The sequence below is a fragment of the Gadus chalcogrammus genome, chromosome 1 (assembly GCF_026213295.1).
Source record: "Gadus chalcogrammus isolate NIFS_2021 chromosome 1, NIFS_Gcha_1.0, whole genome shotgun sequence".
Lineage (NCBI taxonomy): Eukaryota > Metazoa > Chordata > Actinopteri > Gadiformes > Gadidae > Gadus > Gadus chalcogrammus.
The window spans coordinates 1,760,665-1,830,759 of NC_079412.1; the positions used below are offsets into that span (position 1 = coordinate 1,760,665).

The 70,095-nt window shown below is 45.9% G+C and overlaps 6 protein-coding genes across 6 annotated transcripts; 1 reads left to right on the forward strand and 5 right to left on the reverse strand.

The window, feature by feature from the left end:
• The first annotated feature begins 13,028 nt into the window (after positions 1 to 13,028).
• LOC130390518 (ADP-ribosylation factor-related protein 1-like) lies at positions 13,029 to 17,415 on the forward strand. The gene is made up of 5 exons (XM_056600521.1): positions 13,029 to 13,387; positions 13,732 to 13,819; positions 13,900 to 13,982; positions 14,223 to 14,304; positions 14,851 to 17,415. Exons 1-5 carry the CDS (start codon positions 13,295 to 13,297, stop codon positions 14,991 to 14,993), a joined length of 489 nt encoding a protein of 162 aa, XP_056456496.1. The 5' UTR covers positions 13,029 to 13,294; the 3' UTR covers positions 14,994 to 17,415.
• Positions 17,416 to 27,081: 9,666 nt separating this feature from the next.
• Positions 27,082 to 31,440, reverse strand: LOC130390527 (ADP-ribosylation factor-related protein 1-like). Its single transcript, XM_056600530.1, has 5 exons — positions 31,082 to 31,440; positions 30,650 to 30,737; positions 30,487 to 30,569; positions 30,165 to 30,246; positions 27,082 to 29,618 (listed from the first exon to the last, which is right to left on the reverse strand). Exons 1-5 carry the CDS (start codon positions 31,172 to 31,174, stop codon positions 29,476 to 29,478), a joined length of 489 nt encoding a protein of 162 aa, XP_056456505.1. The 5' UTR covers positions 31,175 to 31,440; the 3' UTR covers positions 27,082 to 29,475.
• Positions 31,441 to 46,935: 15,495 nt separating this feature from the next.
• LOC130390793 (chitinase-3-like protein 1) lies at positions 46,936 to 53,317 on the reverse strand. The gene is made up of 11 exons (XM_056600941.1): positions 53,291 to 53,317; positions 52,769 to 52,908; positions 51,729 to 51,944; positions 51,158 to 51,211; positions 50,651 to 50,816; positions 49,883 to 50,001; positions 49,446 to 49,557; positions 48,733 to 48,915; positions 47,723 to 47,839; positions 47,317 to 47,449; positions 46,936 to 47,237 (listed from the first exon to the last, which is right to left on the reverse strand). Exons 1-11 carry the CDS (start codon positions 53,315 to 53,317, stop codon positions 46,936 to 46,938), a joined length of 1,569 nt encoding a protein of 522 aa, XP_056456916.1.
• A 446-nt stretch (positions 53,318 to 53,763) lies between these two features.
• On the reverse strand, positions 53,764 to 56,372 carry LOC130394094 (acidic mammalian chitinase-like). The gene is made up of 11 exons (XM_056604766.1): positions 56,348 to 56,372; positions 56,215 to 56,241; positions 55,876 to 56,080; positions 55,702 to 55,758; positions 55,391 to 55,556; positions 55,168 to 55,292; positions 54,941 to 55,064; positions 54,637 to 54,819; positions 54,419 to 54,535; positions 54,140 to 54,272; positions 53,764 to 54,014 (listed from the first exon to the last, which is right to left on the reverse strand). Exons 1-11 carry the CDS (start codon positions 56,370 to 56,372, stop codon positions 53,764 to 53,766), a joined length of 1,413 nt encoding a protein of 470 aa, XP_056460741.1.
• A 5,245-nt stretch (positions 56,373 to 61,617) lies between these two features.
• Positions 61,618 to 64,616, reverse strand: LOC130393868 (acidic mammalian chitinase-like). The gene is made up of 11 exons (XM_056604655.1): positions 64,525 to 64,616; positions 64,409 to 64,435; positions 64,111 to 64,315; positions 63,936 to 63,992; positions 63,664 to 63,829; positions 63,404 to 63,528; positions 63,189 to 63,312; positions 62,549 to 62,731; positions 62,343 to 62,459; positions 62,063 to 62,195; positions 61,618 to 61,935 (listed from the first exon to the last, which is right to left on the reverse strand). Exons 1-11 carry the CDS (start codon positions 64,547 to 64,549, stop codon positions 61,685 to 61,687), a joined length of 1,413 nt encoding a protein of 470 aa, XP_056460630.1. The 5' UTR covers positions 64,550 to 64,616; the 3' UTR covers positions 61,618 to 61,684.
• A 2,765-nt stretch (positions 64,617 to 67,381) lies between these two features.
• On the reverse strand, positions 67,382 to 69,683 carry LOC130394260 (uncharacterized). The gene is made up of 2 exons (XM_056604767.1): positions 67,988 to 69,683; positions 67,382 to 67,880 (listed from the first exon to the last, which is right to left on the reverse strand). Exon 1 carries the CDS (start codon positions 69,391 to 69,393, stop codon positions 68,470 to 68,472), a length of 924 nt encoding a protein of 307 aa, XP_056460742.1. The 5' UTR covers positions 69,394 to 69,683; the 3' UTR covers positions 67,382 to 67,880; positions 67,988 to 68,469.
• Between the last annotated feature and the right edge of the window lie 412 nt (positions 69,684 to 70,095).

Consider the following 70,095-nt stretch of genomic DNA (forward strand, 5'->3'; position numbering starts at 1 on the left):
ATGCGGGAGCTACTCGGCTCCGGAAAACGCGGCGGGGTAGCCCGACCGGGCAAACAAATATATATCCCCAAAATGGGGGAGGCTGACGACCCAGAGGCCTTTCTGGAGACCTTCCGTGGGGTGGCCGAGGTCTCAGAGTGGCCGCCGCAGGAGTGGGCACACCGTCTCCTGCCTCTGCTGACGGGAGAGGCCCAGCTCGCGGCCCACAGTCTACCAGCGGCGGCCCAGAACGACTTCAACATCGTCGCCAGGGCTATCCGGGACCGGTTGGGCCTAAACCCGGAGGAATATCGCCGGCGGTTCCGGGCCCTGGCGTTCACCGACGGCGACCGGGCCTTCACCTACGCCCAGCAGCTGCGGGACCAGGCGAGGAGTGGCTGGACCCGGAACAAAACACACCGGAAGACATAGTGGAGCAGGTGGCCCTGGAGAGGTTCGTCGAGGGGCTTCCAACCAGAACATCAACCTGGGTCCGGTACCACCAGCCCGGGAGCCTCTCGGCGGCCGTCAACTTCGCGGAGGGCCACCTGGCTCCCCCTCTGTCAGACCGACGACCGATCCCGAGCCCGCGGACCGGTGCAGCAGCCCTGCAGCGGGACAGGCCCACCCCGGGGACGAGGGCGAGATGGGGGGGGGGTTCCCAGTCACGAGCAGGCACATAGTGCACCTTCCCACCCCATCCCGCAGACGGGCACTAAGACGGCAGGGGAGGCGTGCTGGCGGCCGGGCCACCTTCGGCGGGATGGTCCGTTGATGGAGGTGGGCCAGGTCGTCCGCGTCACCGGTGCCCCGGTTCTTCCCCACGGTCCCGGCGAGGCGTACCGTATCCCGGTGAGGATACAGCGGGGTACGTACCAGGCGCTGTTGGATTCGGGGTGTATGCAGACCATGATCCATCAGCGCCTGGTGCGATCCGAGGCATTGATAGAGGCATCGAGCGTTTCGGTGAGATGTATACACGGGGATGTTCACACGTATCCCTTGGTCCCTATCGAAATTCGTTATGGGGAGAAAACGCATAGAGTCAAGGCGGCGGTTAGTCTGAGCCTCACACACCCCCTGATTCTAGGGTTAGATTGGGCTGGGTTTCCAGGGGCGGTTAGCGAGACTACGGGGTGCGGACACGACAGATAGGGACATGTAGATCATGCGCTGTGTTCTGCGCCGATGCAAGGGTGTCCGACGCTGATCAGGGATCGGGGGAGGAGGCGGGAGGTTCTCAACCCGAGGTCCGAGCGCCGAGCTTCCCACCGGTGGACGATTTCCCCCTCGAGCAGTCTCGTGACGCTACTTTACGCTCAGCCTTCGCCCAAGTGATTGCTATTGATGGTTCGAGGGTACAGCCAGACGCAGTGCTGACTTACCCACACTTTGTGGTCGTTAGGGATAGGCTTCATCGGGTGGGTCGTGACACCGAGAGTGAGGAGATTTTTACCCAGTTGCTGGTACCCAGGAGCCGCCGGGAAATGATTTTCCAGGCGGCGCATTACAACCCAATGGCGGGCCATTTGGGGTACGAGAAGACACTAAACCGGATAATGGCTCGATTCTATTGGCCGGGGATTCGGGCGGAAGTGCGTAGGTGGTGCGCCCCTCCTGCCCCGAGTGCCAGTTAGTGCATCCCCCCGCCATTCCCAGGGCTCCCTTGCGACCCCTTCCCCTGGTGGAGGCCCCATTCGATCGCGTGGGCATGGACATTATCGGGCCATTAGAACGTTCCGCACAAGGTTATCGATTTGTGTTAGTCCTGATCGACGTGCAACCCGATACCCGGAAGCAATTCCGTTGCGCAATATCTCTGCGAAGAGTGTTGCGCAGGCGTTGTTTCATGTCATATCGCGGGTGGGAATCCCAAAAGAGATTCTCACTGACCAGGGCACCAATTTCATGTCACGCACGATGAAGGAACTTTACGGGTTGTTGAAGGTCAAGGCCATCCGCACAAGCGTCTATCACCCAGCCACTGACGGCTTGTGTGAGAGGTTTAACCGGACGTTAAAGTCCATGATCCGGAAGTTTGTACTGGAGGATGCTCGAATTTGGCATCAATGGCTAGACCCTCTGTTGTTTGCGGTGCGGGAAGTTCCTCAGGCTTCCACAGGGTTTTCCCCATTCGAGTTGCTCTATGGGCACAGGCCCAGGGGCGTCCTGGACCTCATTAAAGAAACCTGGGAGGAGGGGTCCAGCGACAGTAAAAACGAAATCCAGTACGTCATGGACTTGCGTGCAAAGCTCCACTCACTCGGGGTAATGTCACGTGAGCATTTGCACCAAGCCCAGGAGAATCAGAAACGCCTGTACGACAGAGGGACTAGATTACGCGATCTTTCACCGGGGGAGAAGGTCCTCGTTCTGCTGCCCACCTCTAGCACCAAATTACTCGCAAAGTGGCAAGGTCCCTTTGTGGTCACACGGCGAGTCGGGGACGTGGATTACGAGGTAGTGCGGCCAGACCGGGGCGACTCCCGACAGATCTACCACATCAATCTGCTCAAAAGGTGGATTGATGTGGTCCCGGTCGCGTTCGCCACGACACTACCGGAGGGAGAGGAGTTCGGACCGGAAGTCCCTACTCCGGGGCCTGTCCCTCCGGTTGGCCGAGGAGAGGACCTGTCGGGGAGTCAGGCGGCGGACGTGGGCAGTCTGCAGCTCCAGTTCGCCGACGTCTTTTCGCCCCTGCCTGGTCACACCCCGTTAATAACTCACAACATCGAGACGCAACCCGGGTTAACGGTGCGGACACGTCCCTACAGGCTGCCCGTCCAAAAGCAAGACGGGGTACGGCGCGAATTGGCAGCAATGTTAGAGTTGGGCGTCGTCGAGGAGTCCCACAGTGACTGGTGCAGTCCCGTCGTGCTGGTGGGGAAGCCGGACGGGTCTGTCCGGTTCTGTGTCGACTACCGTAGGGTGAATGCGGTGTCAAAGTTCGATGCCTACCCAATGCCTCGGATCGATGAGCTAGTGGACCGGCTTGGCATGGCCACGTATTATACGACCCTGGACTGCACGAAGGGCTACTGGCAGATTCCGTTGTCTCCAGCAGCCCGAGAAAAAAACTGCGTTCTCCACTCCGCTCGGTCTTTACCAGTTCAAGGTGCTTCCGTTCGGGTTGTTCGGGGCCCCGGCCACGTTTCAGCGACTGATGGACCGTGTGTTACGGCCTCATGCTGCATATGCTGCCGCCTACATAGATGACATCGTCATCTATGGTGACGAGTGGGGGCAGCATGTGCAGGAGGTGGCGGCCGTCCTTCAGTCGCTGAGACGGGCGGGGCTCACGGCCAACCCGAAGAAGTGTGTGATCGGGCGGAGGGAGATTCAGTATCTGGGGTTCCACCTGGGGCGGGGGAAGGTCTGGCCGCAGGTCGGTAAGACCGCGGCGGTCTCCGCCTCGACCCGGGACCAAGAAGGAGGTGAGGCGGTTCCTGGGGCTGGCGGGTTACTATCGGCAGTTCGTGCCGAACTTCTCCGACCTGGCCAGCCCCTTGACCGACCTCACCCGGAAGAGGGCCCCAGATACAGTCCAGTGGTCGGAGCCATGCCAGGTGTCGTTTGAGGCTATTAAAACAGCCCTCTGTGGGGAAGCAGTCCTGTGTGCTCCTAATTTTGCTCTACCTATCTCCGTCCAGGCAGACGCGTCGGATAGGGGGTTGGGCGCGTTCCTGACCCAGCAGGTGGAGGGGACCGACCGTCCGGTGCTGTACCTTAGCCGCAAGCTGTCGGGCCGCGAGGGTCGGTACAGCACGGTAGAGAAGGAGTGTCTTGCCATCCGGTGGGCGGTCGGTGCTCTTCGCTACTACCTGCTGGGTCGCCAGTTCACCCTCAACTCCGACCACGCCCCCCTCCAGTGGCTCCACCGGATGAAGGATGCCAACGCGAGGATCACCCGGTGGTACCTCGCGTTGCAGCCGTTCAATTTCCGGGTGGCCCACAGGCCGGGGGCGCAGATGGTCGTGGCAGACTTCCTCTCCCGTCCCGGGGGGGGGGGAGTAGGTTTACGGCCGGATGGGTCCCCGGCCTGTGTCGGGCGGTGTGGGGAGCATGGAGCACCGGGTCTGCTGGGGTGATGGGGTCTGATTGCGGACAGGTGTCTGCAATCTGACCCAATCAGGAAGTGTGTATTTATGTGCCTGTTTGTCCTTCAGTCAGGGGTTGAGAGAGAGAAGGAAGACGCTCTCTGCGAGCTAGAGAGAGCGTCGTATGACCAAGTGACGGACGGAAAGAACATTGAACGTTGTCCTTTTGTCCTTTTGTGCGTTGTGTTTGTTTGCCTGAAGGGGAAATAAACAGGAGTTCGCTCCATTTCTCCTGTGTCCTGACTCGTTGGAACCCGTTACACACTGCCATTCAGAATGCATTGGTTTACATTTCGTTGTTTGGAGCACGTCATTTTTATTCATTAATTTATTTTCCGTTTTTGAGGAGGTGCTTCAAAGATGCAAATTTTCCTGCAATAATCCAAAAAAAACCCGTTGGCTTTTTGTCGAGGGAACCCAGGGTTGGCCAACATGCGTCATCCCTCCACCACTCTATACTGTAAAAACACATGTTCAAGTTGAATGATAATGCATGAATTTATTCTTTATTCTGCCATAGTAACACAGTAAATAAATGGCAAAAAATAGGCTGGGAACGAATTCATATTTACGATATGTTCAATAAAACAGAATCACAGACAAATTACGTTTTTTGGACAAACGTAATTGAGAATGCCGAATAGTTCTCTGGGAACGTAATTTTGATGAGAAAGGGTTGCTCTGACAGTTGTCAAAAAAAGCGGACGGACGTGGTCTCTATAGCAACGACCTCAGCTACCCAACACTGATCAAAAAAACGATTGTTTCTCTCAATCAAAGCACAAAACAGGACAACTGATGCCCATAGCGTTAACCCATACATGTTGTGTAATTAACAAGGACATGTTGGTGTAGTTGTGTTGAGGAATGTCACAGATTTCACTGTAAAATCGCCGTAAATGTGCAGCCATCGGGTCTTCCGTTAGCCAATGGGATGAGTTAGCCATAGCTTCATATATTGCTGTGGAGTGATTACATTGTAATGAGTGGAAAACCCCCTGCGTCGAAAAAAGAAGCACAAGGTCCTCCGTTAGCCAATGGGATGAATGCTCATAGCGTCTCTATGGGCAGCCATCGGCTCTTCCGTTAGCCAATGGGATGAATGCTCATAGCTTCATATATTGCCGTGGAGGGATTACATTGTAATGAGTGGAAAACCCCCTGCGTCGAAAAAAGAGGCGCAAGGTCCTCCGTTAGCCAATGGGATGAATGGTCATAGCGTCTCTATGTGCAGCCATCGGGTCCCCCGTGAAGGGGTTACATTGTAACGAGTTGAAAACCCCATGCGTCAAAAAAATAAGCACAAGGGTACCCTTTTGCGTCAGAAACTGAAGCCAAAGTCACTGACCTTTCGTCAAAAAATCGACGCGCTCGGAGTGAGAATGGGTTGCTCCCTCCTCTTGGAACAAAGCTAGTACTAACTCCTCCCTGTCCCTTTTCTCTCAGGCCTTCTTTCCGCTTCTGTTAGCTTTGTAATTCCTTATTATTACCTCTATGTCCCTACACATTATTGCATCAAAAGTCCCTCCCATGGGCCATATTGTGCCTGATTTAGCCGTCCTCTTCTCCCATTTCTCAGAGATCTTTTTTATCTCATCTTTGAGCAATGGATGGTCTCTACTCAAAATGTCTACTGCTGTTGGTGCCATATTAAACTTTTTGGTGTAAAAACACTATTATTCATCCAATTTATTTGAGTTTATTCTACTCGTTAGTTGAATTTTATTTCTGCCGCTTTGAATGTGCAGTCCTCCCCAGCGCTGCTCTCTCTCTACGATTGCAATGTGGGTCCCTGCTGGGCTATTTTTAATCCTGCTCTGCTCTTAGGCCCCCACCCTCTGCTCCTCTCTGGTCACAGTTTGAGTCAACGCTGCTGATTGTGTTTAAATCTAGGAAGGTTTACACATGTACTTCAAACAAATCAATTATCTGTCGGTCTAATTTATTTATGAAAGAATAATAGACTAAAAGAAAAATGGCCGTACAAGTCTCCGAGGTTACTTAATCCTATCGCGGCTTGAATACAGAAAGAAAACCATTTATATTTTATAGCGTATCTTAAAATGGCCAAATTTGTTGGACAAGATGCTGAGTGAAACTAGTCACTAACTCGTCTTTAATTACAAATAAAAGGTTGACCGAGCGTTGAAGCTGGCCTTTTGCTTAAAATTTGAATGGTCGAACATATAATTACTCAACCAGCACTTCAAACAAGAAACCTATTGTCTCACAGTGCCTAGATCAGAATTGCAAATTCACCATCTCATTTGATCCAAGATCTGCAGCTCAATTGGCCCACGATTGGTACATGAAATTAATTCAAACGGCACTTTAAACAAGAAGCTTATTTTCTCAAAATAATTGTTGAACACATAATTACCCGACCAGAACATTAAACAATCAACTTCTCAAAATGCCAAGATCAGGATTAAAAATCACCTCAAGCGGAACCTCAAACAAGAAATTTATTTCCTCAAAATAACAAGAAGCTTGTTTTCTCAAAATGCCAACATCGGAATAAGAAATTCACCATCAATTGGTCCAATCGCTCGCACCCCGTCCTGCAGCCCAGCAGCTGCCGTGTCTCTGATCTTCCATCCTGTTCCTGACGCCTATTATGTCGTAGAAAATAACCGAATTCTATCACTTCAATTAACTAAGAGAGCAAGAGGAATCGAAGAGTTCGGATCGAGTATTAACAAGAGACTTTATTGTTACCTGCAAACAAGCAACAACAAAGCCGAGTGAGGTTTGCAAAGACACTGCCGGGTCATCCGATCCCAGTCTTTTTTATTCTAATTAAACTGTTTACCATATGGTATGACCGCCCTCCGCATGCACACATAAGGTCTCCTTATATGGTAAGGACGGTCAGCCATACATTCCTTTAAGTATGTGGTCATCATCCGCAGTTAATCTAAACATTAGTCGGACGTCAGAACGCCTTGGCCCCAAACTCTGTTGCGCTGTGTGAGGCTCTCCTATGAATTCAGAGGTGATTTTGCGGCTTTCCACTATTAATGAATCTTTCTTAAAGACTGTGTAAAAGAGCTGACGCCTGTTCTACTCCACATCATCAACTCCTCGTTAAACACCAGGGGCCTCATGTACTAAGACTTGCGTGGATTTCATACTGAAACTTGGCGTACGCCAAAACCCAGAAACTGTCTTACGCACAAATAAATTCAGATGTATCAAAGTGTGCGAACGCATGGATCCAAGCACGTTTCTTTTGTACATCTCGATCAACGTGGAATTGAGCGCACATGCCGAGGTGCCAAACTCCTCCCTGTCCACGCCCTCATTTAAATATGCAATTTCATTTAAATAGGCCTCTGGACCTGAGATTCACCTCTTAATCCGATCACCTGGCACCATGAACAGAGGCAAAAAACGAAATTTCACGGAGTCTGAGCTCGAGATTTTGCTCCACGAGGTAGAAATGCGCAAGCATATGCTATTGGAACCCTGTCAACAGGGATAAATGCAAAACAAAAGAGAAGTTAGTGGGAGTGTGTTTGCGAGGCCGTCAATGCAGTGGGGTCTCAGCAGCGCACACACTCTGAAATTAAAAAAAAGTGGTCAGACCTCAAGGTGGAGGTGAAGCGGAGGGTTTCTGCCCACCGCCGAAGCGTGACCGCAACAGGTGGGGGGACGGGAGTGGGGGAACTCTCCCCCTTCGATTTGAGAGTGGCCGCTTTGATCGGTGACACAGCTCTCACCGGAGTGGTGGGAGCCCATGAAGGGGACGCCGATCATCCCCAAGGTAAATATGCTGAAGTCATAAATGCTGTAATTATACTGGTCATACAATTGGCTGCTTGCAATACACATAAGTCGTGCGTAAAGATGCCAGGATATTAAAGACTTTGACTGGTGTTTATTAACTTAAATTTTTTATTTTTGAATAGACAAGCAAGGAGAGGGCACGGATTGCTCCGTCGGCCCCGGCGTCTCCTCCGTCGGCCCCGGCGTCTCCAGCGCCCTTCGGATTTGACCATTTGCGATGTCCTCCAACAACGCTAACGCAGCCATTTTTAAAACAATTTTCTTCATCCATTGCGCATGCTTTTATAGCCACCCATATAATTGCAAGGTGTGTTAATTGTTCATTAGTGTGTCTCTGATGTGCAAATCACTCTGAGTCATTGTTTTCACCTTTTTTCCCAGTTTCCCAGCGTCACCTCTAAGTGTCGCCAAAGGAACAATAGCTGTAGAAACTTGCGTACGACAGCTCTGGAGCTGGCGTGGGGACCGCACATTTTTACGGTCATTTCACGTTTTGTACATCTGAACGTGAGCGTGGAAAAGGACGTACGCCACGTTTTTGTGCGTACGCAACCTTAGTACATGAGGCCCCGGAACTTTACCATCTGACATGAAGAAAGCAGTCATCAAACCAACTCTGAAGAAGGACAATGCTGATTTGTGTCTATCCCAACCAGAAGCCCTGGATGACCAGGGAGGTCCAGCAGCTGCTAAAGGAGAGTAACACCACCTTCAGATCAGGTGATGGGGCTCTGTACAGCGCAGCACGCTCCAGTCTCAAGAGGGGCATCTGGAGGGCGAAGTCGGACTACAGGAGGAGGATCGAGGACCACCTGGACAGCAACACCACCAGGCAGGTTGTGGCAGGGAATCCAGAACATTACCAACTACAAGACCAACCCAGGGGCTGCTGAAGGTGACGTCTCGCTGACGGAGGAGCTGAACCACTTCTTCGCCCGTTTCGAGGCAAAGCCACCAGATGCAGCAACGCTACAGCCAGCAGCCAACAGCGACATCATCCTCACGGTAGAGGAAAACGAGGTGAGGCGTACAGTGCGGGCTGTCAACCAGCGGAAGGCAGCTGGACCCGACGGCGTCTGTGGACATTTGCTGAAGGACTGTGCGGACCAGCTGGTGGGGGTCTTTACTAAGATCTTTAACCAGTCACTCTCCCAGTCCACTGTCCCATCCTGCTTGAGGTCCTCCACCATTGTCCCCCTGCTCAAAAAAACAAATATCACCACCCTCAACGACTACCGGTGTAGGATCAATAGGTCTAATGTAAAGCTTCAGCTTGACGCTCCTTTTTATGTTTAAAGGGTTTACTTGTCCAACGCAAAATACAAAAAATCATTTTCCACAATGAGGTTATGATTAGAGGTAAGAGAACGAGAGAGAGAAAGAGTGAGAGAGGTCAAAAAACTGTTTGGCTCCACGCTTGTTATCCTGACAGTCTGTCACCGGTAGTTAAAACAATTAAGTTCCTGTCACACTTCGAACAAAGTAACTACATGTGCGCATACAACAAAAATCTTGCAAGTGAATTGCAAAATAAAATTCTATGTAGGCCTATTCAAAATTAACGCAATTAACTATTATATTATTTCCTTTATGTACATCCAAACGTCATTATAAAATATGAACTTAAATAAAGCAAATAGGCATTTAGGCTCCTACAACCGGCCAGTAGCACTCACCCCTGTGATGATTAAGTGCTTTGAAAAACTGGTTCGTAGTCACATCATGTCATTCATCCCCCCCACCTTTGATCCACATCAGTTCGCTTACAGGGCTAATAGATCTACTGAGGACGCTGTGGCCACAGCCCTCCATGCTGCTCTTCATGGACTTTAGCTCTGCTTTTAATACGATTCTCCCCCACAGACTGGTGCTCAAACTGTCTGATATTGAAATACCACACTCAACCTACCTTTGGATTAAGGACTTTTTAACGGACCGCATTCAGAGGGTAAGAGTGGGCCCCCACACCTCCACCACCCTCAGCCTCAGCACTGGCTCCCCACAGGGCTGTGTGCTAAGTCCCCTGCTCTATACCCTCTACACCCACGACTGCACTCCCGCCCACCACAGCAACACCTTCGTCAAATTCGCAGATGACACCACAGTAGTGGGCCTCATCTCAAGGGGGGAGGAGACCGCCTACAGAGACGAGGTGGAACGTTTGGTGGGGTGGTGCAGTGCTAACAACTTGCTCCTCAATGCAACAAAGACCAAGGAGCTCGTTGTGGATTATAGGAGGAAGAAGACGGTCATCCAGTTGTGTTGTGTATCACATTTGTAAATGTGAATTTTTGGTGTGGGTATGTCTTATGTGTTTATTAGTGTACTTGGTTGATTATAGTTTTTATTTATTTATTTATACGTACTACCTCAATGTGATGTTTTTGCACTGATCAAGGACTGCACTTAATATGTTCCAGTATGGATAGAATATCGTATTCTATCCATACTTATCAGATGAATCAGTTATTAGAACTTCTTGCAATGGTTGAAAGTGAGCGAGAATATATCAGGTGGTATATTATTGTAATCTATAATGTATCGTAATGCAATTGTTAGATGGGTGTTGAGTTTCACTTTAGTCTATTAATTGATATTAGGCTATTAAAGCAGCCTTGGAATCCTGTTTGACAGTAATTTATGTTTTGAGCAACACATCACCAAGATCGTACAATCTTGTTTTTACCAACTCCGCAATATTTCTAAAATTCGATAAATTGTATGATGCAGAAACTTTGTTACTGCTTTCTTGATTATTGTAACAGCCTTTTTACCTGCTTGAACCAGAAAACACTCAAACGGCTACAGACTGTTCAAAACTCAGCTGCCAGGCTTTTAGTAAGATCTAGAAAATATGACCATATCAGAATCAGAATTCTTTTAATGGCCAAGTATATTCACACATACAGGAAATTGACTTGGTGTGGTTGGTACATAAGACATGAGACATAACATAACAACAAAAAAACATAAACAAGAACAAAGGACAAATGTTTTTTAAGATAATAATAAATAATAATAAATAATTGGGCATAGAAGGGCAAGTTAGTTGGAGTACGTAAACCCAGAGTCATTGTGATGCAGGGGGCTTGTTTGTGAGCCCAACTGCCGTGGGGAAAAAACTGTTCAAGTGGCGAGAGGTTTTGGTCTTAATAGCCCGGAACCTTCTGCCGGATGGGAGACACAGAAATAGGTGGTGACCGGGATGAGAAGGATCAGCGATGATCTTCCCGGCTCTCTTGCTGGTCCTTAAGTGAAACAGGTCTAGAAGAGACGGCAGGTCGCAGCCGATTACCTTCTCGGCTGACCGAATGATCCGCTGCAGTCGGCTTTTATCCTTTGCAGTAGAGGCAGCGAACCAGATGATTATTGAAGAGGTGAGGATGGATTCAATGATGGCTGTGTAGAATTCCACCATCACTTTCTTCGGCATGTTGAATCTCTTTAGCTGTCGAAGGAAGAACATCCTCTGCTGGGCCTTCTTGATTTTGGAGGTGATGTTCTCCGCCCACCTTAGGTCTTGTGCCATGACTGTTCCCAGGAATCTGAAAGACTCCACCATGTTAACTGGGGAGTCACACATGATGAGGGGGATGGTTGGGGCTGGGCTCCTCCTGAAATCTGCTACCATCTCTACAGTTTTTAAAGCATTCAGCTCCAGGTGGTTCTGGCTGCACCAGAAAGCCAGACTGTCGACTTCATTTCTGTAGGCGGCCTCATCCCCATTTGAGATTAATCCAATGAGGGTGGTGTCATCCGCAAATTTTATGAGTTTGACAGAGGGGTGGCTGGAGGTGCAGTTGTTGGTGTAGAGGGAGAAAAGTAAAGGAGAGAGCACACAGCCTTGGGGGGCTCCAGTGCTGATGGTCCGAGGCTCCGAGACAAGCTTGCCCAGCCTCACTCGCTGCTTCCTGTCTGACAGGAAGTCAGTGATCCACCTGCAGGTGGGCTAAGGCACGTTCAGCTGTGTTAGCTTGTCTTGGAGGAGAGCTGGGGCGATGGTGTTAAATGCCGAGCTGAAATCAACAAACAGGATCACACCTGTTCTACCGTCTCTACATTGGCTTCCCGTTAGTTTTAGGATTGATTTTAAGATTTAATTTATTACTTTTAAGGCTTTACATGACTTGGCCCCAGCTTATATCTCAGAGCTTTTAGTCCTGCATGTGCCGTCTCGTAGTCTGTGGTCCTCAGGCAGTAGACTGCTGTTCCTCCCAGTGTCTAGGCTCCAAACTAGTGATGGGTCAGTCGCGAACGAGCCGGTTCAAAGAGCAGGCTCTTTTAAGTGAATGGTGGGAGTCGGCTCCCGACCGCGAGCCGTTTGTTTTATTTTATTTTATAAAGTTTGCCTAGGCAGATCTCTGCGCTACGGGTGCTCCGTGCATGCTATGCGTGTGTGCTATGCGTGTGTGTGACTGACTGTCACGTGCATGCATGCAACCAATAAAGTGGGGATAGAAAAGGATCATACCCGCAAGCAGCGAGGGGCGGGAATGCGCGTTACGCTCATATGCAATGAAAACAAACAGCTGAATTAGAAAATGTAATCTAGATTTTTGAATGATAATAGGATGCATTGAATAATGTATGTGATATATAGGCCTATACAAATCATAAGTCAAAACGGGCTACATTTGGCTGAATTATATAAGGTATAAGTGGTAATATGAAGAGCCATTTGGGAGCCGATCCAAATGATCCGGCTCCCTAAGAAGAGCCGAAATGCCCATCACTACTCAAAACTAAAGGGGACAGAGCTTTCTCCATACGGCATCGAAGAAGCTCTGGAAAGACTTGACTGAGGAAATTAGGTTGACTGAGTCACTGCCCATTTTTAAATCTCTCCTCAAAACCCAGTTTTATCTGAGCTTTTACAGATTTCATTTGAGCCTCCCTTTGTTTTTATTCCTGTCTTTTATCCTTTTTTCATATGGCTCATTATTGTCCGTACATCACATGTATTTTGTGCTTTGTTTTAATTGTGCATTTATTTGTTCAGAACTTTGTAACTGTGTTTTGAAAAGTGCTATATAAAGAAAGTTTATTGTTATATAATTAATAGTAGATGCGCAGAACGAAGTGCGGCGTGATGCGCAGCTTGATGCGCAGTATGATGCGCACTTCTTCTCCACATGATTGACGTTGGTCATTATAATGCACTACACTTCCCAGAATGCCGTAGTTCCTTCTCGACGTAGCAACAACCAGTTACCGGGACAGTTCATTTAGATACAACTAATAAAATAATGTATTGTATGCAATGAATAGGAACGCTTAGCCCTAACTCATAATTTATGTATTGACCATGAGACCAGCGTCATCCCTCTCTCTCCTTTAGGCCTTGCGTCAGTAGAATTAGCTAACGTTAGCCGGCTAACTGTTAGCTTCAGTTAGCCACAAGTCGCTGGTTGTTGACACTTTCTGTCGACATGTATACTTTATTATCCGGACTGTACAAGTACATGTTCCAGAAGGACGAGTACTGCATACTGATCCTGGGGCTGGACAACGCGGGAAAGACGGTAGGGCGATATGTGGTTCACGTTACTCAGTGACATGTTAATCATACACTTTACACTTGCACTCTACACTTTACTACACTTCATTACTTATTACCACTGTCTTAGTTTCTCTTTTTACTTTAGCTTGTATTCTTGCTGCTATGTGGATGTTGAGGAACCAAGCCTAGGAATTGTACTCTTGTGTACTTACAATACATACTATACTACGTACTGTACAACAAGATTCTGATTAATCAAACCTTCGTAAATCCACAACAATAATAATAACGTCCCTTTTTGTCTTGTTCTGTCCTCTTAACGCTGTCCAAGTCATCCTGTTGTTCTCCCTGTTGTCTGTCTGGCAGACCTTTCTAGAGCAGACCAAGACAAAGTTCAGCAAGAACTACAAGGGGATGAGTTTGTCTAAGATCACCACCACAGTCGGCCTGAACAGTAAGGGTCTGCCTAAATAGTTATTTGCTAGATACGACATCGCTCCAAACCCTTAATCCCTGTTCCTTGTGTCTCGCCAGTCGGGACCATCGACGTGGGCAACGCTCGCCTTATGTTCTGGGACCTCGGAGGTCAGGAGGAGCTGCAGTCTCTGTGGGACAAAGTGAGTCGACAGCACTGACATGTTGCTAGGGACTGTTGTCATCAAATGACTAACATCATCATGTATGGGATTTTATTTTTTGAGCTTAAGTGAAACAGCACTTTTTATGACTAATCGTGCAAGCACTTTATTTTCTTACTTTTTAGAATAGGTTAATAAAACAAAGGATATTGATATCTATTTTCTTTGGTTGAATAATTTTTTGCTCTTGAATCCCGTTTTAAAACGCTCATCCTTCAGTACTACGCAGAGTCCCACGGGGTCATCTATGTCATCGACTCAACAGATGAAGAGCGCCTCTCAGAGTCAAAAGAGGCCTTCGGTACGTATGCACTTTGCCTGCTCTCTACGCATTAAAGTTACACTACTGCAGCAGCACGCACACAAAGATGTACAATCTCACTGTGCCAGTCGCTGACTTGCGCACACATCTTATAAGAACAACCCCCAGAGGTTAGCAACGGATCCCTCCTCTGTGGAGGTTATTGTGTCAACCTATCATTGATTGGATAAACAGGTACGGAGTGTCGTATTATGTTTTGTTTCCGACAGCCAGACATAAGAATAAAATGCATAATCAGAACCTGGATTTTTATAATTTCTAAACATCATTTGGACGTATTTACTTTCCACATCTTCTCAATTTATAGAGCAAATTCTTCTGGATTTGGTCGATGCTTCACACACACTCGGGGTCAGACATGCTTGCGTACGCGTGACCTTAAGTTAAATCGCAGGCGGCTCTGGGAAGGTCTGTCTGGCGTCTCTGAGTCGTAACGTGGACGGTCCCACACGTCCTGTATGCTGAACTGTGGCCCAGTTGAGTCTTGCAGCTCCCTGACTTCACTGCTCTGTCTGCATCTTCCAGAGAAAATGATCACCAGCGAGTCCTTGGAAGGAATCCCACTGCTGGTCCTGGCCAACAAGCAGGATGTAGAGGTACGCTCTCTTTTTGGGTCCTTTTCTTCAGGGTTGCCGATAAAGCATTCATCATGTTTCGTCTACATATGAACGTTCACTACAGAAACAGCACCACACTCTGCAGCCACAGAGATCCTAGTGGCCACAATCCTGCCAGGCTAACTCGTATGATTTTCTCAATGGTGAGCACATGGGAGGGCATGTAGTCCACCAAAGAAGGAAGATGGGAAAGGTCTGTTGAAAGAAAAGATTTAGGTGGAGCTACTCGGCCAAAGTGCGCTCTCTGCTACCTGGTAGCCTTACATGACGAAGACGAGCCACCAAGAGCCGCATCGAGTAGTAGAGAGACGACACGTGGAGGATCACGCTGTCGGTCTGGTTCTGTGTTTAGTACAACGGGGGCTCATGCATGAGGCTGCAATTCGGGCCATGATGCCAATTTTGATGTGTTCCTACTCGAAGCCTGCTGAGCGTGGAACACCAAGGTGGACAGAGCATTGCAGACATTAGACAACATAAAAAAAAAAGTTTTTAGATAATATTCTATATTCTTTTTTTTATCTTATTCTTTTACAAAATGCTGCCTCGCCAACCACTTCAATGACATTGTATCAATAGTTTGGTGTCGAGGTAATGTTCAGTACGACACGACTTCAGTCTCCGTCGGGCGGTCGGCTTAGCTCAGGAGGTAGAGCAGGTTGACTTGTAACCGGAAGCCACTCTTCCCCCGAGTGAGACGCCTCACCTCACTGCCCCCGACCAGCCGGCTGACCCTGGCGTGGGGGACTCCACTCTATGTATGGTCCTTTGTAAGTCCATTTGGATAAAAGATTCTGCCAAATGTAAATGTCAACTTGTGACAACTACGGAAGAGGATTAGAGCCACACATGTAAAAAAAAATTAAGTCCTGACTTTATTCTCAGAATTCTGAGAAAAAAGTCAGAATTCTGACATTAATCTCAGAATTCTGACATTAATCTCAGAATTCCGAGAAAAAAAGTCAGAATTCTGTTTTTTTTCCTCAGAATTTTGACATTAATCTCAGAATTCTGACTTTAATCTCAGAATTCTGAGAAAAAAGTCAGAATTCTGAGATTAAAGTCAGAACTACGGGTATCTGTAAGGACCAACCTCCGTGGGAGAGACACTTTGCTTTATGCAGTAGGAGGAAACCTATGGAAAGACAAGAAGGCCACATTCCGGCCCTAGAATGGCGCGGTAAAAGTGCAAAACCGCACGGATTCCGTGCGGTTTGGCAAGAATTCCGTACGGTTTCCGTACGGAATTGAATGACTAATAGCGTGAATGACTAATAGCCGCGGCTATTAGTCATTCACTCCGGCTATTCGTTATTCACTCCGGCTATTAGCTATTCACTCCGGCTATTAGGTATGCAGAACGAGCCCTCCCTCTTCTTTGCTTGACCACTAAATTTGAAGGCTGTCTAACCAATCAGTGAAGATAAATACCAGACTAAAGTAACGCATTGTCGAGACTAGAGCTGCAGTGCCTCCATGTTTCGCCGTAACATAAAGCTGTGTTGTCTTTACTAGTTTCACTACAATGTAATGACCACCACTAGCTAGTGGAAAATACATTTGTGTCTAGTACAGTGATATATTTGTATATGTTAGGCTATGTATTGAGATGGCAGTGTGCGAAATACCCGTCAATATTCGGGGATGCCCTCATCCCCAGATTGTTCTCGATATGCAGTAGCCAGCTAGGCCATAACATTACAATATTTCATGGATGCAAGCAAGCCAAGACAATCAATCTATATTTATAGCCTACATGAAAACACACACACGCACGCACGCACGCACGCGCGCACGCACGCACGCGCGCACGCACGCGCGCACGCACGCACACTTTAAACACACTGGCAAATCAATAGGAGCCTGCATTGGCTAAAGTTGTTGGGATGCACGTTATTTTATAACAGGGAGGGGAAAAGTTGTGCATTTCAATGCAAACACGACAATAATTGGCACCGTTCTTGCGCACTCAGAAGAACATGAACTGAATAAATGCCAGGTATATAGCATATCGGAGACGGGCAAACCATCAGTGCATTTGCAAATGAGAGCCTGCAGTATGACCGATCTTGTGACATTATTTAACCATCCATCTACAGCTAATACGATCAGACAGATACATCATTGATTACATATAAGCCCACAACAAGCCCAACATCACCACGGCAGGTGCGCTCTCTCTCGCACATTCACACAATCACTCCAACTTCTCCAACTCCAAGGCAAAGCTGTTTCACTAGGACCACAAACAACCACAACTAACCAGCCTACATATCCACAACAATGCACAACAATCAGTTCTATACATTGCGTCTATCTTCTGTTTGGCGCACACGGCTAATTTGCATACTTGCACAGGACTGTCGGCTCCGCTTGTCAAAAAAATAGAATGTATTTGTGAATACATGCTTTGAATTCTGAATACTGGACTTGGTGAGCTTCGTAGACGGGCTCTGATAAAGCAAAGTGTCTCTCCCACGGAGGTTGGTCCTTACAGATACCCGTAGTTCTGACTTTAAAGTCAGAATTCTGACTTTAATCTCAGAATTCTGAGAAAAAAGTCAGAATTCTGAGATTAAAGTCAGAATTCTGACTTTTTTTCTCGGAATTCTGAGATTAATGTCAGAATTCTGACTTTTTATCTCAGAATTCTGAGATTAATGTCAGAATTCTGACTTTATTCTCAGAATTCTGAGATTAAAGTCAGAATTCAGACTTTTTTCTCAGAATTCTGAGAATAAAGTCAGAACTTAATTTTTTTTTACATGTGTGGCCCTAATCCTCTTCCGTAGACAACGGATTGTTTTGATTTAATATTTTTTCCATTAAACCGTACAATTATTTAAACAGAATCTACAGAGCCTTGTATATTTGTATTCATTATATATGGCCTCTCACTCAAAATAGCATTCATCACCTCCTGAAAAGATTGTATTAAGATTTGATTGTATTAAGATTTGATTGTATTAAGATTTGAATGGATTGGTTTAAAGGTACGGCCACACCAAACGCGTTACCCGCGTAACACGCGTATAAAATCGGCAATTTTTCCATAGGGAACCATTGGTTTACGCGCGTATGAGGCGCGTACATGCGTTACATGCGTAAAAGCAACATTTTACTCGCGTTAGGGGCGTATGAGGCGCGTATATATACGCGCGTATATATACGTTCAAAAAATTGAACTTTTTACGCTCATACGCGTGATACTTAGCCGCAATAGCCAATCAGCGTGGAGCTTGACCCGACGGCACTGGCAGAGAGTAGTGACGCTTGCACAGAAGCATACGGCGACATCTTCCTTTATTCTGGGTGGAAATAGTAACATAGTTACGCCATTAAATGCGTTTATGGAAACATTTTTAGCGAGAAATGTGCATTTTACTTTCATAATGTTCACTCTGTGAATGTGAAGGATGTTTGGTTTGATAGTTATGACGAAGAGTGAACGCTCCGTTCACTTGCATGGACAGAGTCTCTGGTTGCTAAGCAACCTCAACGTCTTGGCGGACTATTTCTCTGCTGATCAACACTACGAATGCTGGAAACACCAGACACACCATGTGAAGTTATTTAATCCGATTATTGTTATTTATATCCGAGATTATTTAATCTAACCCGATCCAAGCTCTATCATGCACCCAAACACGGCGGCGTTTGGGTTTACTTCCTCGGACTCCTAAATCCAGCGCAGCCACAGGCGCGTAGCTGCGTACGTGGGACCATTTTTGACACAAAATGGTCAAGCAACATTTTAGCTGCGTTAGGGGCGTATGAGCTGCGTATGGTACGCGTTTGGTGTGTTCGTACCATAAGACTTAAATGGATTGGATTGCAATTGGAAATTGATGGAACGTGCATACGGGCCGACCAAACGACCAGCGACCAGATCTTGACAGACCTATATAATGGACATGTCTGAACTAAAGGGGTTCCACGGCTTAGTACCTAGTACCCTGTTATCAGAGGGGACCATTCTGTAATCCTGTAGCCTATCGGTTGGTAGGGACCCTACCTTCCAAAGAATCCCCTCCTGCCCAACCAGCACTATCTTCCAATCTATTATGATGTAATGACTGCATTTTAGTGACCAATTGATCGGCCACAGATCATCTGCAGCCAATCAAACCCATAGATGCATGATTGGCCTATCTATTTATAATCTGCCGATTGCAGTAACCGATCACGTGAACCAAAGAGGTGCCCAAGATGAATGGTCGACATAGCGCACCGCCATTGTTTCACTTGGTAAATTAATGTTTGTCCTACATTTGACATTATTCCTCTTTAAATTGTGCTTACTCAATAGAGGTAGGCTACACATAACTATAGACAGCCTCAGTTCAAGGACGCAATACTCAGCCTGCAACTCACTTGAGAACGGCCTTCAGTTTCTGTCGTTATTTCAGTTTGCACAAAAAGAGTAGAGCTATACATCCGACATTATCACACATCCCCATGTTTCCTGAAACTATTATCCACAGGACAAGACTTCTCTCCGTGAATTCCATATGTGAACTGGCTACTCCACCGCTGTAGTCCAAGATGGCGTGTCTCTTAACCATATAATCCAAGCACTAGGATGGCATCCATTTACAACATAGTCCCTACAATGTGCAGCATTTGAAAAATACTTTCCGATGCTTTCCCAGTGGCTGGACCCAAGGCTGAGCCATAAGTACAATGTTTCGTGTTAATCGCGTGTAGTCTGTGTATTCATGTAAATCCGCTTTGTGCAAGATTAGTCAAACATGTCATATGTTTTGATTCTTCCGCATTTCATTGGATATGCCAGACTTCACGTGCAATGACAAACAGGGAGAACAATAGCACAGTCCATGACCGATCTGCTGCAGGGGACTTGGTTTGACAGATGTCCAGACGATCAAACCCTACAAATCCAATACAAGAGGGAGACTAAATTGACGCTCCAAACTCACTGTACAAACAAATTATTGGACGAGCCCCCACTTTGTTACGCACCTGGCCTAGGGGCGCCAGGCTACACAACAAAAAGACGGGAGACAACAGTTTCCCAATCAAAATAAGTATTTAATCAAACCAAACCAATCCAAGTGCTCAACTTATAATAAAAGTATGGGATGTGGAAGTCCGTAGTGTGGAGTGTGTATGCATGAGTGGATTATAGGTGTGTGTGTGTTGTTTCAACATAAGTGTTGAAAGGTGTGCATGGCTATGGAGCTGAAAAGAACAGAGAAGGAAGGACTGGGGAAGCAGACTCTTATAGGGCGTTGGCACCCGGGCCCAGGTGCACGCCAATCACTCCCAATGACCAATTAAGTAGGTCTCTGCTCCCCAGTCCTAGAAACAAATGGAAGACACAACATACAGGGAACCGTCACACTCCCCAGTCAAGGCATTCTAATTTAAGGAGCCATTGAGCCCATTGATTGGGGGAATTCAACAGTATGTGAGGCTGGTTCAGACTACACGATTCTCAGATATTCCTCACGATTTAACATGTCACACTATGCGATCCCAGAGCCAGGAATTCGGGCCTTGTCTCGTCAGAAGACTGGCCACACTACAAGATTCGAGGTTGCGATGCTCTAGAATCTTTCGGCCCTGTCCACAATAACCCGGGTAAATAGAAAAGCGCACATTCGCAATGAAAACGATCTCCATCCACACTCCAATCGTTTTCATATCGTTTTAGGAATGTTTTGCATCGATGTTCCACACTGAAATTATTTTGATAAACAGTTCTTGTCATGGTTACGTGACACCTGCCACGCCTCTGTTTATATTATAGGCGCGCGATCAGCTGTGATAGTTGCAGTTGACTTCTGGCTAATTGTTTTCACTTACAAGCAAAAATATGGCTCAACGCTGCTGCAAGTATTTCTACGGTTTGCATCTTTGCGTTTTTTTCCCATCGCTTAAGCACGGCAATTACAGCACTTGCCTTTGGCGTTGGAGTAACGAATATGTATGAGACAGTCTGTCGAGTTGTAACCGAAGATGCATGAGTATATTGCACAGAGAAATCATACTTTCCATTTCACCTGCCATTTTTCGATGAGCGTCTCGCTGTTGAGCACAAGGTTGTGGCAGCATCATGGCAGTGTCATGGAAACCGAACGTCATCGTTTCTGAAAGCCTCTGTCTACCCTGAACACACCTCAACGCGAACCCAGCATTTTCACATTCATCCACCTCAGCGATCGTTTTTGAAAAGCATTGTTTTCAGTGAGTGTGGACAGGGCCTTACTTAGTATCGTTCACGACACATGCAGCATCAATGCCGCAACAAAGTCTAAATAAAAATGGTATACTAGGCATTATGATGGCGGTCCTCTGCGTAGTGCACTGAAGTCTAGTAGGCTAGAGATGCGCAGATGAGCTGTAATGTCATCCCGATTTTGAGTTGCGTGTTCTGCGTCCCGACAAAAGCCTGTCGGCTTACTAAAATGTCCAACCACTATGAAATGTCCCCTGTTGTCAGCGAACACAGCCAACGTGGTCATATTATAGCCCGATCATTAACTAAAAGCCACAGAGAAAGAATAAAGCATCCAGCATATGATTTCAACAATGTGTGAGGGCATACGCAGCATGGATGATCGCACAGTGGAATGTTTAGGCCTATGGAAAGCCAGCCAGCGCGCGCTGGGCGGAAATTTCAGAAGCAGGGAGTTTATAGTAAAATATAATTTGTCAGTTTGCCGTTTTTCTAGTCAAAATGTTAACCTACTTCTTATTTATTTATTTCAACCCCGACCCACTCGCAATTCCTCCATGTAGGATATAACTTATTTTCATGCAGTCCACCCAACCCGTGGATTATCCACGGTGTCTGCGGGTATGACGGGCAACCGCGCATCTCTAGCCTACTAGTCTTTACTTTACTAGTTAGTTCTTTAATAGTTAGTTAACACTGCCCGTGTGGTCCAGCTGTTTGCGGCATTCCCTCAAAGTCAGCAATGTATACGTCATGTGCTTTCCACCAATTTCTGGCATGCCAATCTTTCGTTGTGGGGTTTTCGAACAGACGAAAAAATCGCAGATCGCAAGCAAACATTACATGTCACATCGCAACATGGTCTCACAGGAATCCGTGAAATTACTACGGTCGGACGCTTAACTTGAAATCCGTGGCCACATCACGGAAACACGCCGATATCCGTGTGTGAGCCATGGAATAACAGTGTCATTTACTTGCATTGGAGCAAGTCCGTGTCCACATCACGGACAATTGAAGTGATTCCGTCAGACCACCACGGATTTTGAGTTAAGCCCCCGCTGTGGTCAAATGTGGCACACACACAGATTCCCGTTTCAATCTGTGCTCCCGTTTCAATCTGTGTGTGTGCCACATTTGACCACAGCGGGGGCTTAACTCAAAATCCGTGGTGGTCTGACGGAATCACTTCAATTGTCCGTGATGTGGACACGGACTTGCTCCAATGCAAGTAAATGACACTGTTATTCCATGGCTCACACACGGATATCGGCGTGTTTCCGTGATGTGGCCACGGATTTCAAGTTAAGCGTCCGACCGTAGTAATTTCACGGATTCCTGTGAGACCATGTTGCGATGTGACATGTAATGTTTGCTTGCGATCTGCGATTTTTTCGTCTGTTCGAAAACCCCACAACGAAAGATTGGCATGCCAGAAATTGGTGGAAAGCACATGACGTATACATTGCTGACTTTGAGGGAATGCCGCAAACAGCTGGACCACACGGGCAGTGTTAACTAACTATTAAAGAACTAACTAGTAAAGTAAAGACTAGTAGGCTAGAGATGCGCGGTTGCCCGTCATACCCGCAGACACCGTGGATAATCCACGGGTTGGGTGGACTGCATGAAAATAAGTTATATCCTACATGGAGGAATTGCGAGTGGGTCGGGGTTGAAATAAATAAATAAGAAGTAGGTTAACATTTTGACTAGAAAAACGGCAAACTGACAAATTATATTTTACTATAAACTCCCTGCTTCTGAAATTTCCGCCCAGCGCGCGCTGGCTGGCTTTCCATAGGCCTAAACATTCCACTGTGCGATCATCCATGCTGCGTATGCCCTCACACATTGTTGAAATCATATGCTGGATGCTTTATTCTTTCTCTGTGGCTTTTAGTTAATGATCGGGCTATAATATGACCACGTTGGCTGTGTTCGCTGACAACAGGGGACATTTCATAGTGGTTGGACATTTTAGTAAGCCGACAGGCTTTTGTCGGGACGCAGAACACGCAACTCAAAATCGGGATGACATTACAGCTCATCTGCGCATCTCTAGCCTACTAGACTTCAGTGCACTACGCAGAGGACCGCCATCATAATGCCTAGTATACCATTTTTATTTAGACTTTGTTGCGGCATTGATGCTGCATGTGTCGTGAACGATACTAAGTAAGGCCCTGTCCACACTCACTGAAAACAATGCTTTTCAAAAACGATCGCTGAGGTGGATGAATGTGAAAATGCTGGGTTCGCGTTGAGGTGTGTTCAGGGTAGACAGAGGCTTTCAGAAACGATGACGTTCGGTTTCCATGACACTGCCATGATGCTGCCACAACCTTGTGCTCAACAGCGAGACGCTCATCGAAAAATGGCAGGTGAAATGGAAAGTATGATTTCTCTGTGCAATATACTCATGCATCTTCGGTTACAACTCGACAGACTGTCTCATACATATTCGTTACTCCAACGCCAAAGGCAAGTGCTGTAATTGCCGTGCTTAAGCGATGGGAAAAAAACGCAAAGATGCAAACCGTAGAAATACTTGCAGCAGCGTTGAGCCATATTTTTGCTTGTAAGTGAAAACAATTAGCCAGAAGTCAACTGCAACTATCACAGCTGATCGCGCGCCTATAATATAAACAGAGGCGTGGCAGGTGTCACGTAACCATGACAAGAACTGTTTATCAAAATAATTTCAGTGTGGAACATCGATGCAAAACATTCCTAAAACGATATGAAAACGATTGGAGTGTGGATGGAGATCGTTTTCATTGCGAATGTGCGCTTTTCTATTTACCCGGGTTATTGTGGACAGGGCCGAAAGATTCTAGAGCATCGCAACCTCGAATCTTGTAGTGTGGCCAGTCTTCTGACGAGACAAGGCCCGAATTCCTGGCTCTGGGATCGCATAGTGTGACATGTTAAATCGTGAGGAATATCTGAGAATCGTGTAGTCTGAACCAGCCTCACATACTGTTGAATTCCCCCAATCAATGGGCTCAATGGCTCCTTAAATTAGAATGCCTTGACTGGGGAGTGTGACGGTTCCCTGTATGTTGTGTCTTCCATTTGTTTCTAGGACTGGGGAGCAGAGACCTACTTAATTGGTCATTGGGAGTGATTGGCGTGCACCTGGGCCCGGGTGCCAACGCCCTATAAGAGTCTGCTTCCCCAGTCCTTCCTTCTCTGTTCTTTTCAGCTCCATAGCCATGCACACCTTTCAACACTTATGTTGAAACAACACACACACACCTATAATCCACTCATGCATACACACTCCACACTACGGACTTCCACATCCCATACTTTTATTATAAGTTGAGCACTTGGATTGGTTTGGTTTGATTAAATACTTATTTTGATTGGGAAACTGTTGTCTCCCGTCTTTTTGTTGTGTAGCCTGGCGCCCCTAGGCCAGGTGCGTAACAAAGTGGGGGCTCGTCCAATAATTTGTTTGTACAGTGAGTTTGGAGCGTCAATTTAGTCTCCCTCTTGTATTGGATTTGTAGGGTTTGATCGTCTGGACATCTGTCAAACCAAGTCCCCTGCAGCAGATCGGTCATGGACTGTGCTATTGTTCTCCCTGTTTGTCATTGCACGTGAAGTCTGGCATATCCAATGAAATGCGGAAGAATCAAAACATATGACATGTTTGACTAATCTTGCACAAAGCGGATTTACATGAATACACAGACTACACGCGATTAACACGAAACATTGTACTTATGGCTCAGCCTTGGGTCCAGCCACTGGGAAAGCATCGGAAAGTATTTTTCAAATGCTGCACATTGTAGGGACTATGTTGTAAATGGATGCCATCCTAGTGCTTGGATTATATGGTTAAGAGACACGCCATCTTGGACTACAGCGGTGGAGTAGCCAGTTCACATATGGAATTCACGGAGAGAAGTCTTGTCCTGTGGATAATAGTTTCAGGAAACATGGGGATGTGTGATAATGTCGGATGTATAGCTCTACTCTTTTTGTGCAAACTGAAATAACGACAGAAACTGAAGGCCGTTCTCAAGTGAGTTGCAGGCTGAGTATTGCGTCCTTGAACTGAGGCTGTCTATAGTTATGTGTAGCCTACCTCTATTGAGTAAGCACAATTTAAAGAGGAATAATGTCAAATGTAGGACAAACATTAATTTACCAAGTGAAACAATGGCGGTGCGCTATGTCGACCATTCATCTTGGGCACCTCTTTGGTTCACGTGATCGGTTACTGCAATCGGCAGATTATAAATAGATAGGCCAATCATGCATCTATGGGTTTGATTGGCTGCAGATGATCTGTGGCCGATCAATTGGTCACTAAAATGCAGTCATTACATCATAATAGATTGGAAGATAGTGCTGGTTGGGCAGGAGGGGATTCTTTGGAAGGTAGGGTCCCTACCAACCGATAGGCTACAGGATTACAGAATGGTCCCCTCTGATAACAGGGTACTAGGTACTAAGCCGTGGAACCCCTTTAGTTCAGACATGTCCATTATATAGGTCTGTCAAGATCTGGTCGCTGGTCGTTTGGTCGGCCCGTATGCACGTTCCATCAATTTCCAATTGCAATCCAATCCATTTAAGTCTTATGGTACGAACACACCAAACGCGTACCATACGCAGCTCATACGCCCCTAACGCAGCTAAAATGTTGCTTGACCATTTTGTGTCAAAAATGGTCCCACGTACGCAGCTACGCGCCTGTGGCTGCGCTGGATTTAGGAGTCCGAGGAAGTAAACCCAAACGCCGCCGTGTTTGGGTGCATGATAGAGCTTGGATCGGGTTAGATTAAATAATCTCGGATATAAATAACAATAATCGGATTAAATAACTTCACATGGTGTGTCTGGTGTTTCCAGCATTCGTAGTGTTGATCAGCAGAGAAATAGTCCGCCAAGACGTTGAGGTTGCTTAGCAACCAGAGACTCTGTCCATGCAAGTGAACGGAGCGTTCACTCTTCGTCATAACTATCAAACCAAACATCCTTCACATTCACAGAGTGAACATTATGAAAGTAAAATGCACATTTCTCGCTAAAAATGTTTCCATAAACGCATTTAATGGCGTAACTATGTTACTATTTCCACCCAGAATAAAGGAAGATGTCGCCGTATGCTTCTGTGCAAGCGTCACTACTCTCTGCCAGTGCCGTCGGGTCAAGCTCCACGCTGATTGGCTATTGCGGCTAAGTATCACGCGTATGAGCGTAAAAAGTTCAATTTTTTGAACGTATATATACGCGCGTATATATACGCGCCTCATACGCCCCTAACGCGAGTAAAATGTTGCTTTTACGCATGTAACGCATGTACGCGCCTCATACGCGCGTAAACCAATGGTTCCCTATGGAAAAATTGCCGATTTTATACGCGTGTTACGCGGGTAACGCGTTTGGTGTGGCCGTACCTTTAAACCAATCCATTCAAATCTTAATACAATCAAATCTTAATACAATCAAATCTTAATACAATCTTTTCAGGAGGTGATGAATGCTATTTTGAGTGAGAGGCCATATATAATGAATACAAATATACAAGGCTCTGTAGATTCTGTTTAAATAATTGTACGGTTTAATGGAAAAAATATTAAATCAAAACAATCCGTTGTCTACGGAAGAGGATTAGGGCCACACATGTAAAAAAAAATTAAGTTCTGACTTTATTCTCAGAATTCTGAGAAAAAAGTCTGAATTCTGACTTTAATCTCAGAATTCTGAGAATAAAGTCAGAATTCTGACATTAATCTCAGAATTCTGAGAAAAAAAGTCAGAATTCTGACTTTAATCTCAGAATTCCGAGAAAAAAAGTCAGAATTCTGACTTTAATCTCAGAATTCTGACTTTTTTCTCAGAATTCTGAGATTAAAGTCAGAATTCTGACTTTAAAGTCAGAACTACGGGTATCTGTAAGGACCAACCTCCGTGGGAGAGACACTTTGCTTTATCAGAGCCCGTCTACGAAGCTCACCAAGTCCAGTATTCAGAATTCAAAGCATGTATTCACAAATACATTCTATTTTTTTGACAAGCGGAGCCGACAGTCCTGTGCAAGTATGCAAATTAGCCGTGTGCGCCAAACAGAAGATAGACGCAATGTATAGAACTGATTGTTGTGCATTGTTGTGGATATGTAGGCTGGTTAGTTGTGGTTGTTTGTGGTCCTAGTGAAACAGCTTTGCCTTGGAGTTGGAGAAGTTGGAGTGATTGTGTGAATGTGCGAGAGAGAGCGCACCTGCCGTGGTGATGTTGGGCTTGTTGTGGGCTTATATGTAATCAATGATGTATCTGTCTGATCGTATTAGCTGTAGATGGATGGTTAAATAATGTCACAAGATCGGTCATACTGCAGGCTCTCATTTGCAAATGCACTGATGGTTTGCCCGTCTCCGATATGCTATATACCTGGCATTTATTCAGTTCATGTTCTTCTGAGTGCGCAAGAACGGTGCCAATTATTGTCGTGTTTGCATTGAAATGCACAACTTTTCCCCTCCCTGTTATAAAATAACGTGCATCCCAACAACTTTAGCCAATGCAGGCTCCTATTGATTTGCCAGTGTGTTTAAAGTGTGCGTGCGTGCGCGCGTGCGTGCGTGCGTGCGTGTGTGTGTTTTCATGTAGGCTATAAATATAGATTGATTGTCTTGGCTTGCTTGCATCCATGAAATATTGTAATGTTATGGCCTAGCTGGCTACTGCATATCGAGAACAATCTGGGGATGAGGGCATCCCCGAATATTGACGGGTATTTCGCACACTGCCATCTCAATACATAGCCTAACATATACAAATATATCACTGTACTAGACACAAATGTATTTTCCACTAGCTAGTGGTGGTCATTACATTGTAGTGAAACTAGTAAAGACAACACAGCTTTATGTTACGGCGAAACATGGAGGCACTGCAGCTCTAGTCTCGACAATGCGTTACTTTAGTCTGGTATTTATCTTCACTGATTGGTTAGACAGCCTTCAAATTTAGTGGTCAAGCAAAGAAGAGGGAGGGCTCGTTCTGCATACCTAATAGCCGGAGTGAATAGCTAATAGCCGGAGTGAATAACGAATAGCCGGAGTGAATGACTAATAGCCGCGGCTATTAGTCATTCACGCTATTAGTCATTCAATTCCGTACGGAAACCGTACGGAATTCTTGCCAAACCGCACGGAATCCGTGCGGTTTTGCACTTTTACCGCGCCATTCTAGGGCCGGAATGTGGCCTTCTTGTCTTTCCATAGGTTTCCTCCTACTGCATAAAGCAAAGTGTCTCTCCCACGGAGGTTGGTCCTTACAGATACCCGTAGTTCTGACTTTAATCTCAGAATTCTGACTTTTTTCTCAGAATTCTGAGATTAAAGTCAGAATTCTGAGATTAATGTCAAAATTCTGAGGAAAAAAAACAGAATTCTGACTTTTTTTCTCGGAATTCTGAGATTAATGTCAGAATTCTGAGATTAATGTCAGAATTCTGACTTTTTTCTCAGAATTCTGAGAATAAAGTCAGGACTTAATTTTTTTTTACATGTGTGGCTCTAATCCTCTTCCGTAGTTGTCACAAGTTGACATTTACATTTGGCAGAATCTTTTATCCAAATGGACTTACAAAGGACCATACATAGAGTGGAGTCCCCCACGCCAGGGTCAGCCGGCTGGTCGGGGGCAGTGAGGTGAGGCGTCTCACTCGGGGGAAGAGTGGCTTCCGGTTACAAGTCAACCTGCTCTACCTCCTGAGCTAAGCCGACCGCCCGACGGAGACTGAAGTCGTGTCGTACTGAACATTACCTCGACACCAAACTATTGATACAATGTCATTGAAGTGGTTGGCGAGGCAGCATTTTGTAAAAGAATAAGATAAAAAAAAGAATATAGAATATTATCTAAAAACTTTTTTTTTTATGTTGTCTAATGTCTGCAATGCTCTGTCCACCTTGGTGTTCCACGCTCAGCAGGCTTCGAGTAGGAACACATCAAAATTGGCATCATGGCCCGAATTGCAGCCTCATGCATGAGCCCCCGTTGTACTAAACACAGAACCAGACCGACAGCGTGATCCTCCACGTGTCGTCTCTCTACTACTCGATGCGGCTCTTGGTGGCTCGTTTTCGTCATGTAAGGCTACCAGGTAGCAGAGAGCGCACTTTGGCCGAGTAGCTCCACCTAAATCTTTTCTTTCAACAGACCTTTCCCATCTTCCTTCTTTGGTGGACTACATGCCCTCCCATGTGCTCACCATTGAGAAAATCATACGAGTTAGCCTGGCAGGATTGTGGCCACTAGGATCTCTGTGGCTGCAGAGTGTGGTGCTGTTTCTGTAGTGAACGTTCATATGTAGACGAAACATGATGAATGCTTTATCGGCAACCCTGAAGAAAAGGACCCAAAAAGAGAGCGTACCTCTACATCCTGCTTGTTGGCCAGGACCAGCAGTGGGATTCCTTCCAAGGACTCGCTGGTGATCATTTTCTCTGGAAGATGCAGACAGAGCAGTGAAGTCAGGGAGCTGCAAGACTCAACTGGGCCACAGTTCAGCATACAGGACGTGTGGGACCGTCCACGTTACGACTCAGAGACGCCAGACAGACCTTCCCAGAGCCGCCTGCGATTTAACTTAAGGTCACGCGTACGCAAGCATGTCTGACCCCGAGTGTGTGTGAAGCATCGACCAAATCCAGAAGAATTTGCTCTATAAATTGAGAAGATGTGGAAAGTAAATACGTCCAAATGATGTTTAGAAATTATAAAAATCCAGGTTCTGATTATGCATTTTATTCTTATGTCTGGCTGTCGGAAACAAAACATAATACGACACTCCGTACCTGTTTATCCAATCAATGATAGGTTGACACAATAACCTCCACAGAGGAGGGATCCGTTGCTAACCTCTGGGGGTTGTTCTTATAAGATGTGTGCGCAAGTCAGCGACTGGCACAGTGAGATTGTACATCTTTGTGTGCGTGCTGCTGCAGTAGTGTAACTTTAATGCGTAGAGAGCAGGCAAAGTGCATACGTACCGAAGGCCTCTTTTGACTCTGAGAGGCGCTCTTCATCTGTTGAGTCGATGACATAGATGACCCCGTGGGACTCTGCGTAGTACTGAAGGATGAGCGTTTTAAAACGGGATTCAAGAGCAAAAAATTATTCAACCAAAGAAAATAGATATCAATATCCTTTGTTTTATTAACCTATTCTAAAAAGTAAGAAAATAAAGTGCTTGCACGATTAGTCATAAAAAGTGCTGTTTCACTTAAGCTCAAAAAATAAAATCCCATACATGATGATGTTAGTCATTTGATGACAACAGTCCCTAGCAACATGTCAGTGCTGTCGACTCACTTTGTCCCACAGAGACTGCAGCTCCTCCTGACCTCCGAGGTCCCAGAACATAAGGCGAGCGTTGCCCACGTCGATGGTCCCGACTGGCGAGACACAAGGAACAGGGATTAAGGGTTTGGAGCGATGTCGTATCTAGCAAATAACTATTTAGGCAGACCCTTACTGTTCAGGCCGACTGTGGTGGTGATCTTAGACAAACTCATCCCCTTGTAGTTCTTGCTGAACTTTGTCTTGGTCTGCTCTAGAAAGGTCTGCCAGACAGACAACAGGGAGAACAACAGGATGACTTGGACAGCGTTAAGAGGACAGAACAAGACAAAAAGGGACGTTATTATTATTGTTGTGGATTTACGAAGGTTTGATTAATCAGAATCTTGTTGTACAGTACGTAGTATAGTATGTATTGTAAGTACACAAGAGTACAATTCCTAGGCTTGGTTCCTCAACATCCACATAGCAGCAAGAATACAAGCTAAAGTAAAAAGAGAAACTAAGACAGTGGTAATAAGTAATGAAGTGTAGTAAAGTGTAGAGTGCAAGTGTAAAGTGTATGATTAACATGTCACTGAGTAACGTGAACCACATATCGCCCTACCGTCTTTCCCGCGTTGTCCAGCCCCAGGATCAGTATGCAGTACTCGTCCTTCTGGAACATGTACTTGTACAGTCCGGATAATAAAGTATACATGTCGACAGAAAGTGTCAACAACCAGCGACTTGTGGCTAACTGAAGCTAACAGTTAGCCGGCTAACGTTAGCTAATTCTACTGACGCAAGGCCTAAAGGAGAGAGAGGGATGACGCTGGTCTCATGGTCAATACATAAATTATGAGTTAGGGCTAAGCGTTCCTATTCATTGCATACAATACATTATTTTATTAGTTGTATCTAAATGAACTGTCCCGGTAACTGGTTGTTGCTACGTCGAGAAGGAACTACGGCATTCTGGGAAGTGTAGTGCATTATAATGACCAACGTCAATCATGTGGAGAAGAAGTGCGCATCATACTGCGCATCAAGCTGCGCATCACGCCGCACTTCGTTCTGCGCATCTACTATTAATTATATAACAATAAACTTTCTTTATATAGCACTTTTCAAAACACAGTTACAAAGTTCTGAACAAATAAATGCACAATTAAAACAAAGCACAAAATACATGTGATGTACGGACAATAATGAGCCATATGAAAAAAGGATAAAAGACAGGAATAAAAACAAAGGGAGGCTCAAATGAAATCTGTAAAAGCTCAGATAAAACTGGGTTTTGAGGAGAGATTTAAAAATGGGCAGTGACTCAGTCAACCTAATTTCCTCAGTCAAGTCTTTCCAGAGCTTCTTCGATGCCGTATGGAGAAAGCTCTGTCCCCTTTAGTTTTGAGTAGTGATGGGCATTTCGGCTCTTCTTAGGGAGCCGGATCATTTGGATCGGCTCCCAAATGGCTCTTCATATTACCACTTATACCTTATATAATTCAGCCAAATGTAGCCCGTTTTGACTTATGATTTGTATAGGCCTATATATCACATACATTATTCAATGCATCCTATTATCATTCAAAAATCTAGATTACATTTTCTAATTCAGCTGTTTGTTTTCATTGCATATGAGCGTAACGCGCATTCCCGCCCCTCGCTGCTTGCGGGTATGATCCTTTTCTATCCCCACTTTATTGGTTGCATGCATGCACGTGACAGTCAGTCACACACACGCATAGCACACACGCATAGCATGCACGGAGCACCCGTAGCGCAGAGATCTGCCTAGGCAAACTTTATAAAATAAAATAAAACAAACGGCTCGCGGTCGGGAGCCGACTCCCACCATTCACTTAAAAGAGCCTGCTCTTTGAACCGGCTCGTTCGCGACTGACCCATCACTAGTTTGGAGCCTAGACACTGGGAGGAACAGCAGTCTACTGCCTGAGGACCACAGACTACGAGACGGCACATGCAGGACTAAAAGCTCTGAGATATAAGCTGGGGCCAAGTCATGTAAAGCCTTAAAAGTAATAAATTAAATCTTAAAATCAATCCTAAAACTAACGGGAAGCCAATGTAGAGACGGTAGAACAGGTGTGATCCTGTTTGTTGATTTCAGCTCGGCATTTAACACCATCGCCCCAGCTCTCCTCCAAGACAAGCTAACACAGCTGAACGTGCCTTAGCCCACCTGCAGGTGGATCACTGACTTCCTGTCAGACAGGAAGCAGCGAGTGAGGCTGGGCAAGCTTGTCTCGGAGCCTCGGACCATCAGCACTGGAGCCCCCCAAGGCTGTGTGCTCTCTCCTTTACTTTTCTCCCTCTACACCAACAACTGCACCTCCAGCCACCCCTCTGTCAAACTCATAAAATTTGCGGATGACACCACCCTCATTGGATTAATCTCAAATGGGGATGAGGCCGCCTACAGAAATGAAGTCGACAGTCTGGCTTTCTGGTGCAGCCAGAACCACCTGGAGCTGAATGCTTTAAAAACTGTAGAGATGGTAGCAGATTTCAGGAGGAGCCCAGCCCCAACCATCCCCCTCATCATGTGTGACTCCCCAGTTAACATGGTGGAGTCTTTCAGATTCCTGGGAACAGTCATGGCACAAGACCTAAGGTGGGCGGAGAACATCACCTCCAAAATCAAGAAGGCCCAGCAGAGGATGTTCTTCCTTCGACAGCTAAAGAGATTCAACATGCCGAAGAAAGTGATGGTGGAATTCTACACAGCCATCATTGAATCCATCCTCACCTCTTCAATAATCATCTGGTTCGCTGCCTCTACTGCAAAGGATAAAAGCCGACTGCAGCGGATCATTCGGTCAGCCGAGAAGGTAATCGGCTGCGACCTGCCGTCTCTTCTAGACCTGTTTCACTTAAGGACCAGCAAGAGAGCCGGGAAGATCATCGCTGATCCTTCTCATCCCGGTCACCACCTATTTCTGTGTCTCCCATCCGGCAGAAGGTTCCGGGCTATTAAGACCAAAACCTCTCGCCACTTGAACAGTTTTTTCCCCACGGCAGTTGGGCTCACAAACAAGCCCCCTGCATCACAATGACTCTGGGTTTACGTACTCAAACTAACTTGCCCTTCTATGCCCAATTATTTATTATTATTTATTATTATCTTAAAAAACATTTGTCCTTTGTTCTTGTTTATGTTTTTTTGTTGTTATGTTATGTCTCATGTCTTATGTACCAACCACACCAAGTCAATTTCCTGTATGTGTGAATATACTTGGCCATTAAAAGAATTCTGATTCTGATATGGTCATATTTTCTAGATCTTACTAAAAGCCTGGCAGCTGAGTTTTGAACAGTCTGTAGCCGTTTGAGTGTTTTCTGGTTCAAGCAGGTAAAAAGGCTGTTACAATAATCAAGAAAGCAGTAACAAAGTTTCTGCATCATACAATTTATCGAATTTTAGAAATATTGCGGAGTTGGTAAAAACAAGATTGTACGATCTTGGTGATGTGTTGCTCAAAACATAAATTACTGTCAAACAGGATTCCAAGGCTGCTTTAATAGCCTAATATCAATTAATAGACTAAAGTGAAACTCAACACCCATCTAACAATTGCATTACGATACATTATAGATTACAATAATATACCACCTGATATATTCTCGCTCACTTTCAACCATTGCAAGAAGTTCTAATAACTGATTCATCTGATAAGTATGGATAGAATACGATATTCTATCCATACTGGAACATATTAAGTGCAGTCCTTGATCAGTGCAAAAACATCACATTGAGGTAGTACGTATAAATAAATAAATAAAAACTATAATCAACCAAGTACACTAATAAACACATAAGACATACCCACACCAAAAATTCACATTTACAAATGTGATACACAACACAACTGGATGACCGTCTTCTTCCTCCTATAATCCACAACGAGCTCCTTGGTCTTTGTTGCATTGAGGAGCAAGTTGTTAGCACTGCACCACCCCACCAAACGTTCCACCTCGTCTCTGTAGGCGGTCTCCTCCCCCCTTGAGATGAGGCCCACTACTGTGGTGTCATCTGCGAATTTGACGAAGGTGTTGCTGTGGTGGGCGGGAGTGCAGTCGTGGGTGTAGAGGGTATAGAGCAGGGGACTTAGCACACAGCCCTGTGGGGAGCCAGTGCTGAGGCTGAGGGTGGTGGAGGTGTGGGGGCCCACTCTTACCCTCTGAATGCGGTCCGTTAAAAAGTCCTTAATCCAAAGGTAGGTTGAGTGTGGTATTTCAATATCAGACAGTTTGAGCACCAGTCTGTGGGGGAGAATCGTATTAAAAGCAGAGCTAAAGTCCATGAAGAGCAGCATGGAGGGCTGTGGCCACAGCGTCCTCAGTAGATCTATTAGCCCTGTAAGCGAACTGATGTGGATCAAAGGTGGGGGGGATGAATGACATGATGTGACTACGAACCAGTTTTTCAAAGCACTTAATCATCACAGGGGTGAGTGCTACTGGCCGGTTGTAGGAGCCTAAATGCCTATTTGCTTTATTTAAGTTCATATTTTATAATGACGTTTGGATGTACATAAAGGAAATAATATAATAGTTAATTGCGTTAATTTTGAATAGGCCTACATAGAATTTTATTTTGCAATTCACTTGCAAGATTTTTGTTGTATGCGCACATGTAGTTACTTTGTTCGAAGTGTGACAGGAACTTAATTGTTTTAACTACCGGTGACAGACTGTCAGGATAACAAGCGTGGAGCCAAACAGTTTTTTGACCTCTCTCACTCTTTCTCTCTCTCGTTCTCTTACCTCTAATCATAACCTCATTGTGGAAAATGATTTTTTGTATTTTGCGTTGGACAAGTAAACCCTTTAAACATAAAAAGGAGCGTCAAGCTGAAGCTTTACATTAGACCTATTGATCCTACACCGGTAGTCGTTGAGGGTGGTGATATTTGTTTTTTTGAGCAGGGGGACAATGGTGGAGGACCTCAAGCAGGATGGGACAGTGGACTGGGAGAGTGACTGGTTAAAGATCTTAGTAAAGACCCCCACCAGCTGGTCCGCACAGTCCTTCAGCAAATGTCCACAGACGCCGTCGGGTCCAGCTGCCTTCCGCTGGTTGACAGCCCGCACTGTACGCCTCACCTCGTTTTCCTCTACCGTGAGGATGATGTCGCTGTTGGCTGCTGGCTGTAGCGTTGCTGCATCTGGTGGCTTTGCCTCGAAACGGGCGAAGAAGTGGTTCAGCTCCTCCGTCAGCGAGACGTCACCTTCAGCAGCCCCTGGGTTGGTCTTGTAGTTGGTAATGTTCTGGATTCCCTGCCACAACCTGCCTGGTGGTGTTGCTGTCCAGGTGGTCCTCGATCCTCCTCCTGTAGTCCGACTTCGCCCTCCAGATGCCCCTCTTGAGACTGGAGCGTGCTGCGCTGTACAGAGCCCCATCACCTGATCTGAAGGTGGTGTTACTCTCCTTTAGCAGCTGCTGGACCTCCCTGGTCATCCAGGGCTTCTGGTTGGGATAGACACAAATCAGCATTGTCCTTCTTCAGAGTTGGTTTGATGACTGCTTTCTTCATGTCAGATGGTAAAGTTCCGGGGCCTCATGTACTAAGGTTGCGTACGCACAAAAACGTGGCGTACGTCCTTTTCCACGCTCACGTTCAGATGTACAAAACGTGAAATGACCGTAAAAATGTGCGGTCCCCACGCCAGCTCCAGAGCTGTCGTACGCAAGTTTCTACAGCTATTGTTCCTTTGGCGACACTTAGAGGTGACGCTGGGAAACTGGGAAAAAAGGTGAAAACAATGACTCAGAGTGATTTGCACATCAGAGACACACTAATGAACAATTAACACACCTTGCAATTATATGGGTGGCTATAAAAGCATGCGCAATGGATGAAGAAAATTGTTTTAAAAATGGCTGCGTTAGCGTTGTTGGAGGACATCGCAAATGGTCAAATCCGAAGGGCGCTGGAGACGCCGGGGCCGACGGAGGAGACGCCGGGGCCGACGGAGCAATCCGTGCCCTCTCCTTGCTTGTCTATTCAAAAATAAAAAATTTAAGTTAATAAACACCAGTCAAAGTCTTTAATATCCTGGCATCTTTACGCACGACTTATGTGTATTGCAAGCAGCCAATTGTATGACCAGTATAATTACAGCATTTATGACTTCAGCATATTTACCTTGGGGATGATCGGCGTCCCCTTCATGGGCTCCCACCACTCCGGTGAGAGCTGTGTCACCGATCAAAGCGGCCACTCTCAAATCGAAGGGGGAGAGTTCCCCCACTCCCGTCCCCCCACCTGTTGCGGTCACGCTTCGGCGGTGGGCAGAAACCCTCCGCTTCACCTCCACCTTGAGGTCTGACCACTTTTTTTTAATTTCAGAGTGTGTGCGCTGCTGAGACCCCACTGCATTGACGGCCTCGCAAACACACTCCCACTAACTTCTCTTTTGTTTTGCATTTATCCCTGTTGACAGGGTTCCAATAGCATATGCTTGCGCATTTCTACCTCGTGGAGCAAAATCTCGAGCTCAGACTCCGTGAAGTTTCGTTTTTTGCCTCTGTTCATGGTGCCAGGTGATCGGATTAAGAGGTGAATCTCAGGTCCAGAGGCCTATTTAAATGAAATTGCATATTTAAATGAGGGCGTGGACAGGGAGGAGTTTGGCACCTCGGCATGTGCGCTCAATTCCACGTTGATCGAGATGTACAAAAGAAACGTGCTTGGATCCATGCGTTCGCACACTTTGATACATCTGAATTTATTTGTGCGTAAGACAGTTTCTGGGTTTTGGCGTACGCCAAGTTTCAGTATGAAATCCACGCAAGTCTTAGTACATGAGGCCCCTGGTGTTTAACGAGGAGTTGATGATGTGGAGTAGAACAGGCGTCAGCTCTTTTACACAGTCTTTAAGAAAGATTCATTAATAGTGGAAAGCAGCAAAATCACCTCTGAATTCATAGGAGAGCCTCACACAGCGCAACAGAGTTTGGGGCCAAGGCGTTCTGACGTCCGACTAATGTTTAGATTAACTGCGGATGATGACCACATACTTAAAGGAATGTATGGCTGACCGTCCTTACCATATAAGGAGACCTTATGTGTGCATGCGGAGGGCGGTCATACCATATGGTAAACAGTTTAATTAGAATAAAAAAGACTGGGATCGGATGACCCGGTGTAAGTTCCATATTGGCTCGGCTACCAGATCGGCTCGGGGTCCGTCGTCTGCTGATTACGTCACACAATACGCTATCTACAGCAATAAGGTCTTTTATGGCTTAAATTAAAGAGCCTGTAATGATCTTTCATTTTGAACATAGACCATTCCCAACCTATTTGTATGGATAGTTTTCTTCTAAAAACAAAACATCCCTCGGAATCATCTTGGCTGTTAAAATAAGCCGTCCGTGTTGCCAGATTGGGCACATTTTCAGCCTGATTTGGCTACTTTGAATCACGTTAGGCTGGAAAAACGGGATATATGCCCAATCTGGCGTCCCAATCACAAACCGAAACTAGACAGACCTACTCGCGCTCACACATGTGCTCGCTGTGGTTGCTATGACGACAGCCAGAGCTACAGCACAAAACAGCCAATCACAACTGTCCCTTAGCAGCCAATCACAATGTAGCCTACGCCCATTCAAGCGTACAGCCAATGATATAGTGTAACGTAATCAGCAGACGACGGACCCCGAGCCGATCTGGTAGCCGAGCCAATGTGGTACTTACACCGGCAGTGTCTTTGCAAACCTCACTCGGCTTTGTTGTTGCTTGTTTGCAGGTAACAATAAAGTCTCTTGTTAATACTCGATCCGAACTCTTCGATTCCTCTTGCTCTCTTAGTTAATTGAAGTGATAGAATTCGGTTATTTTCTACGACATAATAGGCGTCAGGAACAGGATGGAAGATCAGAGACACGGCAGCTGCTGGGCTGCAGGACGGGGTGCGAGCGATTGGACCAATTGATGGTGAATTTCTTATTCCGATGTTGGCATTTTGAGAAAACAAGCTTCTTGTTATTTTGAGGAAATAAATTTCTTGTTTGAGGTTCCGCTTGAGGTGATTTTTAATCCTGATCTTGGCATTTTGAGAAGTTGATTGTTTAATGTTCTGGTCGGGTAATTATGTGTTCAACAATTATTTTGAGAAAATAAGCTTCTTGTTTAAAGTGCCGTTTGAATTAATTTCATGTACCAATCGTGGGCCAATTGAGCTGCAGATCTTGGATCAAATGAGATGGTGAATTTGCAATTCTGATCTAGGCACTGTGAGACAATAGGTTTCTTGTTTGAAGTGCTGGTTGAGTAATTATATGTTCGACCATTCAAATTTTAAGCAAAAGGCCAGCTTCAACGCTCGGTCAACCTTTTATTTGTAATTAAAGACGAGTTAGTGACTAGTTTCACTCAGCATCTTGTCCAACAAATTTGGCCATTTTAAGATACGCTATAAAATATAAATGGTTTTCTTTCTGTATTCAAGCCGCGATAGGATTAAGTAACCTCGGAGACTTGTACGGCCATTTTTCTTTTAGTCTATTATTCTTTCATAAATAAATTAGACCGACAGATAATTGATTTGTTTGAAGTACATGTGTAAACCTTCCTAGATTTAAACACAATCAGCAGCGTTGACTCAAACTGTGACCAGAGAGGAGCAGAGGGTGGGGGCCTAAGAGCAGAGCAGGATTAAAAATAGCCCAGCAGGGACCCACATTGCAATCGTAGAGAGAGAGCAGCGCTGGGGAGGACTGCACATTCAAAGCGGCAGAAATAAAATTCAACTAACGAGTAGAATAAACTCAAATAAATTGGATGAATAATAGTGTTTTTACACCAAAAAGTTTAATATGGCACCAACAGCAGTAGACATTTTGAGTAGAGACCATCCATTGCTCAAAGATGAGATAAAAAAGATCTCTGAGAAATGGGAGAAGAGGACGGCTAAATCAGGCACAATATGGCCCATGGGAGGGACTTTTGATGCAATAATGTGTAGGGACATAGAGGTAATAATAAGGAATTACAAAGCTAACAGAAGCGGAAAGAAGGCCTGAGAGAAAAGGGACAGGGAGGAGTTAGTACTAGCTTTGTTCCAAGAGGAGGGAGCAACCCATTCTCACTCCGAGCGCGTCGATTTTTTGACGAAAGGTCAGTGACTTTGGCTTCAGTTTCTGACGCAAAAGGGTACCCTTGTGCTTATTTTTTTGACGCATGGGGTTTTCAACTCGTTACAATGTAACCCCTTCACGGGGGACCCGATGGCTGCACATAGAGACGCTATGACCATTCATCCCATTGGCTAACGGAGGACCTTGCGCCTCTTTTTTCGACGCAGGGGGTTTTCCACTCATTACAATGTAATCCCTCCACGGCAATATATGAAGCTATGAGCATTCATCCCATTGGCTAACGGAAGAGCCGATGGCTGCCCATAGAGACGCTATGAGCATTCATCCCATTGGCTAACGGAGGACCTTGTGCTTCTTTTTTCGACGCAGGGGGTTTTCCACTCATTACAATGTAATCACTCCACAGCAATATATGAAGCTATGGCTAACTCATCCCATTGGCTAACGGAAGACCCGATGGCTGCACATTTACGGCGATTTTACAGTGAAATCTGTGACATTCCTCAACACAACTACACCAACATGTCCTTGTTAATTACACAACATGTATGGGTTAACGCTATGGGCATCAGTTGTCCTGTTTTGTGCTTTGATTGAGAGAAACAATCGTTTTTTTGATCAGTGTTGGGTAGCTGAGGTCGTTGCTATAGAGACCACGTCCGTCCGCTTTTTTTGACAACTGTCAGAGCAACCCTTTCTCATCAAAATTACGTTCCCAGAGAACTATTCGGCATTCTCAATTACGTTTGTCCAAAAAACGTAATTTGTCTGTGATTCTGTTTTATTGAACATATCGTAAATATGAATTCGTTCCCAGCCTATTTTTTGCCATTTATTTACTGTGTTACTATGGCAGAATAAAGAATAAATTCATGCATTATCATTCAACTTGAACATGTGTTTTTACAGTATAGAGTGGTGGAGGGATGACGCATGTTGGCCAACCCTGGGTTCCCTCGACAAAAAGCCAACGGGTTTTTTTTGGATTATTGCAGGAAAATTTGCATCTTTGAAGCACCTCCTCAAAAACGGAAAATAAATTAATGAATAAAAATGACGTGCTCCAAACAACGAAATGTAAACCAATGCATTCTGAATGGCAGTGTGTAACGGGTTCCAACGAGTCAGGACACAGTTCTTAGGAGAAATGGAGCGAACTCCTGTTTATTTCCCCTTCAGGCAAACAAACACAACGCACAAAAGGACAAAAGGACAACGTTCAATGTTCTTTCCGTCCGTCACTTGGTCATACGACGCTCTCTCTAGCTCGCAGAGAGCGTCTTCCTTCTCTCTCTCAACCCCTGACTGAAGGACAAACAGGCACATAAATACACACTTCCTGATTGGGTCAGATTGCAGACACCTGTCCGCAATCAGACCCCATCACCCCAGCAGACCCGGTGCTCCATGCTCCCCACACCGCCCGACACAGGCCGGGGACCCATCCGGCCGTAAACCTACTCCCCCCCCCCCGGGACGGGAGAGGAAGTCTGCCACGACCATCTGCGCCCCCGGCCTGTGGGCCACCCGGAAATTGAACGGCTGCAACGCGAGGTACCACCGGGTGATCCTCGCGTTGGCATCCTTCATCCGGTGGAGCCACTGGAGGGGGGCGTGGTCGGAGTTGAGGGTGAACTGGCGACCCAGCAGGTAGTAGCGAAGAGCACCGACCGCCCACCGGATGGCAAGACACTCCTTCTCTACCGTGCTGTACCGACCCTCGCGGCCCGACAGCTTGCGGCTAAGGTACAGCACCGGACGGTCGGTCCCCTCCACCTGCTGGGTCAGGAACGCGCCCAACCCCCTATCCGACGCGTCTGCCTGGACGGAGATAGGTAGAGCAAAATTAGGAGCACACAGGACTGCTTCCCCACAGAGGGCTGTTTTAATAGCCTCAAACGACACCTGGCATGGCTCCGACCACTGGACTGTATCTGGGGCCCTCTTCCGGGTGAGGTCGGTCAAGGGGCTGGCCAGGTCGGAGAAGTTCGGCACGAACTGCCGATAGTAACCCGCCAGCCCCAGGAACCGCCTCACCTCCTTCTTGGTCCCGGGTCGAGGCGGAGACCGCCGCGGTCTTACCGACCTGCGGCCAGACCTTCCCCCGCCCCAGGTGGAACCCCAGATACTGAATCTCCCTCCGCCCGATCACACACTTCTTCGGGTTGGCCGTGAGCCCCGCCCGTCTCAGCGACTGAAGGACGGCCGCCACCTCCTGCACATGCTGCCCCCACTCGTCACCATAGATGACGATGTCATCTATGTAGGCGGCAGCATATGCAGCATGAGGCCGTAACACACGGTCCATCAGTCGCTGAAACGTGGCCGGGGCCCCGAACAACCCGAACGGAAGCACCTTGAACTGGTAAAGACCGAGCGGAGTGGAGAACGCAGTTTTTTTCTCGGGCTGCTGGAGACAACGGAATCTGCCAGTAGCCCTTCGTGCAGTCCAGGGTCGTATAATACGTGGCCATGCCAAGCCGGTCCACTAGCTCATCGATCCGAGGCATTGGGTAGGCATCGAACTTTGACACCGCATTCACCCTACGGTAGTCGACACAGAACCGGACAGACCCGTCCGGCTTCCCCACCAGCACGACGGGACTGCACCAGTCACTGTGGGACTCCTCGACGACGCCCAACTCTAACATTGCTGCCAATTCGCGCCGTACCCCGTCTTGCTTTTGGACGGGCAGCCTGTAGGGACGTGTCCGCACCGTTAACCCGGGTTGCGTCTCGATGTTGTGAGTTATTAACGGGGTGTGACCAGGCAGGGGCGAAAAGACGTCGGCGAACTGGAGCTGCAGACTGCCCACGTCCGCCGCCTGACTCCCCGACAGGTCCTCTCCTCGGCCAACCGGAGGGACAGGCCCCGGAGTAGGGACTTCCGGTCCGAACTCCTCTCCCTCCGGTAGTGTCGTGGCGAACGCGACCGGGACCACATCAATCCACCTTTTGAGCAGATTGATGTGGTAGATCTGTCGGGAGTCGCCCCGGTCTGGCCGCACTACCTCGTAATCCACGTCCCCGACTCGCCGTGTGACCACAAAGGGACCTTGCCACTTTGCGAGTAATTTGGTGCTAGAGGTGGGCAGCAGAACGAGGACCTTCTCCCCCGGTGAAAGATCGCGTAATCTAGTCCCTCTGTCGTACAGGCGTTTCTGATTCTCCTGGGCTTGGTGCAAATGCTCACGTGACATTACCCCGAGTGAGTGGAGCTTTGCACGCAAGTCCATGACGTACTGGATTTCGTTTTTACTGTCGCTGGACCCCTCCTCCCAGGTTTCTTTAATGAGGTCCAGGACGCCCCTGGGCCTGTGCCCATAGAGCAACTCGAATGGGGAAAACCCTGTGGAAGCCTGAGGAACTTCCCGCACCGCAAACAACAGAGGGTCTAGCCATTGATGCCAAATTCGAGCATCCTCCAGTACAAACTTCCGGATCATGGACTTTAACGTCCGGTTAAACCTCTCACACAAGCCGTCAGTGGCTGGGTGATAGACGCTTGTGCGGATGGCCTTGACCTTCAACAACCCGTAAAGTTCCTTCATCGTGCGTGACATGAAATTGGTGCCCTGGTCAGTGAGAATCTCTTTTGGGATTCCCACCCGCGATATGACATGAAACAACGCCTGCGCAACACTCTTCGCAGAGATATTGCGCAACGGAATTGCTTCCGGGTATCGGGTTGCACGTCGATCAGGACTAACACAAATCGATAACCTTGTGCGGAACGTTCTAATGGCCCGATAATGTCCATGCCCACGCGATCGAATGGGGCCTCCACCAGGGGAAGGGGTCGCAAGGGAGCCCTGGGAATGGCGGGGGGATGCACTAACTGGCACTCGGGGCAGGAGGGGCGCACCACCTACGCACTTCCGCCCGAATCCCCGGCCAATAGAATCGAGCCATTATCCGGTTTAGTGTCTTCTCGTACCCCAAATGGCCCGCCATTGGGTTGTAATGCGCCGCCTGGAAAATCATTTCCCGGCGGCTCCTGGGTACCAGCAACTGGGTAAAAATCTCCTCACTCTCGGTGTCACGACCCACCCGATGAAGCCTATCCCTAACGACCACAAAGTGTGGGTAAGTCAGCACTGCGTCTGGCTGTACCCTCGAACCATCAATAGCAATCACTTGGGCGAAGGCTGAGCGTAAAGTAGCGTCACGAGACTGCTCGAGGGGGAAATCGTCCACCGGTGGGAAGCTCGGCGCTCGGACCTCGGGTTGAGAACCTCCCGCCTCCTCCCCCGATCCCTGATCAGCGTCGGACACCCTTGCATCGGCGCAGAACACAGCGCATGATCTACATGTCCCTATCTGTCGTGTCCGCACCCCGTAGTCTCGCTAACCGCCCCTGGAAACCCAGCCCAATCTAACCCTAGAATCAGGGGGTGTGTGAGGCTCAGACTAACCGCCGCCTTGACTCTATGCGTTTTCTCCCCATAACGAATTTCGATAGGGACCAAGGGATACGTGTGAACATCCCCGTGTATACATCTCACCGAAACGCTCGATGCCTCTATCAATGCCTCGGATCGCACCAGGCGCTGATGGATCATGGTCTGCATACACCCCGAATCCAACAGCGCCTGGTACGTACCCCGCTGTATCCTCACCGGGATACGGTACGCCTCGCCGGGACCGTGGGGAAGAACCGGGGCACCGGTGACGCGGACGACCTGGCCCACCTCCATCAACGGACCATCCCGCCGAAGGTGGCCCGGCCGCCAGCACGCCTCCCCTGCCGTCTTAGTGCCCGTCTGCGGGATGGGGTGGGAAGGTGCACTATGTGCCTGCTCGTGACTGGGACCCCCCCCCCCATCTCGCCCTCGTCCCCGGGGTGGGCCTGTCCCGCTGCAGGGCTGCTGCACCGGTCCGCGGGCTCGGGATCGGTCGTCGGTCTGACAGAGGGGGAGCCAGGTGGCCCTCCGCGAAGTTGACGGCCGCCGAGAGGCTCCCGGGCTGGTGGTACCGGACCCAGGTTGATGTTCTGGTTGGAAGCCCCTCAACGAACCTCTCCAGGGCCACCTGCTCCACTATGTCTTCCGGTGTGTTTTGTTCCGGGTCCAGCCACTCCTCGCCTGGTCCCGCAGCTGCTGGGCGTAGGTGAAGGCCCGGTCGCCGTCGGTGAACGCCAGGGCCCGGAACCGCCGGCGATATTCCTCCGGGTTTAGGCCCAACCGGTCCCGGATAGCCCTGGCGACGATGTTGAAGTCGTTCTGGGCCGCCGCTGGTAGACTGTGGGCCGCGAGCTGGGCCTCTCCCGTCAGCAGAGGCAGGAGACGGTGTGCCCACTCCTGCGGCGGCCACTCTGAGACCTCGGCCACCCCACGGAAGGTCTCCAGAAAGGCCTCTGGGTCGTCAGCCTCCCCCATTTTGGGGATATATATTTGTTTGCCCGGTCGGGCTACCCCGCCGCGTTTTCCGGAGCCGAGTAGCTCCCGCATGGCCTCCCGGTCGGCGGCCAAGGAGCGGGCCAGCTCCACCAGGACCTCGTTCTGAGCCTGCTGTAGCTGGGTCTGTAGCTCTGCTGTTTGCGCCAGGTGTCCGAGGACACTGGCCAATGGCGATTGTTCCATTCTTGACTCGCCCCACATTGGGCTCCACTGTAACGGGTTTCAACGAGTCAGGACACAGTTCTTAGGAGAAATGGAGCGAACTCCTGTTTATTTCCCCTTCAGGCAAACAAACACAACGCACAAAAGGACAAAAGGACAACGTTCAATGTTCTTTCCGTCCGTCACTTGTTCATACGACGCTCTCTCTAGCTCGCAGAGAGCGTCTTCCTTCTCTCTCTCTCAACCCCTGACTGAAAGACAAGCAGGCACATAAATACACACTTCCTGATTGGGTCAGATTGCAGACACCTGTCCGCAATCAGACCCCATTACCCCAGAAGACCCGGTGCTCCATGCTCCCCCTGCAGGCCAGACGCCTCCCCACCTCCACACAGTGTTTCTCCGATTTTTCCACGCGGCAAAGGAGCTGCCGTCAATTGTGTTGTTTTTGTCGTAAACTAGGGTCCGATGGTTAAAAAATAGACCGATATTCCAAGGTATCCTTAAAAGGCAGCTTCGATGTTTTCTGCAGTTTAGACTTCTTCTACCTATTTTTTAAATCAAAACACGAAGCTCATTGATTTAACGAGGCAGGGTTATTTGAAACGATTTATTAAATAAATATTTGTGAGAGGTGATTTCCTTCTCCTGAGTTTGCTTCCTATTTATGTCTAGTGTACACCCCTACTGTCCACATGCATCCCCCCATCCTCCCCATATGGATTTGGAGAATTGTTGCCACGTCCCAGTGGTGGAGGTATCATATATATGAAAGAGGGCATTCAATTATACTACAATGATCAATTAGGAGGCCGAAGCCCTAAAGGAAGTGATGCAATAGGTGACTGAGTCGACAACATTTCAGTAAGCTGTACCTTGGGGTCTCTTATATATCAAAGGGGGTCTCAAAGGACGCATACGCTTCAACCTGTGGCTCCAGCCCTACAGGAAATGACTCAGCAAGTGCTCCATCTCGTTGCACCTCACCCAGCGGCTCGCTTGCAAGATTTTGGCCTGAAGTCCTTTCCAGACCAACACCCTAGCCATCCAACATGCAAATCTGACATGCATATCATGCATATCTGGCCTCTCTTTAGCAATGACAAAAAGTTATGTGAGAAATACACATTAACTTTTTGTTATCTCATAAGCGGCGTGGTGCCGGCTCCTTTTGAGATTAATGATATTTAAATTATTATGACCATGAAGTCTTTATTTGCATGGGTTTACATTTCGTTCTGTGTAGCATGGAAAAATCGGAGAAACACTCCCATTCAGAATGCATTGGTTTACATTTCGTTCTTTTTGAGGAGGTGCTTCAACGATGCTTATTTTTCTGCAATAATCCAAAATCCATAAATAAAGTTACACTTTTATTAACGATCCCACGCACAGTTTTATAAATTAGACCCCAGGAGAGTGAACGCGCCTTCTTTCCCAGAGCCACAGGAAGAGACGCCTCTTTCTTTGGCCCTCCCACTTTCTCGAAAGCTACACAAAAAACTAGACACAATTCGACCTATTGACTCACATTGATTTGATCCATGCAACACACATATGGTATTTCTGCAGCATTGTCTCTAGTTGGTTTAATTCATGTTAATGTTTGTTACCATGTGACGGACAGAGTCGGAATACAGTTCTCTATTCATGCTTTATTTGTGTGGAAAACATTACATTAATGCGAAATGGATTACTTCACAACAGTTCCCAGACACGAACGATCTCCTGTCCGCTGTGAGAAGGGACAAATCCCTGGTCCATGCACCATCACCCACAAATACAGATTCACCAGGGGCTCCACACAAAAAACATGTGCAGCAACGCTGCTTCCGCCACTCTGGCGAGCGCTACGCCTCCCCTCGCCATGATGATCCCGCCCCCGTTATTAGCCTGTGCATCAGTGTGACACCTCGTCACGTACGTGTGCCGCAGCAGACATCTGTAGAAGGTCTTTGGGTTCTCAGACCTCAGATACAGTCCATCCTGTTTGCGCGAGCAGAAGCCATCTCGTTGGTACGCAACGGTGTTGTTCTGGGAGCAGTGCTGGTGAGGGAGGGGTGTCACCACGGCGATGGGGTACTGGGGTTCTAGAAAAATAATACTACTGAGTTGAATTAAGCCAGAACCGTTTCCACTCAGATATGAAGGTTGTGTGTGTGCCCTTACCTATATTGAGCATCCTTTTTAAATGGGACACCAGTGGATATTTGCCCTGCCCACAGAACTGACCAGTGAAGTCATCCATGTCTAGGGTCCACAGAGCTACACCTCCAAAGCTGCGGTTCTTAAGATAGCCCACCTGTTGAAAATGCAGAACACATAGAATAGGGCGTGCCACTGGTTCTTTCTTCAAATTGCTGCTCTTTTGCGCCGCTGGAGTCCGGAGCAATCCTTGTTGAAAAAGGGGGGACTTATTATATTCAACCTATTCCTAAATAAATTCCATATTAATTTAATCTGCAGTATTATTTTGAAAAATCTATTCTCCAAAATTGCTAAAGTAAAATGACGAATTATCCAATCCCTCTTGAATACTCATATCAACGATCCAAATGAGTGTTATTTGGCTGACCTTGGCATCATAGCTGTCCTGGTTGTCAAAGCCGACCCACTCGCCCCCTTTAACAGCATATGGAACACTTTGACCATCGATCCACGAGACAAGCGCCCCTCTGAGAAACAAGCAGATCTGTAAAATAAATAATATTTGCTTAAATATTTTTTTCCAGGTTTTACATTTACATTAAGGGGAGTTAGCAGACGCGAATATCCAAAGCAACATACAATAAATTAATTTGTCAGAAGAAAGAGAAGCAACAATATATTCATGTCGGTACAGAAAGGATTTTCATAGTTTTACCCATTATGAACAATGCAATATCAACTAAAAGTACAGAATATTTACCAAGACAGTAAATATGTGACAATGTTTTGAAGACGTCCTCTTGAGAACAAAGTAAATTGTAATCTTTGTAAATGTTGCATCACCCATAAGCAGACCTATTTATATGCGAGACAAATATCCATTTGAGTAATGTTCATTACTGCGCAGCCATGATGGAAAACCCGTTGTTGTCATTGTTAACGGAACATTTGTTTTCTAAGCCACACCACTTAACCGTTGAACGACAGACATCGACAGCGTTGTGTTGTTTCCTTTTATAATCTATATTTGGCATACTGATGTCAAGTTATTTATTCTATTTCCTCAGTGGACCACACAATATAAAACTAGCACAATAACCTCACCACCGGTGGACTGAATGGGGCCCTGAGGAACACAATGGGGACTGCATGGGGCCCTGAGGAACACGCTGGGGGCCACATGGGGCCCTGATGGACAGGCTGAAGTGGGACCGCATGGGGCCCTGAGGAACACAATGGGGACTGCATGGGGCCCTGAGGAACACGCTGGGGGCCGCATGGGGCCCTGAGGAACATGCTGGGGGCCGTATGGGGCCCTGAGGAACAGGCTGAAGGTGGACCTTAGGCGCTCTCCCTCACTGCGATCAATCGCTGAATAAAGACTCTGGATAAAAGGCCATGTGGACACGGGCCAAAGTGTTAACAGAGCGCAGCTACCTCATAGTAGGACCAGATCCTCAGCTGTTGGGTGTACGGTCCGGACATCCCAGGGCCCCTGGCCGGGGCCCCTTTGCCCGTTGCAGCGGAGGTCAGGGTGAAGGAGCGCCCATGGGAGGCTAGTCCCAGCAGGAGCTTCTGTGCTGGGGCTCCCCGGGTGATCCAGTACTGCATGACATAATCCTAAGAAGGAACACAGGGGGAGGGATGGTTGTTGGTTAGGCTGTGTTGTGCTCCCCTGTTTGCCGTTTCTTCCCCAGTCGGTGTGATATTTAAGGGCCATGCTGTGCTTTTGGCCTCACACAGTCTACCCGTCTTCATTTTATTAATGACTGTTTGGCATAGGTCTAGGCTTGTGGCGGACCATCAAGTAGTGCAATGCTTGCCTCTTGCTGTTGGGCACAGCCAAACAAGGCGCTTGCACAGGAAATTAAACCTCTAACTAGTAAATCGGATCCATTGGATATCGTTCTGCATATTTGCTTTTTTTAATCCTTTAGTAATGTTAGATTAAGTAGATTGGATTGATTTGCAGATGTGTTTGCAGTGTGGATTAAATTTGTCCCACTCAATTATTTCTGTGCAATTTTACCCACTTTCATAATACACTTTGAGTAAAGAACCCAGCCCTGTGGTATTATGTGCAGGCATTTAGAATATACATCATGAAGAAGGTAGATCGAAATTGACCTTGAGGAATAATGCTGTCTTACTACACTTGTGTTGTTGTCCAGCGAATCGCAGAAGAGGGGGCTGTGGTGGTACGTCCCTCTGTCTGGGCCTCGCCAAAAGTCATGCGTCTTCACACTGATGAAGTCCAGGTACCTTCACGCACACACACACACACACACACACACACACACACACACACACACACACACACACACACACACACACACACACACACACACACACACACACACACACACACAAGGTTACTGCATCTTACTTCTATAAGAACCTGCCAATTACTTGGCAGGTGATTGGATGAAACATAGTTCCTCATAGGAGTCTTATTGTTCTATACCACTGTGGTCCAGCCCCAAGCACCTAAATTGAAGCCTGGTCAAATGGAAATCTCCAACTGCCTGGCAAGGTTAACCTTACACATCACTTTATGAAAACTAAATTAGAGATTATGGTACTTTACTTGGATATCTCAGGGATTTCATATCCCAAATCGATGGCATCAGTGTCTGCAGTCACTGCTGCAGACAGAAGGAGGCGAGGCCTTCCTTGTCCTTCAGCTTTATAACTCTCTAGGAGCTCCTGGACAGACACATCACAACATAGCGAGGTTAATGAGGTTATTAAGTGAGTAAGAATGATAGGGCGCCTACTCAAATAATCCAAATATCTATTGTCAAGCCTTGGATAGGCCTTGGATATGGAGAAAACAGTATTCAGTAACAATCAGTAGTATATTCTTCCGTGCCTTCTGCTAGTCAACACTCAGCATCATGTTACACACACACACACACACACACACACACACACACACACACACACACACACACACACACACACACACGCACACACGCACACACACGACACACACGACACACACACACACACACACACACACACACACACACACACACACACACACACACACACACACACACACACACACACACACACACTTTTGAGGATGCTTATTTTAAGCGTCGTTCTTGGTATTATTACCTAGTCTGTACATTTGAGCATTTAATGCCCCCAAGTGTCAAACATTGTGCTTCATAATGAATGCTGTAGAAAAGGGGTAGAGGATATAGGGGCAGCAGCACACAGAGAGGTGGCCAGTATCCCGATCACTGAGCTAGACGAAGGATTCCTGCATCATGCGGCATCACAGGCTGCCCACGTTGTTGTACTGTAGTACCTTATCATAGCATATATGTAGCAACATATATAGTACCTTGCTTAGCAGAGAGAACCTGATCTTGTCTTGAGCTGAGCTCCCACCAGAGACGGGAAAGGGCCGGTCCAGGTCCAGACCATCGAAGCCATGAGCCCTCAGGAATGAGATGGTGGAGCGGATGAAGCTCTGACGGCTAGCCTCGCTGGACAGCATGCTGGAGAACCTACGGTGGAGGAGGAGCACCATGGCCAATTGTCAAGAGGGGCAAAGCATACATCGTTTTATTATAATCGATTTCACGTATAATTAATCGAATGGAAATCCCCCTCTAACCATACCCAACAAAGAAATCCAAACCATTCAAAGAAGCAGAAACAAAGAATGCTTAAATACTTTTCAATGACCTTTCCTAGAAAGGTGAAGACCAAAGGCGACACATCTTTGGGGTGATTGTTCCATGAGTGGATAGGCTTTATTCTATACATGACCATAAATAATTAAATTGAATCGAAACAATGTGCTGAATTGAGAGACGTGCGCAGTGCAGCGTAGAGGAGGACTCACTGAGCTCCTTGGCTGTCGTCTCTGACTGACAGGAGAGTCTTCAGCTGTGGGTTACTGCTTGATCAACATTTGGAATCGGAGAAGAAGTCAAATGAAAATCAGGATTAGTCATTTATTTGACAATTGATTATTGTCAATGTCTTATTTAAATGTTATATGTTTTTTTTTTGTTAAATGTTTTTTAACTACACATTGGAGTCTGGCCAAACGCAATTTCAAACTTCTGTGCTAACCCTGTTACATAGATTTTTGACAATAAAGTACACTTGAACTTGAACTTGAACTTGAACTTAAAAAAATCATAAAAATGTAAATTTGAATGTAAAAGCATCAAAATAATTCAAAACTGCAATCATCCACTTTTGCTTTCCCCACTTTGTTGGGATTAAATTGTGTTTTTATTGAGTTTCATGTTTTTTTGGCATTTGTTTACTTCTGGCTGAATACATGAGAATCACGAGACTAAATTGAACACAATATTGGTGCGCATTGCATTCCTCACTTATTAGTAAAACAAATATTAATATTTTGTAATGTATGTTGGATTGTCCACAGTGAACAATTGGCGTACCTGTTTTTGAGCTCATTGAACTGCCTGTAGAGTGTGTGTTCATTCCACTCGTTTTCTGTGATCTCATTGGCATAATTGACCACTGCGAAGGCGTAGACCAGGTGTGTGCAGAGCCAAGGGTCTATGTCCCCCGGCAGGTATCTCCCCACACCCGTTCTGTACTGCGACCACTTGGTGAAATAACAAACCAGTTTGTTTGCCGTTGCTGTTTTCAGGGTAGAAAAAATACTACTTTGTAAAACAAAGGTTAGTCAAATTGAGTCATCATCAAGTCCAGGTACGATCCTATGCCTTAAGGACTTCTTTGCGCTCTGTACATAGTAGGAAAGTGCAGGCGACTCACCACTCTGGATGAATAGATGCAGACCCACTGCTGAGCACAAATCACACATCAAATCACAGACACAGAGGGACATTACTATTACAATACTTTGCTTTGCAAAGCATTGTATGTCTTTGAAACAAATATAATAAGAATTGTTTTCCTCACCGATTGCATATGCCCAGACTGAGTTCATGGTAGTAGTCCTTTGCTAATCCACATTTGAAGCACTTGGGGCATATGGACTCCCATTGTTTGGCCTGTCTAGGCGTGTGTGAGGAGAGATGGAGCGGGAGGGAAAGTTATACGTGGTGTCACGAGCCCTCGGGTTACCGATGGTCACCCCAGACGACACAGACTGAGCCCAACGTCCACTCAACAGACCCAAAAATAGAGAGAGCAGGTGATCTTTTGTAAAGGTTTATTGAATAGTGAGATATTCATAGCCCTTTGGGTTAGGTTTGCTCAACAGAAACTGACATGTAAGTGACGGAAACATCAAAATAAGTTATTTATGTGCATGTGATATTAGAATTTACCATGGTTGTCTCAAAATTAAAATTATTAAATTTAAGTTATCTATGAGAGAAATTACGTCTGAAATTGATTGAATAACAATTACTTTTGAATATTTCTCCACAAACGGGTGAAGGAACCACTTATTGTGGCTACTGCTGAAAAACAAGAAATTACGTAACAAACACTCCAGGGTGTGCATCAGAGGATCAGGATTAGGAAAGCTATCAAGTTTAAGACTGTGACTTTCCACACAAAGCCCCTGGGATGAGACTCAAAACTTCTGCCGAACCTGAACCTGCGGTTCCTATCATGTGATGATATAATGGCGATGACGTAGCGCTTGACACCTCAACACAAAGAAGATGCCCTGCCATAATTGCTTTACCACATAGGCACAATTGCAGTCAAATTGTAAATGTGGAAAAGTTAATTTAGTTCCTTCCATACAGTAACACCCAATATCTTGAGTAAGTACATTTTTGTAAATTTTCTGCAACATAATTCATGATTCCATGGCATATGAATACTTTTCTTTGTACTTGCTGAAAGAATAGGCTGTTTGACACTAAATCTCAAACCACCCATATCAGCAATACGTAGCATTTCAACTTTCTGTTTGCTAAAATTCGTGGAAGACACAATTTCTTTGGCTAAATTAGCTTTTATTTCGTTCAGTGAATGTATATGTTTATGTTTATCTCTGTGTTTTTGAAGGTTGAACCTTAACATCCTGGAAGTTTAGGTACATCTTTGCCTCGGCAAAAAGTTGATGGTTGATTTTGTTTTATCACATATTTTTTTTTAATTATTGTCAAAGTAGTCCAGGCTCGTAAATAGATAATTTGCAAAAGTCTTCAAAACTTTATTTTTTAAGACTGCAAAAAAAAAAGGATAAATGAATTGGAAAGAGGTGGAACTTGGTCACTAGAACGATCCACCAAGGGGCGCTTTGGGATCACTTGGTGAACATCTCCAGTCTCTCAACGGTTCCAGTGAGTCTGTTTCTATTCCCAAGCTCTGGTTTCAACAGGTCCTGGTCGGACCTCAACTGAGCAAATGTTCTAGTTCCTACTGATTGAAATGTATGCGTTCCACAAATCAGGCATCATGCCATCAAATCTTTCAGGCAAATCCAACTGATCGAACAACATGCAGGAAAATATTGCTTTTATTTCTTTGTTGTTGGTCTATAAATCAGGGCCAGACGCAGCACTTGCAGTCATCATTGAAGACGGTGCCAGACCCACAGCGCCTGAAGTGGGTGACTCCCCCTGCACACACATAGAACTGGTTTTTGTCCTCTTCGTTGGGATACAGGCCATCAGGTCTTCCATTACAGAAGCCTGTGCCTGGTGCGTGGGTGGTGGTGGTGGGTGGGGTAGTTGGGCCGTGGGTGGTGGTTTGGCTGGGGTCAGAGGTTGTGGTAGGGGGCAGAGGAGGCAACTCTGAATGGTAAAAACAAAGAAGGAATACAAATAACAAATAGTTAAGCAGAAGTATTGAGAAATTATTATTTAAAACAGAGGAATTGATAATTATTTAATTAAAATGTAAAATTAAAAACATGTACCAATATTGAGGAGAGTGCGGAGATGTGACAGCAGAGGGTGGATTCCCTCTCCACAGAAATGTCCATTAAAGTCGTCCAGATCCAGGGCCCACACAAAGGCCCCGCCAAACTTCTGCTCTTGCATGTAGCGGACCTGAGGAATGGTGAAGATAATTACGCTTTTGATAATGACTTCGCTATTTGTCTGATTTTGATTGGGTGATAAAATGCGATGTTTTGTACATTCAGTACACCTATATGATCTTGTTTTACGTTATGTAGTGCTACCCGCATGCCTACCTTCGTCTCGTAGCTCTCCCTGGAATCGAATCCCACCCACTCATTGTTCTTGTGAGCATAGGGGACTTTCTGGTCTTCCACCCATTCCAATTTGGCGCCCTTCAGGAAGGTGCAGATCTGAAAGAGGTAACCACTGTCCATTAGCTGTGTTGGTCCATGGTCTGAACTTTAAACTGGCTGCTACTGATGACCCAGACGGTCTGGGCCAGACCCCTCACCTCGTAGTAGGCCCAGAATCCAGCCTCACGTGTGTAGGGTCCGGCTGCAGCAGCGCCGCTGGCAGGGGCTCCGATACCGGTGTTAGAGGATGTCAGGCGGAAGGTGCGACCGTACGAAGCAAAACCCATATGCAGCTTCTCCACTGGGGTACCTTGGTCCCTCCAGTACTTCATGGCGTAGTCCTTGACAGAGAAACACAGAGTGGGCATGTTTTAGCTACAATTGACGTCACGTGAACAACTGCTACCAGCTCCTGTATTGGTCAAGGTGTTTGTTCAGGTTGGGGCTTTTTTGAAAACTCACAGTGTTGAAGTAGATGAGGTCACCCTTGTCCTGGGCACCACGGAAGAGGGGGCTGTTGTGGCCAGTGAATTGCTCCCAGGTTCCATGGAAGTCATAGGTCATGATGTTGATGAAGTCCAGATACCTGGTCAAACATTAGAACATCAACACTAGAGTTTGCCAACAGCAATGTTGATATGCTTTTGTTTCAGCTTTAACTTAAAGACATTCTAAGAGACAAAACTCACTTGGCAACCTCAGCGATCTCATATCCAGCATCAATGGTTCCTTTCCCTGCAGACACAGCAGCGGTCAGCATGAGCTGGTTGTTACCGGTGGCTGCGGCCTCAGCTGCATAGGCAGCCACAAGTTCCTGGAAATGAGACAGGTGATGACAGATCATTTACCGTACTTTCTGCCTAAACACAAGTGATGGACTGCATGAGAATACATTAACCATTTTCTACCCACCTTGCAGAGCAGAGTGAACCTCTTCTTGTCCTCTGGAGGACTTCCACGAGACCCAGGGTACTCCCAGTCCAGGTCCAAACCATCAAAGCCATGAGTCCTCAAGAACTTAATGGATGATTGGATGAATGTCTGACGGTTGGCTGCATTGGACACCATGATGGAGAACCTTCAGAGAAACATTGTTGATGTAACTAAGGCCACCCAATACAGATGAACAAACATAAACGACAAATAACAAACTCAAGCATCAGTATTTTTTGTATATGGGGTATATTGACAATGTTTGAAACCTTGAAAATAGGAGAAGTTACCGAGTTGAACCAAAGTTCCATCCTCCAACCGCCAGCAGTGTCTTTAAATTCGGGTTCCTAAACACAGGAGGGCGATGAGGTGCAACGTTAGATTGTGGAACCAAACCAAGCCAAGATGACGGAGGAGGACCTTAATCTAGGCAGTATTTCTGGGCCAGGAGGGCTTTGGCTTACTTGGTCTTCAAGCCGTTGAAGGACTTGTAGAGGACATCGTCATTCCACTCATAGGTGATCAGCTCATTGTTGTTGTTGATGATGGAGAAAGCGTAGATTAGGGTGGTGCAGAGGAAGGGATCCACGTCTTTTGGCAGGTACTTGCCCTCGTTTTGTCTGTACTGGGACCAGTTGGTGAAGTAGCACACCATCTGATCGGCCGTTGCTGCATGGGTGAGAGAAAAAGGCCCAGATGGTTATTCATCATTCATAGTTTTATGAACAAAGACATGAATAGACCTACAAATATATAATAACTTGACTCTAAGATTGAAAGATGAATTCAAACAGCTGACTTACCAAAATGACATAATGCCAGGCAAAGCCCTATATATAAAAGAAAGAGATTTAAATATTCCGTTAATAACACAATGTCATAACACGTTTACTATACGTTAAGTTGGTCTTCTGATAAAAGTCAAATCAACTCCACCTGCAAAAATTGAAAGCCTGGTCATCTCAATTCCAAAGGTCACACTTATAAACTAAAGGAAAATAAAAGAGAATAAGTTTATCATGTGGCATCATCATGTTTGCAGCCATAGTTTTAGATTATTTTATTTTTTTCTAGAAGTTGTTTCACATCCAAAACAAAAGAGAGCAACATTGCCGATCCAGGTTAGAAAATGCTAAAACAGCAACAAATAATAATTTAATCACTTTAACTTTTCAATTAATGATTAATAATCTGGTTGGCCTTTCAATGCCAACCACCTTGTTACCTTACCAGGAGAACCAGAGAGCTAATGAACACTATTCAAGTAGCTCTATTTATACCTGGGAGTATGTGTCAATGTGAAGACACCTTGTTAACAAGGTTGGGTTTTGTGTTTATCATGTAAAGACCACATGGGTTAAGAAAGTCGATAAAAAGCAGATAAACAACGTCTGCTGTGATAAGTTCTTCACCAAAGCGGTTGATTCATTAACGTCCTGTACAGCGCAACATATTTGTCCACATGTGAGCTGTTTTACATTGATTTGTGCTGGGTTCTTTTTCTTCTTCATGTAAATAATGTAGTGATAATGGGAAGATGTGTGAAAAGGTGACCCTTTCTTAGGTTTGAGTAATAGCTACCAAGCAACATAACACATCTGAAACCTTGATTTTTTCTGATGTACTTAAATTTCACTGCACTTTTGAGACATCATATGTGCACTAATAACCAGCTTCAATCATCAGGTCACAACAGAGTTGTATAATGGTTTGTTTGTGTAATTCTGTTATGATCTAGCTATAATTAGAGGAAACTCTGTCTGTCTGTATGTCTGTCCTTTCAATTTTCCGACTTGACGGCTGAACTGCTCAGAACTCAAGGAAGAATGCTGGCGTACGTGAAGTGGTTTGGATGAGCAGTTAGAAGAAGCTGAAACATTGATAGCGAATCCAAACAAATACTCGCTGTTGCTCTATAAATGGGTCAAGCTATAGAATCATTGGAGCTGTCCTTGCTATCTACAATATCTAGTACTGCAGGTTATAAATGGGTCAAGCCATAGAAATCATTAGAGATGTCCTTTCTGTGTACCATATCTACTACAGCAGGTTATTAATGGGTCAATCTTTATGAATCATTAGAGATGTCTTAGTTGTCTACCATATATACTACAGCAGGTTATGAATGGATCAAGCTATAGGTATCATTAGAGATGTCCTTGCCATCTACCATCTATACTAAAGCAGGTTATTACTCAATTGTGGGAGCCGTGTCACTTATACTGCTGACTATCTTATCTGCTTCAGAACATGACCTGAATAAACTGAACCTCAAACACACCTTAGACGATTAGGATTAACTGTAGAAGTTGCTCCTGTGTGCTTCCCTATGGTATTCCTGGCAACCCTTAAACACTATAGGTTACTCAAAAGGGTGGAATTCAACTCCTCACGTGAAACATGCCTACGTGGATCGGGTTTGTTACAACTGGATCAGGTTTTCATTTAATTATTATTGTGGTATGTTATTATCCTAAATGCAAATAAAATATGAATCATATCAAAGAATTGTAGAAACAAGTCCTGGCCATTCATTGGGAAGGCAAACACACCGACCTGAGTCATTCACACCCCAACAAAGTTACAATGCTCACAAATATAAAACAACAAATGTCTCCGTATCTGGAAACTAACTTGATGAAAATTCAGAGAGAGCCAAAATATTGTTGAATTGCTCAGAACTCAAGGAAGAATGCTGGCGTGCGTGAAGTGGTTTGGATGAGCAGTTAGAAGAAGCTGAAACATTGATAGCGAATCCAAACAAATACTCGCTGTTGCTCTATAAATGGGTCAAGCTATAGAATCATTGGAGCTGTCCTTGCTATCTACAATATCTAGTACTGCAGGTTATAAATGGGTCAAGCCATAGAAATCATTAGAGATGTCCTTTCTGTGTACCATATCTACTACAGATATGAAGTTATTAAGAAGTTATTCAACATATAATACTTTCAATACATTTAGACATAATTGAGCATGAGCAATTTAGACGCTTTGATTTGTTGTATTTGATCGTTCAGATTTATGTGAGCAGGTTACAGGGAAGACTAGTTCACAGTGTTCGGAGCTGGCTTATCACGTATGAATACAAACGCAAGCGTTGGACACAGTAATGTAAAGTCAGAGAGATGGAGGGGGGGGGGGGGGGGGTGGGGGGCGTTTGCATAAAAGAACATAGTTTACATTTTCTGTCAATATTTGTGACATAATGTTTCATCATTATCAGCTAAATGACCGGTCTAATCAACACACAACACATGAGAGATATTTCCCAATAATACAAATGGCTATTGCTTAATAGATAATTTCCTGAAAAAAACAAACAAGCAGTTCTGCTTGTTGCGTATGAAGAAAAAACGTATCTGTAGCAGTTGGGCCAGTTGGGATTGGCCCGCTCTGGGCTTCAGAAGCTTGGCTCCACCCACCCACCACACATGAAGAGGTCCCAACGCCCAACCTGACACACTCAGTGGGGCAAGGTGCAGCTCCAAAGACCCAATGGCAGGAAGACGAGATCCTGAGAAGGGCAGAGAGATCCCTCTTTGAGCGTTGGCAAAAAGTGCAACAGGTGCTGGAAGACATACTATAGTAGTAGGTCAGCATTACTTTTAATTAGCATAAACAAAGCATCATGCCATACATTAAGATCAATATGTGAAAATAATTACATATTGTTCTGAATGACCAAAAAAATTATTATAATAAAATAACGAATCAAGAATTAATACAAAATGTGTAATATTCTGATCGGAGTAGGCCCTGAGTTGGAGCCCTATAGGTGTGAGTGTTTCTGTATAGTTATTCTATCGAACAAGAGAAAGTCAGATTTTCTTTACAAATATCAGCAAAACATTTCCCTGCCAGCTTAACGATAATACCCAACAAAACATTATAGGTTATTTAGCTTATCTAAATAGTGATGTAGAGATGGGAGAACAGTAATTTAATATATATTTATATATAGCATATTTATAGCATTTCCTATAGATGATTTAATCATCAGGTCACATGTCAACTTATCAGGTAGAATAATTCCTTCTTTGATATACTTGTTCTTTTCAGATTGCCAACTTTCGTGTGAACTATTGAGCTGCCAATGATCTGCTTGGCATTGTCCTTGATAAGGATTTATCCTATGCAAAGCACTTTCATGCGGTAGCATCATAAATGGGTCAAGCTATGAATGATAAGGAGAAGTTCTTGCTGTGTTTCATCTGTCATACTGCAGGCTGTAAGAGCCGTGTCTCTTCGAGTGCTGACATCTTATCAACATCACAACTTAGAGCTCATCAGAGAGCACCTATAAATATTACGATTTAGCATTACGGTTCAAAGTAGTTAGTGCATCATTATACGTACAAACCAGTATTTGATACATAAATACCTGTGGCTGCTTTGTTCTTGATTATGAAACAATTAGCTACCATAGATCTTGCTTCCTTTTACAGAACTCACCACAGAAATGTTAATGTGCATATATATAATTATGTAATATAAATGCATACTGTCACGATCCTACTGTTGGGTAAGGTTAAGCTGGTTGGTAACTGGTGGTCATGGTAACGGTGGGAGTTGCTCCCTTGATTGGTTGATTGTGGTCACCTGGGGGATCCAAGATGGGGGATGTACACAGCATGGTGGCCAGTGGTTACACCACAGCAGGATAAGTCTTTGTAAAGCCATTCACCCATATGCCAGTACACACCAGAGCTAAGGAGTCCAACGGGGGAACGTGACTGCCCCTTCACCGTCTTTGTTTTTCAAGTGTTTGTCTAAGTATGTAAAACAATAACTGAACGAGACAGCTACCGTTCACCCCAACGCTTGGGCTATCTCCATAGCAAGAGAGAGAAGGACCAGCGCTCACCAGAAACCCAGGTGAGTCACTACACACGTGCCCCGGAAGCTAGTTGTTGTGGTTATACCACTTATGTGTCTCGACTCCTGCCTAGACAGAGAGCCGGTTTCCCTAGATACCAGTGGGGTCGTGACAATACTCTGTTTATTTACAAAGTTAGTACATTTATAAAATATTGATGGGTCCAATCAAACAAGTTATCTCCTGACAGTGCAAATAGCTATGGCTATAAAGATAATGTTGGTCCAATGTATGCATTAAACAACTCGTGGTATCTAAGGATAAAACGTTATCTGAATCACAAACGTGTCATATTTTCCAATCACAAAGGGCATTCCAAGCCCACAGTCAATGGGAGAGATGGTTCCTCGGACCATGAGCTCAGAAGGTGCTTGCACACTGACCACACAGATTGGATTTAAACAGCAGTGTCGGAATAGCATTGAAATGAGCTCCATGGCGCTCTAGACTGTGATTAACCTGACGCTGGCTTTATCCCCGAAGTAGCAGCTCCTGGTGCCATGCAGACTACTGTGAGGCTGTCCGCTCACTTGGTTCCAACCTGCCCAGCTAAAGAGCCATTTGGAGACCACTGGCGAGCCCAGTCGCCAGTACATCCCTTCCAGCGGTCACCCGCTCTGCACTCCTGACCTCTCTCCTCTGGTCTGGCTCAGCAGCTGGCTACAGCACCGCGGGGGCCATGTCAAACATTTCCTCATGCCAAGCTCATAAAGCACTTTGACCCCATGTTGACGTGTCGCAGGATCATTTCAAACTCTTGGTTTTTCAACACGTGTTCCAGGCGATACCCAACCAACTAATAACAATACATACAATGTTGGGGATTTTTGCAGTGTTATGACACTCTAACAGAGAGCAGCCTTATCTCAGCTCCATGGACAGCAGTGCATTCATGATATCAAGAATAACCTACGGTGTAGGCTATGAAAATATATCATAGAGAAATAAGTCATTTTCCTTAATTTGAAAATGTAATAAAAGGAACGGATATTTACTTTGGATAATAAAACTAACACTGTTTAGTTAACTATAGCCTATTAACTTGAGAAAAAAGCCATCACCACACACTGAGGGAGACCTCCTCCATGTCAGCATGGAGCACCATCAGTCTGTATCATTATACTCAACCTCTACAATAAACTGGTTTGCAACTTCACCATTCTTTTGAGTCCTGTTTCCCTTTCAGTCTGTTGAATACCTTGCCTGCCTTGCCAGTGAGTAAGGTTATTTATCTAGTTATGCATTATCTTCATGACCTCAAACCACACATTTAGAGGATGAGCTAGTCATTGACATTTTTTATTGAATGATATTAGGAAAACGATTACACTGCAACAAAGAATGAACGCCATTCAATAGCTTGAGAATGTATTGTTTTCAGAGTCATCCCTATTTCAAGGCCAGACGCAGCACTTGCATTTTTCATCATAGACGGAGCCAGTTCCACACGCGCGGACGTGAGTGATTCCATGTGCACACATGTAGAACAGGTTTCTGTCCTCTTCGTGGGGATACAGGCCATCGGGCTTTCCGTTACAGAAGCCTGATCCTGGCGCGTGGGTGGTGGTGGTTGTGGTGGTGGCTGTGGTAGTCGGGGTGGGTTTGTTGGGGTCACGGGTTGTGGTCGGGGGCAGGGGAGGCAACTCTGAATGGCAAAAAAAGAATGAACAGTTAGTGGTATTAGCAAATATGCATAAATATTGCATGAAATATATTTTTAATACTTTTTATTGAAAACATATATAAAGGTTAAAAGAAATCATGACGTATACCAATATCGAGGAGAGTGCGGAGATGTGACAGCAGAGGGTGGATTCCCTCTCCACAGAAATGTCCATTAAAGTCGTCCAGATCCAGGGCCCACACAAAGGCCCCGCCAAACTTCTGCTCTTGCATGTAGCGGACCTGAGGAATGGTGAAGATAATTATGCTTTTGATACTGACTTGACTATTTTGATTTATTTCCATTGTGTGATAGAATGTTTTGTATTTTATATTCAGTACACCTATGTGATCTCGTTCTACATTATGTAGTGCTTCTCCCATGCCTACCTTCGTCTCATAGCTCTCCCTGGTATCGAATCCCACCCACTCATTGTTCTTGTGAGCATAGGGGACTTTCTGGTCTTCAATCCATTCCAATGTGGCGCCCTTCAGGAAGGTGCAGATCTGAAAGAGGTAACCAATCTCCATTCACTGTGTTGGTCCATTTTTTCTGACCTTTAGACTGGCTGCTACTGTCGACCCGGACCCCTCACCTCGTAGTAGGCCCAGAAGCCAGCCTCACGGGAGTAGGGTCCGGCTGAAGCAGGGCCGCTGGCAGGGGCTCCGATACCGGTGTTAGACGATGTCAGGCGGAAGGTGCGACCATACGTAGCAAAACCCATATGTAGCTTCTCCACTGGTGTACCTTGGTCCCTCCAGTACTTCATTGCGTAGTCCTTGCATGGGATTGAAAATAAAATATTAGGGGATTGACTGTGGTTGTGCTACAGTCAATGTTAAAGGTTGTATCAGCAATGTTGGGTGACGTCATTTCTGTCGGTTTTGAGGCGAGATCCCAAACAAACAGAGCCCGCTTCGGCCCCCCCTTCTGCGTTTCGTGCATCCAGTAAAAACTATCATGAACGTAGTGCAAAACCCCGCAACACCCACCCCTTGTCAGTCATTAGTTGGAATACTATTTAGTTTGGTTTTTAGTGGTTGGCAGTACCATTTGTTTTTGTGTGCGATCATAGGCTGCCTACAGAGACGCGTTATTTGACGGCCTGCTTACGGGGCGGGCAGCTAGCGGATCGTGAGGAAAGAACAGATGGATGTGATCATTTATGTTTCGGCCTAGAATCACTGATACAACCTTTAAGTAACTTTCCCTATTGTCAATCATGTCCCCCTTACAGTGTTGAAGTAGATGAGGTCGCCTTTGTCCTGGGAACCACGGAAGAGGGGGCTGTTGTGGCCAGTGAACTTCTCCCAGGTTCCATGGAAGTCATAGGTCATTACATTGATGAAGTCCAACTCCCTGATGGGGGAGTAAGGGTGTTAATGTTTAAAAAGATAGTTTGCCCAGAAATACAGTTTTAAAGGCATGCTATGAAAACCAGAAAACTGACTTGGCAATCTCAGCGATCTCATATCCAGCATCAATGGTTCCTTTCCCTGCAGACACAGCAGCAGTCAGCATGAGCTGGTTGTTACCGGTGGCAGCGGCCTCAGCTGCGTAGGCAGCCACAAGTTCCTGGAAATGCATTCACGTAATCAAATGATATATCAAATTAAACTACAAGGAAATAAGAGATAGATTGTAGTTCCCTATAGCAGGAACTGTTAACCTATATATCAGGAAAGTGTAATGAAGTAAATGGTTACCCACCCTACAAAGCAGAGTGAACTTTTCCCTGTCCTCTGGAGGACTTCCACGGGATCCCGGGTACTCCCAGTCCAGGTCCAAACCATCAAAACCAAAGGTTCTCAAGAACTTAATGGATGACTGTGCAAACTTCTGACGGTTGGCTGCGTTCGACACCGTGAGGGAGAACCTGCATTCAACAGAGGATTACTGGTGTCATGCCTCAGAACCTATACTGAAATGATGCAATGATAAGCTCCTTATTTAGGGGGACTTTAGAGGAAAGGGCAACGTACTGTCTTGAACCAAAGTTCCATCCACCGACAGCCAGCAGAGTCTTCAGATGAGGATTCCTGAGGACAGGAAATACGTGTCAATGGCTATGAGTCACCGATTCAATACTCCAATTCTATACGAGCAGGGTTCTGAATGGGGCTTGGGTTGGGTCTTCAAAAACATGCCATCACTTACTTGGTCTTCAAGTCATTGAAGGCCTTGTAGAGGACATCGTCGTTCCACTCGTAGGTGATCAGCTCATGGTTGCTGTTGATCATGGCGAAGGCGTAGATGAGGGTGGTGCAGAGGAAGGGGTCCACGTCTTTTGGCAGGTACTTGCCCTCATTGGGTCTGTACTGGGACCAGTTGGTGAAGTAGCACACCATCTGATCGGCCGTTGCTGCATGGGTGACACAAGGGAAGATTTAAGCATACATTACCATCTGATTCTATGCATGAGATCACTGGTGTGAGTGTACTTGTCATAGCTTACCAATCTGGCACAGCACCAGGCATACGCCTAAGAGAATTGAAACATATGAATATAAGGTAAAGAACACGTATTCAATTCAATTAATCAATGGATACAATCGATCATTTGGTAATTACCTGCAAGTAGTGTCAGCCTGGTCATCTTGAAGTAAAATATCAAGACTTTGAAATGTGTCTGTAAGAAAAGATTCACATCAATCGGCGTATAACCTCTATATCAAGAGCATATACAGAGGCACTGTTTGATCCATTCTTATTTCTGTCAAAGCAAAGCTTACCTCAGGAGCTTCATCAAAGAAAACTAAAATACCGGAGGAGCTTGCCTCCTTTTATAGTTTATCCAGAGCAGCAGACTGAAGACTTTTTTGGCAAGGGCAGGGCTCATAAAAATATGTAAAAACCACTGATAAGAGAGTGCACAGTCCTAAGATGCCACTTAATTAATTACACTGTTTAGTAGTATGCATACACAGCAAATTGCTTCTGTAGTATTTTAGGTATTAATTAAAGAATGAATCAGTCTGCAAGAATGTATTTGCTTATACATACATGTATAAGGTATTTCCAGCTTGCAGCTCAAATGTAATCAGAGCTAGACTTTTATCATTCACTGATTCAACCGAACGTCTGATTGCGTGCCAAGACTGATAGTTTAGCAATTCATATATTTTCCATCCATGATTGATTACTTCTTTGTTATTTAAACTCAGCACGACCGTTGATCTACATTACAGTCCTTGTTTATTTTACAGTTGTTTATTTAGTGGAACATAGTAACCGTGGTAATTATGGAGCCAGGGTCAGAGTCAGGCCATAAGCACTTTGACGAGTCTGGATGATGGCTGGTTTAAGCGGTCTCGCCTGGCCCATGTCAGGTGAGGCCGCTTAAACCAGACATCATCCTTGGCTTACTGAAGGCTGCTCAAGGCCCCTGTGGAGCTACCGCCGTGGCCAAGCGGTTTGACCTCCAACCGGCCCATCCAGACAGCCCTGCAATGCCATGTCCAGCGACTCCTCCGCCAGGCCAAGCAGCAGTCCAGGCCTTCGCACTCCAGGATGGAGGGGAAGGGTGGCGTGGCGGGTCTCCCTGACCAGGTGTGGGGACAATGGGGTTCAGGCTTGTTTTTCTTATTTTAAATATGCAACTTTAAAAGGTCTGTTGCTTAAGTGGGGTATGGTAACCCAGTTCAGAGTCCAACTGAATGTATTCTTGATGGGGGGTTAGGGGGGAGTATGCTTCGGCTGGAGATTATCCCCAGCCTCAACTTGGTGTTGGGGATATGTGGAGTTTGAGTGGATGATGACTGGTTTAAGCAGCCTCACGAGGCCCGTGTCAGACTGATTGGGCTGTGGGGATGGGTGAGGATGCACATGTACACAGCTTAAACCAGCCATTTCCACACACTTTGGGAGGTCTCTTGCATGGCAACACTTTGTCTGGAGGAGCCAAGCCAAGGCTACCTAGGTGGAATGTGGCAGCCAACTAGGTTGAGTGCGGCAGCCAACTAGGTGGAGGGTGGCCCCCACCTTGGTGGAGTGTGGCAGCCAACTACGTGGAGGGTGGCCCCCACCTTGGTGGAGTGGGGCAGCCAACTAGGTAGGTGGAGGTGGCCCCCCGATCGAATCTGCTTTATTGTCTTCTTAAGATTAAGCAGGGAGATTTCTCTTATTGATTTCCTGAGATGTTTTATTTATTTATCATTATATTAGTCACATTATCAAAAGGCCTTTGGACTAGGTGTCTGTAGCAGTCCACATGCCAGCTGGGTGGCTTTACTGGACTCCTCCGTCCACCAAGAAACTGCTAGATGTTGTCGAAACCTGGTTTATCACAGAGTTGGAATCTCGGTCAGGGCAGTTGTTTCCTCAAGGCATGTCAGAGCCCTCTCTGTGCGTGTGGTGAGGGTTAGTCTAACCTTCGAGCATTGATTGTCCAAACGTCAAATGTGTGCAGCCTCCCCTGGCCCACGAGTCTGATAAATCATCCACTAATACTCCACATTTTGTCATTTTATTCTTCTAACTTTTTAAAATGTGTTTAAATACAATCCCTGGTTATAGCAATAGTTGTTCACTTAAAAATGTAGCAATGAGCATGGAAAAAACTAAACAGCATTGCTTTGCAATATACTTTCTCATATACTAATGAAACCAAGTTTAAATATAGAAGAAAACAATAACTCTGTGTGAGCCAGAGCAGTACACTCTCTACACTAATACCCAGACAAAGGTGTACAATTGTGTTATATATTCATTATTATTTTTTGAATAATTTCTTCAATTATAGATACATGTAGAATCTTATTCTTATTTTTATCAGAGTTGTATTGTCATTTCTTGTTGTATTTGCTGTAGATTACGTTTGCAATCATGTAATGCTTGTTCAATGACCTAGGTACCGTCTGTTGTAGCCAATCTAAAGACAATTATCTATTGGCTAATGCTTATGGAAAAGGCAGGGAATCAATCCCATAAACCTATTGGAGCTGGCTGCCAGATAGAAGGAGTAAACCACCCAGCCCAGATACTGGCTCCTGTTGGTTGCGACAGGCATTTCCAAGTGAGGATTGTGACGAGCATGTTACAGCAAACAATGACCTTATGAGTGTATGGCAGAGATGGGAGTAAGTCCCATACATGCAAGTCTTAGCCCTCAAGTCTCAAGTAAGTCCAAGTCGTCAGTAAGGAGGATCAAGCAAGTCAAGTCCAAGCACAGCTTTAGTCACGCAAGTCAAGTCAAGTCTCATCATCAAGTCAAGTCAAGTCAAGTCAAGTCATTATCAAATTCGTTTTTTTCAAATGTCTGTATTTATATAAGAGTCATTTTTTTTTAAATGTAAGAAGATAAGTTACGTAATGAATCAGCTCAACATGAATGAATCTCAAACAGCTTTTTATTTGTGTGTGTGTGATGTGTGTGTGTGTTTGTGTGAGAGAGAGAGAGAGAGAGAGAGAGAGAGAGAGAGAGAGAGAGAGAGAGAGAGAGAGAGAGAGAGAGAGAGAGAGAGAGAGAGAGAGAGAGAGAGAGGGGGTGAACATCAGAACATGTTCATCCGAACAACTGACAGTTGTGAGCCATTACAAATGGCCATTACACTTGCAAAAAATCAAATTTGTCAAAACTTTTGCACTGAGTTGTGACCGATGGGGTCTCATGATCACCCCGCCATGGCTAAACACACGTTCAACCGGGGCACTGGATGCAGGAACATGCAACAGTCTTACCACAACCATGAAGAGAGACGGAAGGGTGTGCTTGTTTAGTGTCCAGAAGTGGAGGCAGTCCTGTCCACTACAAATCTCCAAGAAGTGTGTGAGCTGCATATGAGGCGTTGAAGCTGAATCCTTCTTTTGTCTCTTGCTATGGTAGGACGCAAAGAGGCTTGACTGAGGCTCTGTCTCCTGGACCTCTTCCTCCTCTTCTACGCGTGGGGTTGTTGGGCCGACTTTCACTGCATCTTTCAGAATGAAGTCTTGAGCAAAAGCAAAAACAATATTGCTTAATCACCAAATCATATGATGATGTCTATAACATGCATGGGTTAACTTGACATGTATTTACTGTAAAGCTATAACATACCTTTGATCATCTTTAACACCTCCTCCTTAGTGTTGTCATCGACCAAAACATCATGTGTCACCCACATGCTGCCAAAAGAAGGATCCAGCATGGCTGCCTTCAGATACAGTGGGTCAGAGAAGGGCAATGGCTGGCTATCAGATGATGAGTTTTCTGCCATCTTCACATTTACGAAGATCCCCTTGAACCTCCTTTGAGGAGATGTCTGTAAGGTTTTGATGAAGCCCCCCAAGTAGCACAAAGTGCCTTTTAAGTTTTCCAGGTGGTGGTTGAGGGAGAGGACACAGGGGGCCACTGCACTTATAGTTACCATTTTTTCACCTTGAGTGAGGTCGGTGGCCTCGGCAAAAGGCTCAAGGACACGCACCAACTCTTGAATTTGACTCCATTCTCTTGATGTGAATGCTGTCTCTTTGTGTCCAGACTCTTGAAGAATGGCTGTGAGCTTCATGGCGTCACATTTCAGGACTGCTTTCAATTGCCTAAGCGTTGAGTTCCAACGTGTGACAACTGAAGGGAATGCCAGATTGCCCAAACTCTCTCTCAAAAATGTCCTTGAAAGAAGTACTGCTGTGGAGTAAGCTGCTCAATTTGCAGGCCTTCGCAAGAGCTGCATTAGCTATTTTGGTGTCTTTTAAGCCGTCCCCCACAACTAACTGCAGCGTGTGGGCAAAACACTGCTGTCTTGTCTGAGCTTTAGTTTGGAGAAAAAGATCCACCCTCTCTTGGTCTTCAACTGGCAAGTCTGTCCACATGTCATCGCCCTCAACTCCTTCCTCCTCTTCATCCTCTTCGCCTCCATGTTGTGGAAAACAAGTGCTGAATGCTTTTCTCATATTTGCAGCATTATCACATATAATGTGCAATAGCTTTCTCTTGATCTGGTACTCCTCACATATTTGCTCGAATTCCTCACAAATTCTTTCCCCTGTATGGGAACCGCTGAACCTATTACAAGCCAGCAAAGCGGATTTCAGGACTATTCCACTTTCTCCATCATCCAACCAGTGGGCAGTAATTCCTAAGAAGCCCCGCATCTTGCGATCTGACCATATGTCAACTGTAACTGATATATCTTCAACATTTGCAAGACTATTCTTTAATTTTGTTTGCTTTTCCAGCACTGCGCCATCCAATTTTGATGTAAGAGTTCTTCGGCTTACAGGGCTGTACCTTGTGTCAACAACAGACAAGAAGCGCCGAAAACCTGGGTGCTCTATGATGGACAAGGGCAAGTTGCAATCAATTACCAGGTCTGAAAGTACTGAACGTGTGATGGCGTTCTGCTGGGGATGGCTTGACGTATACTGTTGCTTGCTGCTTGTGACAAACTGGGATATCTGCGGCTGGCTTGAGTCTTGCGTTGGAGCTGCTTTAGAGTGCAGGTATTCTTCATATCTAAACATTTGGGACAGAGGGGGGAGAAAAGAAACATTTTAAACTCATGTATTCACTCCACAGCTTGCCATTACTGCCTACAAAGTAGTCATAACATCTGAAAGTAAGATTTTAATTCCCAATAGCCTCATTGCATGCATGCATAGATATTTAGAAGGCACACTAGTCAGTTTTGGTGTTTAAGCTCAGGTATGCAAATGCATGTATGGTATTTAGTCTTGCTGATCTGTCATAAAACCGCAGTGAAAAAGCACATAGGGAAGGCAAACGTAACCTCTGCCTCACTGAAGGGGGCGTGCGAGAGCCTGGAAAGTGGACTTCCAATCCAGTGAAGTGATAAATACATAATGGGCGACCAATGCGCCTAAGATTTTCCAGAGTGACCGAGAAATACACTGCACTGTCCGTTAACACCGTTATTGTAACCACTAACCAGCAAAAATGGTTAATATGATTTGCGAGGCGTCTGTCAGAGAACTGTCTGACATTAGCAGGATAGCCATCGTTACATAGCCAAACGTTCTTGCAGTGTATCAACGTTCCACATTACCTTAAAGTTTTTTGAAAATGCCTCCCCCCCGATCTATTACAGATCTATATGAATCACACAAATTACCTATTTTGGCTTAAAAACTGTGACAGGTTTGCACCCCTGATATGTGAAATCATGATTTAGTGCCTCCTTAAATGTGCTCCCTCGTCCTCTGCCT

What these genes read in the sequence shown, in the direction of transcription:
- LOC130390518 (XM_056600521.1), top strand. Translation starts at nt 13,295, where the DNA reads ATGTATACTTTATTATCCGGACTGTACAAGTACATGTTCCAGAAGGAC. An exon ending in TGGACAACGCGGGAAAGACG is followed by an intron (nt 13,388 to 13,731) that starts GTAGGGCGATAT and finishes TCTGTCTGGCAG; the next exon opens with ACCTTTCTAGAGCAGACCAA. An exon ending in TGCAGTCTCTGTGGGACAAA is followed by an intron (nt 13,983 to 14,222) that starts GTGAGTCGACAG and finishes CTCATCCTTCAG; the next exon opens with TACTACGCAGAGTCCCACGG.
- LOC130390527 (XM_056600530.1), bottom strand. Translation starts at nt 31,174, where the DNA reads ATGTATACTTTATTATCCGGACTGTACAAGTACATGTTCCAGAAGGAC. An exon ending in CACCACAGTCGGCCTGAACA is followed by an intron (nt 30,570 to 30,649) that starts GTAAGGGTCTGC and finishes GTGTCTCGCCAG; the next exon opens with TCGGGACCATCGACGTGGGC. An exon ending in TGCAGTCTCTGTGGGACAAA is followed by an intron (nt 30,247 to 30,486) that starts GTGAGTCGACAG and finishes CTCATCCTTCAG; the next exon opens with TACTACGCAGAGTCCCACGG.
- LOC130390793 (XM_056600941.1), bottom strand. Translation starts at nt 53,317, where the DNA reads ATGTACCTAAACTTCCAGGATGTTAAG. An exon ending in TAAACTTCCAGGATGTTAAG is followed by an intron (nt 52,909 to 53,290) that starts GTTCAACCTTCA and finishes TGAGGTGTCAAG; the next exon opens with CGCTACGTCATCGCCATTAT. An exon ending in GGATCTGGTCCTACTATGAG is followed by an intron (nt 47,840 to 48,732) that starts GTAGCTGCGCTC and finishes TTTATTTTACAG; the next exon opens with ATCTGCTTGTTTCTCAGAGG.
- LOC130394094 (XM_056604766.1), bottom strand. Translation starts at nt 56,372, where the DNA reads ATGACCAGGCTTTCAATTTTTGCAG. An exon ending in CCTGGCATTATGTCATTTTG is followed by an intron (nt 56,081 to 56,214) that starts GTAAGTCAGCTG and finishes TCACCCATGCAG; the next exon opens with CAACGGCCGATCAGATGGTG. An exon ending in GAGATCGCTGAGGTTGCCAA is followed by an intron (nt 55,065 to 55,167) that starts GTGAGTTTTGTC and finishes ATGTTTGACCAG; the next exon opens with GTATCTGGACTTCATCAACA.
- LOC130393868 (XM_056604655.1), bottom strand. Translation starts at nt 64,549, where the DNA reads ATGACCAGGCTGACACTACTTGCAG. An exon ending in TTCAATGACTTGAAGACCAA is followed by an intron (nt 63,993 to 64,110) that starts GTAAGTGATGGC and finishes TCCTGTCCTCAG; the next exon opens with GAATCCTCATCTGAAGACTC. An exon ending in ACCTCATCTACTTCAACACT is followed by an intron (nt 62,732 to 63,188) that starts GTAAGGGGGACA and finishes ATCCCATGCAAG; the next exon opens with GACTACGCAATGAAGTACTG.
- LOC130394260 (XM_056604767.1), bottom strand. Translation starts at nt 69,393, where the DNA reads ATGTTTAGATATGAAGAATACCTGCACTCTAAAGCAGCTCCAACGCAA.